At 37.0% G+C, this 72,089-nt stretch overlaps 1 protein-coding gene and 1 long non-coding RNA gene across 4 annotated transcripts; one reads left to right on the top strand and one right to left on the bottom strand.

Annotated features, from left to right (window-relative positions):
- Positions 1-612: 612 nt before the first annotated feature.
- Positions 613-50,423, bottom strand: SFSWAP (splicing factor SWAP). Of its 3 annotated transcripts, XM_026859551.1 has the most exons (20): positions 50,034-50,148; positions 48,011-48,147; positions 47,510-47,632; positions 46,775-46,912; positions 43,661-43,746; positions 38,880-39,105; positions 38,319-38,434; positions 37,324-37,459; positions 34,487-34,724; positions 34,014-34,145; positions 33,560-33,653; positions 31,141-31,318; positions 28,360-28,593; positions 26,717-26,907; positions 15,524-15,789; positions 9,227-9,382; positions 7,778-7,903; positions 3,957-4,127; positions 3,301-3,373; positions 613-1,036 (listed from the first exon to the last, which is right to left on the bottom strand). In XM_026859551.1, exons 3-20 carry the CDS (start codon positions 47,517-47,519, stop codon positions 971-973), a joined length of 2,637 nt encoding a protein of 878 aa, XP_026715352.1. In that variant the 5' UTR covers positions 47,520-47,632; positions 48,011-48,147; positions 50,034-50,148; the 3' UTR covers positions 613-970. The 3 variants fall into 3 exon arrangements, with proteins under 3 accessions (XP_026715352.1, XP_026715349.1, XP_026715351.1); XM_026859548.1 differs by lacking the exon at positions 48,011-48,147 and having other exon boundaries at positions 47,463-47,632; positions 50,034-50,423; XM_026859550.1 differs by lacking the exons at positions 9,227-9,382; positions 48,011-48,147 and having other exon boundaries at positions 47,463-47,632; positions 50,034-50,423.
- A 160-nt stretch (positions 50,424-50,583) lies between these two features.
- On the top strand, positions 50,584-57,570 carry LOC113486298. Its single transcript, XR_003399559.1, has 3 exons — positions 50,584-50,965; positions 52,566-52,686; positions 57,016-57,570. It is a non-coding gene; the product is annotated as an uncharacterized LOC113486298 (long non-coding RNA).
- The last annotated feature ends 14,519 nt before the right edge of the window (positions 57,571-72,089 follow it).

Raw genomic sequence — 72,089 nt, forward strand, 5'->3', positions numbered from 1 at the left:
AATTCACACGTGCCTTTTTGTACTCATTTTAAGAATATTTCAGTTAAAAAATTAAATAGACTCAGGTACAATAAGGAATGCATAATAACCAAATGTGCAATTATACTGAGGCCACAAGCTTTCTGGAAAATGTTAACTGGTGTATGTCAGTAAAATGTAAGTTAGTAAGCATCCTTCTCAACTGCGTGAAGGATGTTAAATCAGAAGAATGCTGGATTTCTGTAAAGTATGCTTGTTGAATGACCACAAAAATATACTCCCTTTTCTGTAGCTAACTAGAGAAAGCAAGGCACAGTCAGACAAAGGGGCTATTGACCATTAATTATTGACTTCAAAGGGTCAGCTCCTCAAATGGAGGCTCAGAGATCTTTCTAAATAAATGATGGACAGAAAATCATGTCTCTCGTCCAGAAATACACTACTAGCATCCAAACAAACAAGCATTCTGCTTATACTGTTTTGTGCATGAAGTAAGATAAAGAGTATTTCTCAGCTTAAGGTGGTCAAGGCTGACTAGACAATTGTAATTTTAAAAAGCAGAAAGTACTAAAGAAAAAGAAAATTAATTTGTAATAAAAGTCAACCGCAAACAATTAAGAACTACACAAAAACTCTAGCTAATGAAAGATGTTTCCTTCTTTATTATTGTGTAATACTTCTTTCACAGAAACATGGTATTTACAAATATACACATATAGACTGCTGATCATAAAATGGTACTGAAGAATTAGTCAAAAAAATCAATTTACAAAACCCAAAATCTTTCCAAAGATATTCTGGCTGAAAAAGTTTAATGAAATTTCAAGGAGACATTTCTGTACAGAAAGATAGGTTTTAGCTCCTTGAGTTCTGGTAATATTAGACGGGTTGTGAACCAAGTGAGCTAAGCTCAACTGTACATTTGAGATGAGGCAGTTTTTTCTATATTGTTCATTTTCACACAATTTCTTGACGGTCAGTTCAACAGGTCTCAGGAGGCACTAGTTTGTATGTTTTTGGAAGCCGCAAGCATTGCTCTCACTTTGGCCATAAGATCCTGTAGAAAATAAAAGAAAAATGATCAGACGTGCCTGTGCTTTCAACAAAGCTAAAGCATGTGATTGCAAAAACCTGCACAAAAGGGTTATCTTACCCTCCAGTCACACAGAATACTTAGATTTGTGATCATCAGATATTAACAGTCCCTAGGATAAATGAGTGAAACAATCTGTAGAAAGTTCCTATGACAGCAACTGAAGTCTGTTTTTACTACAACACTATGAAGTGCTCTGCATAAGTATTTAGAGCAGTTTTTATACAACAAAACACAGAAACCACATTAACCGAAATGCAAAGAAACTATGACCATATCTTCACAAAAACTGTAATGAACACACAACTACTAACCACTGAAGGTTTAAAAAGAAAAGGCAGAAAGCTGATAGGAAGAGAGTGCTAACAATTAATCTGTAACAGAAAGCTTTTTCGTCTTGCTTTGCAAACCTGAACCAAAAGATTTACACAGCAATGGTATGTTTATGTATGACAGTGACTGAAACATTAAGACTGCTGTGAAACCAAACAGCAATATTCAGTCTTGTCTGAGTATCCAGTGGGAACAGCATTAGGAAAGAAAGGAAATTTCATGTAAATGGCATTGAATAATTGCAAAAAAAAAAGATCACAAAATAAAAAGTGTCTATCAGTAATGAATTAAAGTTACTTAAAACATTTCTTCACAAATGCAATATAAATTAATTAGAATCCTTAGTACTTCAAAATAAGTTTTTATCTGACATTCTCAAAACACTTCGTGAGGAATTCAGCATCATTATTCCACTTTGCAAACGGGAGAAACTGAATGAGAAAAGATACTGAATTGGTCAGGGTCAGCCAGCACATTGGCAGCAAAATAATCTTGCTAACAATTAGGTAAATTACATTTCTTTGGGCCCTTAAAAAGATGCTAAACTAATATATGCTGGGAAATACCTCACAGTTTCACAAAAACTTCACTCCATTTTTACAAATAGTAACTAAGAACTGTAATGTTTCCTCTTACATCTGCACTTCAGGCAAGCAGTCTAATATTACACTAGCAAATGCTATGCCACAAGCAATATTCAACCCAAGAAATGCATGAACCAACGACCTTTGTCTGAAGGGTGTATGTTTTTAAAGGGTGGAATGTTTACTCTACTTTGAAGACCATGATGTAGTTCACATGTCATTTCTCAGACCAGAAATTTCCATGTATTTGTTTGGTAGTCTAAGAAGTGCTCTGGCATTAGTACTCCAGTTTCTTTCTCTGGTGTCTATACTTGCTATTTTCTATTTTCCTGAATATTCTTGTTCCTTGTTTTCTCATTAAAAAATGAATCAAATATGGTATGTAAGGTACTAGTCTACTAGTATTAATCCCCAACTACCACTGTTTCCCTAGTGGAACTAAATCTCTGAACACTATTAATTTATTGAAAGAATAATCTACCCATTAAAAAAAATGAGAAGCAACTCTGATTTTATATTGTAAATTTTCCATAGCATAATTAAGAGCTTTTCTCCTCTAAACTTGGCATATTCAACTGAAAGAAAGTTAAATATGCATGAAGACTCTAAGAGGAAGAGTGAAACTAGAAATATTAAAAGAGTGATACCATGCAGTAGCTTTTAGAAAAGGAATGGAATTATTTTGATGGAGGTTAGGTATCTTAAAACTGCGTTAGAGAAGCTGAATGCATTTAGATTATTGCACACAGAGGCACATACCTGATATGCCATGATTCACAGCAAACTTGGATATATCAACAAAATCATAACAACAATAGTTCGGACATATAAACAGCAACAAGGGTGAGATATGTGAGCTGACGATTCTGCTTAATGCAAAACATACACTTCAGTTTGCAAGAAGACATATATTTTTCCTCTACTGCCAACACTACAAACAGCCTTTGCCAAGGTATTTCTCCTTCCTTCTTTCCTCCACAAAACTTAAGAGCACTACATGGTAAGATGGGCTCTCAGCAATACCAACTACTGGTAACTGAGGTATTGTAGCATAACGTGGACTTTCATACCTTAAAAGTGGATATACTGCAGCATAATGAATTTACCTTGATCTTTAGGGGTATGATTAAACTTGAAAGGACAGTAGCTAGAGAAGCAACAAAATTGGTTTTCTCATAAGCAAACAGATTGACAACAAACATGTCTCTACATCAGATGCAAAGCTCAGAATTGTACAAGGTAGCAAGAGAAGAAAACAATATGATAGACACACTTTCTTAGGCAACATACTCTGAATTTGTTTATTCGTACCTGAGTGATTTTACTCTGCACTGAAGACACAATTGCTGAAGAGATTTGGCCATCTTTTTCCTGAGAAACTCCCCTAAAAATCAGAATTAGAAATTTATAGTAAATCTTTTAAAAATGCATTTCACTCACCATCACAATTTTGGGCTTTATTGTACAAGTCTCTCATATCTTTAGTCAACAGTTCTTTCATCCAACTAGAAGCCATGGTAAGTCACAGTCAGAGGAGTCACTCATACAACTGAGACAGAGAAATCTGAGCAGCAGTCTAGGAATTTTTAATAGGACTGTTCTACATCTGTAGAAATAATTTAATTATGAATCTTGCACATACGTTACAATTCAAACCACCCTATTAGGATTCTACTTCAAATAGTTATCCCATTTAGTGAGAGTTTCCAATTTCTAACTTAGAATTAGGTTGTACAATTTTCTGCACCAGTTTCACTGTGAGAGTATGTCAAGATGTTTACTCCAGTAGGCAACAGAAATCCAATGTCTTCAGAGTGAAGCACATAATGCTGTCCTCCCAGTGTCTGCTACTTTTAACATGCACACATTACACACACACACACAGAGCTCCTCACCACACAAGTTGGGTCAAAAGACAGAGTCAGGAGACATCAGCGGTGCAGTATTACAGTAAAAGAGTGTATTACCTGGAGCGTTCCTGGCTGGATTCCCTGCTCTCCACAGGAGAGACACTAGTTGAATGTACAGAATTTTTGTGTGTGGATGGTTTGCCTGGTGACATGGATGGTGAAGGAGACCTAGCTTTGGACTTGGTACGTGATCTAGACCGCCTCTTCTTCTTCTTTTCATGGGGACTTCTGCAAAAAGAATATATCTTACTGAAGGATATTTAAAGCAGTATTACATTAGCTCAGTTGAAGTTACTTTTCACACTTCTAAAACCTTATGTAGCCCTCTTCCACAGGATACTTCTCATGAATTCAGCAAGGATTAGAGTCTTACCCCAATATGTCACTTCTATGGCTGTGCAAAATACTTGCTCAGAAGCTCTTTTTAACATATTATATTAGGTCCTCACATGGAATGTTGCTTCATGGACACACAGGAATTACTGGTCAGTATTTTGATAGTTTGAAGAATGACAATGAAAGTCTTTCACTGGAGATTTGCAGAATAATGTCACTAGAGGGAAGTTCCTTCCCAAACAACATCAGACACTTAGAACATAATAAGAAATGTAAGAGTTTATATCCCTTACAATTTTCCTAGCTCATAAATGAACAAAACATGGAATCATAGCTATGCAAGAGATCTACAAGCCAAATCCATAGTTTGTTTGTTTGCTTTTTAAAAGAAAATCATCCCTTTCCTTGTGATCCAATCTATAATGCAACAAAACCCAGGCTCAAAATTATAAAGATCTTGCATGCCACTCAAAGCTAGACCTAGCAACATGTTTTAAGTGCAAACTGTTTATGATTTTGTAATTAGATACACAGATGTTTGTCAGTATGAGAGCTGGAACAAAGGATTTACAGGTACCTGATGTGTTCATTATTGACAGAAGCGGAAAACAGAGGTAGCCTCCTCATATGCAGTATTAAGCTCAAAGAGAATTCAATTAGTAATATACTAGAGACGGAACTATCAGAAATTTTATACGTGGTTATGAATTTATATCTGTATGATTTACATACTAGTATCGATAGTACTGTAATTAGAATTACTAGAGTAATGCCTTAATTAGAGTTAGGCAATACCTCATTGTAGGCATCTGTCACTAGCATGCACTGCTAGAATATTCAGAAGAATGTTGTGGAAGCTTCTAGAACATCTTAAAACACTGTAAAACTTTGAGCTACTTTTAAGTATTAGATTATTGGTTCCTTTATTTTGATTTTCTTAGGAATTTGCTACTTTAAAAGCAGCTATGATACAACAGATTAGACTTCTATATATTGTACACCTCTGACACTTAAATTTTTCATACAAATATCTGATTTTTATATTCAAAACTTAAAAATTGCGATATGTCCTTACACTTTTCTTACATAAATAATCATAAAGTGACAGAAGAAAAACCTCACAGCTCTACTGGCCTCTTAATATTTTCATGACTATACAAAAAACATCAGCTACAAAGTCGTTTATTCCTTCACTAGCTAAATATGTACTGTAACTGCTCAATTTCTTAAAACATCATAATGTAATCAAACTGTGAACATACTTAACTCTTGAAAATCTCAGCAAACATTCATCAAGCAAGAATATTTTACAGTAAGCTTTTTTGGTGTTTTTCATTTGAGATTATGATGAACAAACATCATTTAACAGCTGAATGAATGTGTCTATCAATTTTCTATTTTTAGAACAGTCCATTTGCTAAAACTAGGCTCATTTTTAAATATTTTTCTAGCTACAAAAGCTAGTAAAAAAGAACTATGCATATTCTCAGTGGAAAGTATTTCACTACAGTCCGATTAAAACACTAATTTACATCAGACTTCTTTTTAAAGTGACTAGGATAGCAACTGATACAGGATATCAGAAGAACAAACAATTGTTATATTTATTCTGAAGTACACTTCATTCTACAAGCAGTGAGCCAGTAATTCCCACAGAAGACAAAGTAAAGCATAGCTTCGTAGTTCTTACATATTTACTTCTGGAAATATACCTAAAAATTTACAAGCAATGGTAGCTTTTCAGGATCATAACTGATATCAGATTAATGCCCCAAGCAAGTTTAAAACATTGCAGTATTTATTAATTGTAATTTTCAGTCCTCTGACAGTACTGGATTCTACAGCTTGCCTATTTCTTAGCGTAACTATGGTTAATAAAAAACACTCAGCTGACTGCTGCCATATGAGACTGAAACCTGTTCTCAGCTATCAGGCAAAATTATACGTTACTCACTCACAGAAAGCTCAAGTGAACTACTTAGCTTTTAACAGACTTTCAACCAGAACCTTCTTTCCATTGCACCACTGCAAAGAATCTACTCCATTACTGAAGATGAAAACTGGTCCATCACAACATCTACCTTTTTACTTGAAAATTTAATATGTCAGTCCTAACAAGGCTGAAACAGTAGGCTTTCTGCAATCAGAGCTGCAAAATTCTTCATATCTTCATATCTTGTGCTTAATTACAATATTCTTCCTTCAGTCTACATTTTTTTGCACTTCCACATTTTATCATGTAGTGTTTCATTTACCTGTTTGAGGCCTAAAAAAGTTTACAATTTCCACCTATATAATCAATATTGTTTAAAGAGGAACCTAGTTTGTTTACAGAGGAATCTAGTTTGTTTCACAATTGTCATCATAATCTACCACTTGGAGTGGCCTCTAAAAAAAATTTATAGCTTAAAACGCTGGTCAAGCAGCAGACATACCAACACTGCATTATAAGTAGCACAGTGCTGTGAAAAAATTCTCGTGTGTGTTTATAGGAAGAAAAACATTTTAAAGTTTCATATCTTTTCTGCTTAACCAAATTTGTATGCTGAATTCCACAGAAGCCTCTATTATCTGAAGCTGATGAATGCAAAAAACTGAATCAGTTGAACTATAAGATGAAGTTCTCAATTATATATACCACACAGCAATTAATTTGAGGCTGTCAAGAGAGGAAAGTTATCTTAAGAAACAACAGAATTTTTTTAATAATCATGAAGTTGAAAGTGATCTCTGCTTCTTATTTCACAAGATATGGAGAAGCAGGTTAAAGACTATATCTTCACCCACAAGAAGAAAAATTCTGTATGCTCAGTTCAGTAACTTCAATGTTTTGTCTATACTTTAGTGGACATATACAAGCATGAAAAATATTCACTTCCTTGCGTGCTGAAGACACAACATGCTGCAAAACATTAGACACAAAACATTTCAAAGCCCTCTGGGCACACACTTTGCAGATGCTTTGTTTCTGCAAATGGTGAGCTGAAATAATGGTTGGTATGCCATTTTGATTATAATAGGTTTAGAGAGACTTGATGTGTATTTCGCATCCCACTCTGCCAGTAAAATAATTGATAAATGTAAAGCATATTATTTGCTAAACCAGACTTTTCTTTTATTTGTGCAGGCATGATATTTATGCAGGTCAAGCAATACCCATAGGAATAACATAATAGCACCATATGACCTCTGCACAGAGGTCACACATATAGTTTGCACAAGCACAGCATGAGAAAATGATCCAAAAAGAAGGAAATATTGAAGTAAAAAAAAAATCTGAACTCTCAGCTAGGAGATAGTAGTGTATTAATAGCCACTGATTTGGTTGTACATTTAGTGTTCAAATATATGCAAGAATGGGGGAAGAATAACAACTGCTTCTATCATTTTTTTTTCTCCACAGTAGTATTTGTCTATTAAAATAAAAGTCCAGAACATAAAAAACGTTAAGTTCTACCCAGGGAACATGCAACACATCAGGCAACATTTAAAGTCTCTTATGATGCCAGGACATAACCTTCTCCAGGACTGGATATACTTACTTGGAACGTGGGCGTTTCCTACTATTTCCAGGACTATTACTGATGCGGTAAGCTGTTGGAACACTTCTTTCATCTCTCCGCCTTTCTGGTGTGTGAGCCCTTCTCCTGGGTGACCTTGATCGTGACCTGAGCAGGAAAACAAACATCCAAAAGTTTGCTTTTTGTTACTTATTTTATGACTTATTTCAGTGGAATTGTGCTGTCACCAAATGCAAATATAACACCTTTCAAATGCCTATTTATACCCACACAGGGTCTTTAGTCTCCAAGACTTGTCAGTTGCATAAAAATTTCTTACCCATGCAAGACATTTAGGATGTAGTTATCCATTGCTTTTCACTCCCAACAGGAGGAAAAAAAAAAAAGCAATTATTTTTTGGTATTGTGTGCTACTGTCAACTTCTGGATTAGTAGGTGGGAAAGGTTTACTTTGGTCCAGTCACCTTTTGTGGCAGCAGTTTACTAACATTGGTATGCAGAAGTCCAATTTGGCTCAAAGCCTGGTATTGTCAGGCCTGACCTTGTCTTCTCAAATTAGTGATAAGTTTTCAGAACTGCTGCATCACAAAGGTAACTACAAGTTGTTGTTTTCAGCGCATCTCCAACACTGACAAGTCCAGGAAATTTTGTCCCTTGATGCTGCAGAATAATCTTAGCACAGCCAGTATTTTCACCTGTGCAAGTGACCAACAACCCATGATTGGTGTTGTTTGGCACTAGCACTTTGACTTAAGATATTTTGCCTAGAAAAGTGAGAAAGTGAAAGAGAAAGAGATCAAGAGGGAAAACAGAAAGTATGCCCAGTTAAGATCAGAGATCAATTTAAGAGCTCAACTCTTTGTCTCTATGATTCAGAATTAAGTAGATGTGCAAGTAAAACCTGCATATTTCTTGATAACAAAATAAATGGAATGAGGAAAGTCCTGAGAGATGGAGGGAGGGGGAAAGATGAAGAAGAGGGCAATTCAGGAACCCAGCTTGGAAAAAGAAAGAAAAAAAACCAAACCCCAAATCCACCCAAAATTTCTGACAGTAATAGTTAGTTTTGTTCTCACTAAAATATATAGTTCTAATAATTTTACTTTTATTTGCTTATTTATTTTAAAGCCTTTCTTATTTATTTACTATAGGTATGTCATTCCATGTATATCAAATATTCACGTTCTTGAAAATACCTAATTTGCAGTGACTAAAAGACAAGCCATTTGTGAAATCACTGATCTTCTGCAGACTCACACCATATAATACATATACACACACTCCTGAGCCATTTTTCTTACACCTACAACAAAAGAGATAACTGGAAATGAAAAAAAGTAATCACAATGGCAGTTAAGTGTTGCAAATTAACTGCTCTGTCACTTAGAAATCTGATCTTTACCAGGCCATTCAGAAGGATTAAAAAAGGAAAAAAACAACAGATTATAAAGTTTGGGGTCAGTCAGACACCTTGACATTTTACCAGGATTTCCCTCAAAAGAGCTCCAGCAGTCAAATCTTTTCGTTGTCGAAGTTGCCTGATAATTTTCCCGCTCTGTTGCTGCTGCCATTGATGAGCTGCTCAGACTCGGCTCCATGCTCAGTGTCCCTGTGGATGCTGTGAGTCTGTGATACGGAGGCACACACTTCACATTCAGAATAAAATGTCCTAGTTTTGGTATTAACTAGAATCCTGAAAAGGCTCAGTCCCTTAACCAAAAGCTGAACCTTAGTGAAACATGCCTATATGGACCAGCCTAAAAAAAGTCCAAACAATCAGAAAGAAAAAGTCATTAGCTTCATTTTTATGAACTGATGTTTGTGGTTCTACAACATTCTTCCAATCACCAAATGTTAAGAACTCTGGCTACTAGCTTCAAACAATTAAAAACAGCTTAACAGTTTTACTGAAATACATCAATTACTACTTTCATTAGACTGTTATTTCAAAAGGCTCTCTATTCTTTTAAAGTCAGTATCACTTGTGTTTAGTAGGGTCCCAAAAGTTTAAAGAGTTAAAAAGCTTGGCATGTCTCATTACAAAATAGGAATGAAAACTATGTGAATAGACACTGCTTCACCAATAATGAGAAAATCATTTTGGAAGGAGAAAAAAAACCCCAAACAACCTTTTTTTCAACAGAGAACAGCTACTTGCAAGTCTCTTAAATTCCTAACATTGAGGCAAAAAGTCTCACACAAACACACACACAGGTGTACTCTAATCAAACTTACTGAAACGTAACCTGTTAGTACAATATGCCACTGCTAATTGCTGTTTGTAACTCATTAACTGGATAAGTGGCTTAGTACTACTCTATTACGAGACAGTATAATAAAAAATGATCAGTATCAAAGAGAAGTTCAGATTTTCCATCTCTACGCTAGTTCAAAATGAACATCCAAACTTCATCTAACCCAATCTCTAAATCATTCAGTATGCACTGAATGGCTCTGCTTCCCTTCCCCTCCTCTCAAATACACACACAAACCACACTCACACACTCATCATTAGCTTAGATCATGTACTACAAAGGTCTATTGGTAGAAAACTGAGATTCAGATGAGCATCCTCATTATTTAAATCTCCTGCAAACCAGCTGTGAAACCCAGCTTCTCAGCTAGAACAGCACTCTGAAAACTCGAGACTGACAACCTACACTTTTAAAGAGCCCCACTAGCAGGTACTTTTCACAGCAAACTTTTTAATGGTGCTTTGAAAATTAGGAAAAAAAACACATTAATGAAGCATTTGCTACAGATGACTGAAAGATACCAAAGGCTGTTTCCCAAGGCAGATTTAACAAATATGCTCCATCTTTGACATTAAGTACATATTTGTAATAACTAATTATCGTTTGGGGATTAACAGCTCCAAAGAAATTCAAGCTGCAATACCTTACAGCATTTCTGGACAAGGTTTACTATTTCTATGACTTCTGTTTAAGTTTAAGCTGTCATTTTGGTCTAGAATTAACACTATACAATACCAGGAGCTTTATGGGACTAATTTTGTTCCAGAAATTTTGTTCCAGAAAATAACATGCATTTATACAGAGAATTGCTGTTAGCACACCATATGCACAATTAAGCCATTATATCTGGGTTCCTTAGGTAGCTACAATTTTTCAAACTTGTTTCTGTAAAATAGTTTTAGTTGTGCAACCCAGAAAAATGAATATCCAAAACATGCTTTGAATCAGCTTCATGTTATCTGAACAGAATTTTTCATCTGTAATACTGCTGAAGATGCATTAGAAAATATAAAAAAAAAAAGCAACACTACTAAAATTGTATCTTAACACTAAAGACTATTTTAAAATGAAGCAGAGCCTCTAGACCTCTAAACACAAAAATAAGTGATAAACAAGTGATATAAAATGGTATACAGAGAAGTATATTGCAGAGTTCATCTGTAGGATTTCTAAGCACAATACGCATTTTGTAAAAAAAATGATACTCAAACCAAAAAGGAAGAGCTTGAAAAGTATACTGAACAACACTTGAATAAAGAGCAAAGAAAATTACTGCAAATTTCTGTATTTAACTATACTCCCATGTCTCATTCCCTATTAACTTGTCACAGTAAGTTATATGGTAAAAGCAATTTTTAATCTTACTTTTTGAAACAACTTATACCTTAGATAGTAACTATTCAATGTGTTTTTAAACAGAAGCTCAACTAATGTCTATATGGAAACCTCACAAAACCTAAGGCTTTATGACTGCTCCCCAAATACCACTGCATGTGTTGAGTGGTCATTATTACAGTTTAGAGATTACAATTCACTATCAGCTGCATGCAATACAGTCTAACGAAAAATTATGAAATAAACATAGCTCCTCTTTTGGCTGTCACAGTTAACTTAAATATAATAGTTTAAAGAACTATTCAAATCCAAAATACTTATTTTCACTGTGCAGATACGTCAAACCTAATAAGCTACTCTCTAAGAAAGTTATGAAAATTTATTAAGAAAAAGATCTTGTTTGTCATTCTAAATTACTTGATTAACAGGAACTGCAGCAGTAATTTCTACAGAAACGGAAAATTCCAGCTTTTTTTCAGTCCACACTTGAGGTAAAATAAAGCATCAATAATCAGTTTATACTTGAGATTTGTAGGTTAGAATATGCATTTTGAACAGATTAAAATAAGGCAACAAAATCTCAAATGCATAATATTAGACTGAGACATTCAAACAAAGCAGTTACTCAAAATAGGGATGTTCCAGTATAATTTAGCATTGATGTCTACACAATAAAGACTTTCTCTAAGCACAGTCCATTTAATATAGGATGAACACATTAACCTCTACAAATAAATAGTTTACACTTTATCCCAGAAGGGTATAGCTCTTTCTGTAACTACTCATTCAGTGGTAAGCTGTAACATCCAATGTTTTGGGAATCTAGGGAAAAAAAACGCTGTTCTAGATGAAGCACTGGGAAAACTGAAGAGCAAAGAGATGTGAAAAGTGCCATGTTTTGAATGAGACAAGACAATTCATGAAAAGAATTTTCTCTGAATCAACACTAGATATATAAATAAATTTTAAAAAGAAAAAGAAAAAAGTACTCCTATCTTCTAGCTAGGCAACATTTGCCTTTTTTTGGCAATTACTAAGACAAGACATTGTTTTTACCTAAACATTTGAGAGACAAAACACATCAGTATCTGACTGGGTTATGAATCAGCCTCCCACTCTTCATTCTCTACAAATTTTCCAGTTTCAGGAGCAAGAGCTTTAATTTTGGAAATACAGTGGGTATGTTAAAGCATAGCAAACACCTTCAATAAAGCAAACCTTCAATCAACACTATTTCTTGTATAAAGTGAGACCACATGGACCCTAATTAGAAAGGTAGGGCTAGAAAAGACTTCAAGAAATAAGACTACTCAATATTCTCCAAACTATAATTCTTGATACAGAAACTTCTCACAATGGAGTGTTCATAAGCTGTATTACCACCTTTACCACTGAGACACTATGAAAAGCTTTCTAGTCTGTTATCATTTTAAACCCATTACTTATTGTCCAAACCCCAAGGACTGAAGAAGAATGTTCTCTTCCCTGATTTTTGGTGTACACGAAGACTCATTTCATCTTCCTTCAGTCCTCTGAAATAGTCATTCCAACTATCTCCTTTTTTTAAATTCTGAAAATTTTTGATGATTCCCTCTAGACTTCCTCCAGCTGGTCTAATTTCTTCCAAAGAATGCACAAAACTGGACACAGTACTCTAGCTGAGGCCAAACAGAACATCTTCCAGGTGAGGAGACGATGCATCCTGCATAAGACTTGCTTATTTTTACTCACTATGTTAAAAGTAAACCAATACATTCCCTATATTAAGTATCAGCTGCAGGAAAAAGGTATTCATCACAGTTGAATTACAAGAGGTCCTTGGGCAGAAGTTTAGATTTAGCCATATTCTTGTGAAATGGTATAGATAGGAAGGTACATTCAGATTTGTAACAGGTCTCCCACACGATATAATTGCCACTGAAAGCATTTCATATGGCCTGTGAAAAGCTGAAAGGGAATGGGCACCCACTCAGCACTGATGATACTGCCTTAAGTTCTGAGAAATTTTCTGAATGGGAGAGCGAGCCTCCAGAGACCTTTGCTTAAACTGGTGCTTGCAGAACAGAGACAGGATGAATGGGAAGCCCTGTACTGTTCAGCTTTAACTTCTGTCAAGCATTACAATGTGCAAAATTGCAGTTGCTCTGAAACAATCTTAAAATTCAGCTAGCCAGCATCAATCTTACTGGACTTTTAAGGCTGTAGAACTCAACAGCTGATCTAGGAAATCCAACCAGATTTAATCAGGTGTTGATTCATGTTGTTAAAGCTTTTATGTGTTTGTTATCTGATTTGTGCCAGGAGGCACACTCCAGATGGCACACAAAGATTAGCTACAGTAGATTAACTATTCGTGGTGATTTTTGTGTACTTTCTCCATCACTTGAACTATGGCCACGAAAAAACCCCAACCAAAACATGAGACTATCTACTGTGTATGTGTAAGACTGTTGCTTTTCTTTTCACCAGCAGAACCCAATGCAGACCAACTGGTGGAAGTATTCAAGCCTCTATAAAGGATCAGTTATCTTTCTGAAGTCACTGAAGACATATCTTAGTATACATCAAACTGACTTGAAAGTTATCTGATTACTGCCCAATGCAAACTCATGCATCATGCAGGATTATCTTTATTCTATTGAGTAGCATACCCAAGTACTGGCAAGATCTTCTCAGATTCTTTGTCCTTTTCAAGGTACCACAGAAGATGATTTAATTTTTTTTTAGCATTACTACAATGTTTCTCCTTGGTTTTACCATGTATCAATAAACTAATGCATAAATATATGCCACACAGCTTGGATGAAGTGACATGAGAGGTTCAAGTTAAGATATGGCTTGACAGAGAGTTGAAAAGATGAGTGATTCACCTGAAGAGACTTTTCTCCAAGATACTTTTAACTCTGAAAAGACTTGTATTCACTTCTTAAACAAGGAAAGCTTCATTCAGCGTCATACCCTTTATGTGCTGGTAAGCACAGACAAGGAATGGCACACCATATTTTGGAATGTGCCTCATAGCACAGAGCATCATGACTGCCTGTTGTCAAAGAAGCAGCATGTCAGACTGAGCATTCCAGCCTGAGTTACATTAATTTAACTCCCTGCATCTTTGAATAGCAGAGATGTCTTCAGCAAAGTATCATATTTAACCTTAAAAATCTAGTATAAAATAAAAAGCTGTAATATATTAACACTTATATTAGTGTAGTTAGACACTTTGTTAAACAAAAAAAAAAATGGACAAGGAAAATATATGATAAGAAGTTTTGTCACACCACCATAAAGGGCTAGAAGCTGCTTTTCAGGAAGAAGCGTATGTCATAGGCATGGCCACACAGGTAAAAAAATGGATGAGTTTGCATGCATCACATACCTATATAGCTGTGGTACTATTTATACATACACTTCTTTTGAACTAAACACTGTTCTGAAGCATGATCCACAGAATACAACATCAAGACACCCTTCCTGCTGACCACAATAACTGCTATATGGCAGCGCATTCAGATATGGCAAATTTTACAGACCATAAACTTCAAAGGTGCCTAGACCCAAATATCTTAGATATAATTAACAGTGTTAACACTATATATATTATCTTATAGTTGGATAATTAATATAGTGAATTTAATCTCATTAATGATTAGTGTTAACTGCACTGGGCTACATTCTTCTATGGTCTCTCTTCCTCATCAACTCTGTTTTCACCCTTCCTGGATTCATGTTATATCTCTCCTGACATCCTATTTTTCCACATACTACCCAACTGCTTTCTCCCCTGGGCTTTGTTGTTCAACCAGCAGGTTCTCTACCTCTATTTCTAATCTTAATATTGTCTGGTTACTCTGCTCCACCAACAGCCACAGACTTATTAGGAAGTTCCTGCTATAATTACATTCCTACATATTATCGCCAAGTATTTTACAGACTGGAGTGAAAAAGCATTCACTGTTACAAATTTTGCAATATGTAATTAGAAATTAACGATTCATTATTTCATTAAAACTATTTTCAAAAGACCTTCCACATTTGATGACATTTATTTACTATTCTCAAGGTTACTATAGCCTTTGTAATGGGTACGAAGATGCTTACGTAATGGAAGAAGTGCAGAAATGTTTTAAATGTTAGCCCACACAGAACTCTAAAGATTATGTTTGGTTTCCAAACCCACCTTGAATGTCTGACAGTTCTATAGGCAGTGGGAAGTGAGTGCTTTGCTTTTGAGTGTGATCTAGATCTGGACTTAGAAGATGAATGATACTTGAATGGTGATCGAGATCTTGTCCGAGATCTTTTCTTGTGTTTTTTTCTTTTCTTTTCTTTTTCTTCATCCCTAGGGAGATCTCTGCTTTTGCTTGAAGGCCTTTCTGCTTGTTTAACTTCTAAGGTGGGTAAAGTTCTGACTGCAGTCACAGGACATGGTATGCTATTGACACTCTGAAATCAAAGGTAAACAAAAGAACAGTGTTAAGTTTTCAAACTTGCATGCAAACTTTCAATTTGAGAAAGTCCTATAAGTGTGGACAACATGTAAACATTTCTAGTTCTTTATATTAAACAGAGGGCTACATCTATTCCTGTGCATACCACATACAAGAACATTCTGCCAAAGAAACTTAAGATATCTTGCTTGGTAGTCTTGCCAATATACAATATAGGTTTTTTGCAGAAATGCTGGATAACGAATACAACAGAAAGGCAAATAATAAGTAACAATCACCTTACATTTTTTGACTCATGGAAGTGTCTGAGAAATACATCCATCTTAAGAAAGTAGTTGTTAAATCAATAACATTCTAACCTCCCACGAATGCTTTAAAACCTCACAGTGCTGAATATTATGTAAAGTGTGTGTAAGTAAGGCTGACATCTTCAAAAACATGCATCTAGTAGTATTTAATGGAAGCATATACAGTTCCCCAAAGATACACATTCAAGTTGGGATATGCATGCTAAGACTGTCAGCCTAACTAGAACATAGTCCTGAAGTTTTCATCTTTAGTTTTTACAAGAAATGTTTTAAAAAATGGGTACTATCAGATATACTTATCTGATCTATTTATTTATTTTAGTTAAAAAAAAGGATGAACCTGAAAATACAATCAGGAACTACTGACATTCAAAGTTAAGTTTTAGTGACACTTTCATCCCTGAACTGTATTGTTTAGATTACATCAAGGAAAACAGTAAAATGAATTAGTGCCAATACAAACTATTTCTGTACTTGGCAAAATAAATGTTTTGCATGTAATGGGTTGGGAAGATCACAAAAATTATTAATCTCTAAGACAGAACAGATCCATGCACAATTCATGTTCAGTGAGTAATTCTGACTGCAGTCAGTTAAGCAAAACATACCATACAAAATTTTCAAATTATGTCTTATACCTGAGAGAATTCTGCTCAATACCTTATTTAGAATAATACAAGTTGGGCACTATAGATACGCTACTCATTTCAAAGCCTGTCATTCCCCCAGATGCCATTCCAAGGCAACTAGAGAAATCTGTTTCCCTCTGTCATAAGTTCTGCTCCACCTGGTCTGACACTTCCACTGTTTGATACAAGGATGCTTATCGTGGTTGGAATAAAAAGTAATACATTAAAACTTGAAATATCCAAGTTTGAAACAGGTGATCTTTTTCCTTTCTTTTTACCCTTCTCCTACTGTGAACATGTCAAGGCAATAAATGACCAGATTTGAATAATCATAAATCCCGCTTTGCTTCAAGGTAGAGAGCCACAACACTTTTCTGAGCTTTAACTGGTAACTGCTATCAAAATATTTAGAAAAACAGCAATAAAGCAGTACTAAAGTAGTTTGCTTCAAGGATTATAAACATTTTATAGAATGATCATTTGAGTGACTGGTTTATCAGAGGCCCATTTGCAATTTCACTAACTTCACAATCCACATGTAATTGCAGGCACCTCATCTCAAAACTTCAGAATCTCCTAAGAGACCACCACAGCTGATTTTTGTTCCTTGACAATGTTATTCATTTCTTTATACAGCATCTTAGTCTTTGCTTTGAACAGTACTGAATATGTAATAGACCGCTTCGCCTTGAAGTAGGCACCTCTAATAGCTTGAAACGAAATAGCTGTAGGCAAAGTAGAATTAAGAGGAAAACAAGAGAGCGAAGAAAAAAAATCAACACTTTTCTGCACCCAAGTTCATCTGGCTGCATAAAGCATCATACCACTGCCAAAAAGGAAATTAATTAATGAATGACACATTTATTTTTAGCTGACACATAGAAGATTGTCTCAGAAGAACCCCACAATGCTAAGCACCCCTGGATATCCACCAAAAGCATCAGATGCTGAAGCCATGGGCTCTCCTTGACTTTCAGGACACCTACACTAGAGTCACAGTGCTGTCCAGGTATCTCTGGGAAAAGCACAGCTGTGGGCTGACTGGCTGTAGATTCAGACACCACTGCTTCAGCTTACTAATGAATCGTGTTTGGAAAGCCATGCAGAATATGCATAGAAGCATACCCCCAGGTGAGTAAGTAGGATCTGTAGTTCAAGACAACAGCTAACAGACAGGGCGAAGTCACCTACCCCACAAACCCACACAACACAGCACTGCAACCAGGCGCTCATGGGACAGTTGTCAGGTCGCAACAGCATGATCAACTGTGAGCAAATGTGCTCATTCCCTCAGTGGCAACTCTGGTTGCCTTCAAGAAGAAAAAAAAAAAAAAAAATCACCAAAAAAATGCTCTGATTCATCATCTGAGTAGAACATAGAGCTCAGTGAAAGAACATCAGCAAGTTGCCAGGCCACAAAGAAAATTTCTAGGTGTATAAATAATGCTGCTGAATAAAAACATTTGGAAAAAAATAAACTGTCTTAGTGTCTGGCAAATACAAGAAGTTGCCAGTACTTTGTGTTTTCATCAGCAAAAGCTCATCTAGGTAAATTAAGATAATGAGATTTTAAATTGGAGGCATGAATGCAGGAAATAAAAAAAAAAATAATCTCAAAGCAAGCACAGATACTAGGAGATTATTAAGCATTTCCAAAAGGCAGAAACACTGTTTTACTGACCAGACTCTGCAAATCTGCAGGCCAGTAGAGAACAGATTTGTAAAACTTGGCAACAAACTATCTGATGAATTTTATTATTATCCTGAGGGATGAGAGATTTGAATTTTTTGAGATCTCTTCTAAGAAGTTACACTGCAAACATTCAGATAGCATTCACTGAATCTCACTACTTTGTCCATTTTGGGTAACAACACATTTTTTAGCCCTTATTAAAGACTATCGTTTCAGACAATTTCACTGACAGAGTTGTTCTTTAGCATTTTATTTGCATGACTGAAGCAAATCCAACTAAAATAATGCTTTTTACAGTAAACACTTGGTATAAAAAATGTTTCAGAGATACCTTTTGGGAAAACAAGGATGATTCAACAACTCTTGTTTAGCAGGAATGGGTTAGGAAAGATGTCTGTATCAGGAAAAATTTATAGCTATACGAGTACAGAAATGAGCACTTCAGTTCATTACAAGACATTTGCATATTTGCAGTATTCATGAGACCAGAATACACATTAGTTATTCTGGGGTTACACTACTTAATCAGCACACAAAGCCAACATTAGCAGTGAACTTAAAGGTGCTTAATGCAACAGAACAAAACACTAGCATTGCTCCTGCTATAAACAAAATCAACTGGTAAAGAACATTATCAATAACGTTACTAACACTTTTACAACTGGCTAATATTTTTTCCTGTTTTTTCCTGCTGAATTTTGCACTAATTTGAATCCTATGTTAGATCAAAATTGAAAAGGGTGAAGAATTAAGCAACAATCCTTTTACTTCATTCTTTTCTACCACCATATCTTTTTTTTACCGCAGGTTTCCCAAAGCTTTTGGTGAAGTATTCCCTGATTGAGAATTAATAAGCAAGTGTCTACCAGCAATGGAAACGTATGATTGCTCTGTGCATCAAAGAGAGCAGCTACTGCTTTTAGAAGTTTGCCAGTCCTAGCCTCAATAAATTGACCCAAAATGATTAAATAGAAGTGATAATAATACTTCCTATAGAACAAATTAAATACTCAATACTCAAAGACTTTCATCAGGGTTTAGCTGCTGCACTGAAATACAGCGATTAACACAACACTGACCATGGTAAGCTCTTCAAAAACAGACAGAAATTTGCATTCTCAGTTTTGAAGGGCCAACTGTAAAGAAATTAGCAGCTGTGAATCTGTTTGCAGTATGGATCAATATGCCTTTGTATCTTAAGTACTTTGAAGACTAAAGATCAAGGCATAGAACATTTATAGCTCCCTCACCTGTCTTAATTAAAGTTGGCAACTCATGATATTTACCTTTTTTTCACCTATCAAATATTAATTAAAGTATTTACAGCATGAGGAACTGCAACTCTCATGTAGTTTTTAATAGTAGGGTTCTTACAATAAAAGTTCCAAATGCCAGCAAGCTATCCACTCCCCAAATTCCGTATTAGTAAGCAACATTTTGTTTTATGTTTTGTCTTTTTGAAAAAGCAACATAAGGAAAATTTATATACAAACACACACCCCTTCCATTCTAAACAAAAGATACTGATACCTATATTCCGAAAAAAAAAGTAAAGAAAGAAAAGAACGGCCTGAAAGCATTTTTTCTTTAAATACTTATTGGATGGATTTCATTATAGACAATTACATTTTGCTCACAAATTAACAGTAAGAAAATATGTTGGGATAAAATTATATGTTATTATTCTAGAGAGGTATGTACTAATATCTACAGTTCATTGCTAAAAAACAGTAGGATCAACTACAGCACTGTGAAAGACAGACACTATCCACAGTTGTTGATAACCCTGTTATGCTTGGCAAAACTTGAGTAGCATCTTATTTTTAATCATGGCACACTTCTCTTTCACTCGTAAACAGACTACTTTTCACAGAAAAAAAAAAAAATTGTTACATACAGGACAAAAGTAAAAACAAGCCATCTAAAGAAACAAACGATGAAACAGGGCTTCAAAATAGGGAAGATGAAAGAGTCAGAAAAAGTTAAGTTTTACTTTGTACTACAGAAGCACAATGGCTGATGACATTTGGGACAAAGCCATTAAAATAGAGTTACTTTCAAATCATGTGATTGTCTGGTTTTGCAGGTTTATGATTGTAGATTTCTTTCCTTGTTTAAATCTAAGGTTTATACAAGTAAGAGTTTGGATATAACCAACTGTCTTTTACATGCATATCGAAGTACTATCCCCCCTAAAACATTTCAGACATAGGATAAAATACGAGAGATTAGCAGAATGTTCCGTATTAGAAACCCACCAGGCACAAGAAAAACAAAACAAACATACCATCTTAATGTGAGCTCTTCCAATGTCTAATCTACTTAATTCAGGTTTTGGTAAATATATATAGGAATGTACACAACTAGCCTTTATTCTACTTATATATAAACATATAAAAATATAAATGTCATCTTAATTTTAAAAATTTAAATTAATTTTAGTAATTTGGAAGACGGTTTGCATTTCACATAATGGAAGACCTTATTTTGTTTAATAAATAAAAAGAGCACTTCAATGTAGCACTCCAGATAACCTGGCATACTCCAGCTCTGCACATCTAGAACTGTAATTGTTAAAACTAGAGGTTGCTTGCTGTTGTAGGTCAAAGAACCTGCCTACATTCATGGCAGAATGATGGCAGCTTCCCTTCACTGGCACTACCTGTCAGATGTGCCTGTTGGACTGATTTTCTTGTTAAAAAGTGTCTAGAAATTATACATGTAAACACAATAAGTGAGATGCCACCCAGCTACTGTTTACCCATAGCCTAAAAAGGGCAAAGACTTCACTAGCTACATTATTGGAAGCAGATGAGTTGGAAACTGAGCTAAGTTACATGTTCTCCAGGTACCAGTTGGAGGAAACATTATCCATAACTGTACTGTTGTAATACATGCAAGAATGGTGAGAAGCTATTTGTGAAAAGCTGTGCTGCTTCATTGCTCAAGCTCATTTTTCAGCCTTTTGTTCCTCCTGCTTGATTTCACTTTAAGGAAAAACAGGAAACCATATGAAAGAAATAATTCAGCTATAGAAAAAGTAGATCAGACTATTTTTAAGATTCAGCTGAAGCAAAAAAAGCTTAAGTGCTATGTTCTGTGGTATTGACTGTCCTATACAATCAGTTAGTAGAATCAATTTTGTTCAAAAATATATTCTCAGTACCAGCATTTCTTTCAAGAAATACTAGGTACCAGGAAAACCTGACAAGAGGTCAAAAAAGCTTTGCTCATTTAATGCATTTCTATACAGTGTGATAAGCAGGTTTCCAGCACAAATGTACACTGTGTATACAAATAAATAGCATTACTAGTTTTTATACAGTTATTAGGCAGGGGCAATCTCATGAGAATCAGGCATTTCCCATGGACATTCTCAACTCCACTTCATGCTTTATTATACATCTCAGTCACTACTCCATTTTTAGCTACAAAAATCATTCCACTACATTAACTCTATGACCACTGCATATCAACCTTTGTTTCCTGGATTCCTCACTAGATCCGTCTTCCCCCAAAATAGGAGATGAAATATATTAAGTGATATTTTTGGTGTACTTAATTTTTTTCCTTTGCTTTCTGAAATTTCCCCAATTAGTTCCACTGTCCAATCTACAAAACGAATTTTACAGATCTCTTGACATTTTTAATATACTTTTGTTTTTAAATTACAGCCACTGTAGTTAGTTCTTGTTACTTTTGCAATCAGTGTTTTTAAATGCATCTTTCAGTTTCTGAAACATGACTGAAAAAGTTTAAAAAAGACAGTTACTAGGTATTTATTTATAAACTAATTTAGACATCATGATGCAGCTTACTGGATTCTCGGTGTATATATAACAAAGGTTAACAAAGTCACAGTAAGATTTCACTTATCCTTTTCTAGTAAAATTTCTTGAATCAAATGGGATGTTATGAATAGGCAAACCAGGCAAGTAGAACAAAAGGCAGATGAAACATTGGAACAAACATAGATGGAAGCTTTTTCAAATACGCCAAATGGAAAGACAGCAGCTTGAAAAACATTCATGCTTCGAACATTTATACGCAAAATTCTATATGCATCTATATATAAATATATGTAAGTGTGTCAATAAGCAAATTACACTTAGGTGGAATATTACTTCCACAGACATTATGACATTTTAGACTTTCATTAACACAGTAACTAGCATTCCCAACACGAGTCAAATTTATTTCAAAAAGCAAGGTCACATCAGTAACATTTAAATACGTATTTTACATTCTAAATATAAAGAAAGCACATCCAAACCATTTCTATTGGTAAGAAGCAGGAAAACTGGTTACTTTGAAATACTTAAATACAGTGGATTTTTTACATGACAAAAAGAGATGCCTTCTCTGAAACTGTACTTATATGTCAGAAAAAGAAAAATGTTTTTAGCAAATCAGTTTACTGAGAAGTGGGATTAGGGTGTGGTTTTTCTTGAAAAGTTCACTTGTTTTTTTAGTTAGTTCAGCTTAGAACTTCAGTAAATACAGATGTGAGTGAGGCTCTTCAGGAAGGACAGGCAGGGGAGAGGAGGAGGGGGTGTTGCCCTCCCTATCAGTGACCAGCTGGAGTGCAGGGACCTCTGCCTGGGGGTGGGTGAGGAGCCGACAGAGAGCTTCTGGGTCAGCATTAAAGGGAAGGCAGGGACAGGAGACATTATAGTGGGCGTCTGCTACAGGCCACCCAGCCAGGAAGACTGAGAAGATGAGGCCCTCTACAGACAGAGAGGAGCAGCCTCATGTTCACAAGCCCTGGTCCTCATGCAGGGCATCAACCACCCCAGTATCTGTTGGAGGGACAACACAGCAGGGCATAGGCAATCCAGGAGGTTCCTGGAATGTGTTGATGACAACTTCCTTCTCCAAGGGATAAAGGAGCCAAAAGGCCTCATTAAAGGGGCTACAGGAAAGCTGGGGAGGGACTCTTGATCAGGGAGTGTAGGGACAGGACAAGGGGTACTTGTTTTAAACTGAAAGAGAACAGATTTAGATTAGATCTAAGGAAGAAATTCTCCCCTGTGCGGGTGGTGAGGCCCTGGCACAGGTTGCCCAGAGAAGCTGTGGCTGCCCCCTCCCTGTCCAGGCCAGGCTGGACGGGGCTTTGGGCAACCTGGGCTAGTGGAAGGTGTCCCTGCCCATGGCAGGAGGTTGGAACTAGACGATCTTTAAGGTCCCTTCCAAACCAAACCATTCTATGATTCTGTGATGATATTCATCTGCTCTTATGAAAAGAGAGACAGCTGTTATTGAAGAGTTACTGGTTATTTCAGGCATTATCAAAGAAAATTATCAGAAAAACCTTAGCATAGAAATATCTTCGTCCTTGAAAATCCGCTTGAGAAGGACAGCAGAACTGCAAGTCTGGGGAGTTTGCACTGTCATTGTCTCTCTGCATTCACTCCCCAATATATAACTGGAAGAAAGTACTGAACACGTGCGCCAGTTGGGGAAAATTTGTTAGCAGTAGCAATGAGGATCCCAAACAGGATCTCTTTTGGGATGTGACCACGCTCAATGCACATATCTGCTACTCTGCTGATACAGATCGCCTAAACTGCAAGTATGTCTCTTTCCATTGTCTATTCTCTTGAAAGTGTTTTGAGGTGTAATCAATGATTTATCTGGAAAAAAAAATAAAAATCAAGAACCGGGCAATAAATTACTTGTTAGGTACTGGACCTCTTTCTGTGGGAAAGGGAACAATGGAAAGCCATGTCACTCATTCTTGTAACCAGTCTATCGCAATCAAGATCTGAAATTTTCTATCAATATCCAGAGATGAAGTTTTGCTTGATTAGTGCAACCAAGAGTGATTTGCTGGCTCTTCTGGAAGCAGTATAATTCCAAAGCCAGGAATCTGAATTTTCACTTTCCAACAGTATCTGTTATTTGCTATGTGCATAAAAGGTCTGACCACAGCATATACAGACACACAAAGTAATTTCAATCTGGCTTTTGAAGGATCCTGCAACAATACACCAAGATGCATATATTTCCAGCCCTATTTAGGTTAAGTTTCAAGAAACTACATAGTCTATACCAAATCCTATTCCTGATTTCTCCCCACAGCTCTTTACAGCTATTGCACTGAAGACATAAGCCTAAAGTGACTTTGCTGAAAATGGATTTTGACAATTTTTCTTCCATTATGAAAAGAGATTGTTTGGACTTGTTGGGAGGCGTCCGTGCAGGTACTGGAAACGCAGACTCCCCCATCTTTTAGCAAGCACGCATCAGGTCACACTGGATTGGGATGCACTTATGATAAAATGCTTAGGTTGAATAAAAATGAGTGATGATCCTGAAAGTAAAATTACCACTTCTTAAGTTAGGACAATCACTATAGTGGCATAAAGAGGGAGTGGCTCAGTGAAAAAGCTAGAACAAGGGGAAAAGAAAAAAGAAAGAAAAGAAACCAAGTAGGAAAATAGCCTATTATCCTATTTGGATGAAGTTCAGCAATTAGGAATTAAATGGAAAAATATACAATGTAAATGGGAAAATGACTCTTCAACAGAAAATCTGCAGACAGAGAAAACCTGCCAAAACCTGCAGATTGAGAGAAAAGCTTCAGGACAGCACTACAATGCATGAACAAATGAATATTTGAAGAATTTTCCTGTAGAATAAATTCAACTTCCTCATGCAGACTTTTTAAATTGTAGTTATTTTATTGACATCAGAAATGGCTTATGTGAAACACCTTATTTATTTGGTATTTTAAGCAGCATTTTCTGTTTATTAGTAGGAAAATAAGCAAATGGGTGGCTTTGAACAACACAGGTTTTAGAGTTTGTTTTTAAATTTCATTACTGGTTTCATTACTAAAGTCTTTTGGCCAAAGATTCCTGTTTAACTTTGCCTACTCAAAAATTCTTACAAAACCAATTTCTAGAGGCTCTACCCAAATGATGTTTTTATCATAACTACTCATCAACAGACTGACTAGTTCTGTTCACTGCAGAAGATAATGCCAACTAACTGATTAGCAATTAATTCTGCATGATAAATCCTCTTTTTCCTCTTTGTGATAAATCTAGTAATCCAATGTACAGCCCTGAGAAATCAGCTTTTAATTTCCTTTGGAAACAACAGTCCAAACCGCCAAATGGCAAGCGACCTTACTAGCAATTTCATTGTGTTCTTAAAACTTAGTAAGTCATCAGTACCCAGGTTACTCTTAGATTTGTCTTAAGAATGCAATATCATGATGACCTACTCAAACCAGAGCTTCTGAAAGCCCTCAAAATGACATTACCCTAGTACTACCTATTGTGGTTGACTATCCAAACCACAAAAATGGGTGCAAATGGACAAGAGAATTACAAGGCAAAAAGAAGACAGAAAGCAGTCTGCCTTTGCCACATGACTATCTTCCAGTAGTTTTCTAGAAAGAAGCAGAGGGTTTGAATTTCTATCACAACTATTAAAAATCGTTCTTTGAAAGAAAGTACGGGAGTACTAACACTACAAATTTATTTGCTACAGAAAGATACTTGCTTCTACTCTCCAAAATAAGATATTTTGCCAAACAAACCCAATGGTCATTTCATAATCAAGTAGGCACAAGCAGAGGCAGTGTGCCTACTTCCAGTTCTCTGGAAAACAGCTAGCAGAGTAATTAGACCCTCAATTATTTCACAGTGAGTTTATTCAATTATTTCACCCTGAGTTTTTTGTTTTGACTCTTCATTGACTATGCTCAGTGAATAGCATGCATATACATATTTGTTTGAATTTTGTGCCACTATCTGTAAATTTACCTTATTTTAAAAATCACATCCTCACAATAAAACAAAATCTTTTGTAACTGCCATACTAAACTTAGGCCTAAAAATCAAACAAAACCCAGCAGAACAGGTGCAAAGTAAGCCTTAAAGTAAGCTCAGTTGCCTATGAATCATTTCTGAATTTGAAGATGTTTACTCACTTCAGAATACTCACTAAATATCACAATGGATACCCAAACACTCTTGAAAGGTAAGCATTCTAATTCATGGACCACTAGTACAGGGTTAAGCTTGCAGGCTCATTTTCCTTTCTGTAACTGGCTAACTGACCTTTGAATTATGCATCATATTTCTCTACCAGTTCTTCAATGACAGATGAGACATGTAAGTAACAAATGAAAAATATTATCAGTGTTTAAAAGTAAAATTTCTCCCCATTTAGAAAAGCTTCTATCTCTTCAGGCAATTTCATAACATACTGTCAGATTCACACTCTATAGGTACGTTTTCTGCTAGCTTTATAGTAAAGAGAAATTAATTTGCTGCTTACCTCGTTACTGAAGGAATTCTCTTCAATTTTCTCAGTTTCTGCCTCTGCCAGAGGGTTTTTCAGTGTCTGTAAGAACAGTGCAGCTTTCCTTTTGCGCTCTGCTTGTAGCTGCTTTTCTTTAGATTCTTTGGAGGCCTGTGCAAGCTTCTCTCTTGCTGCAGCTGCTAATCTATCCTCGAGTTTCTGCTTTGCTAAGAAAGACAATTAAGCATAGAGTGAGTCACGCTTGGGGAACTTACGTTTCCTTGAAACAAACACACACACCAACACAAACAACCAAACAGCCCATCTAACCATTCTCAAACTTCTCTAATACATCCATTCAAAGACATAATAAGGACATATCAGCTTAAATTACAAAATTCCAAGCATCTTAATTCATAGCAATACCATTTGCTTGATGAAAAGCAGTACAGGTTAAGTAAAAAATTTTAAGCTTAAAGAAAATGACATGAAAATCCAGTCCTGAAAATCCAGGACACTTGTCCTTCTCTATTTACAAAAAGCTATGTAAAAAAGTAGTACTGTAAATTCAGAAACTTTTTCCTGTTAAAGTGATGCAAACTCCATTTTGATCTTTTAACAGATCTGATCTTTACCTTACATTTTCCAGCCCTATTTACATACATCTTAAAATGTTTACACAAAGGGCTGCTTCAGAGTTTTCAGAACTTGTTTACCATTATTACACCCAACAGTTACTGTTATGTGATTACAGAAAGAGAATAAACCAGTTTATGCATCTAACGGATATTTTGTTTAAGCTTTCATCTTACACTTCCATTTTTGTGTTCTGTGCATGTACAAGACAACTGTTTTTTTGATTAAACAGTTTTTCCAACACTTAACCTTTTCCAAACATGTTTTACGTTTAATTTTTATCATATAAAAATATTTCATATTTGCTTTAGATACATATCACCACAGCATACTCTGTGCTACTGAAGTTTACAAAGGAACTGATACTTAAGAGCAAAAAACCCCATTTTGAAAATGAAAAATTGAATTCCTGCGGCATACTCATAGTTGTAAAAGAAATACTAAGTTTTTAAGCTGGTATTTCTGCTGTAAAACAGCCTTAGGAAGGAATGGGGGAAATTTGATCCCTTTAAAAGATCATTTCATTCAAATTCACACAGCATACACTTCTGCCCTTACGTACATAAACACAGTAACAGGAAAAAAACATACAAAGACTTAATGGCATTGCATTGTAAGAGTTACAAAACATCAACAAGGTGATATTAGTCTATATGGGAGTGCTATATAACTGAAAAATAGCTTGAAGCGTTTCATTGTTCTCTGAAGAAAATGAGGAACAGACATGCCTTTTTCTGGGCTCTGTTAATGCAATCTGGAAGCTACAGGTTTAGTATTTTACCTCGAGATTGTAATGGAAAAACAAAATAAAATTCAGAAAGATCATGCGTTAGGGCAAAGTATTCAGCTCCACTGTAATAAAATTTGATTTTAGCTGGGCAACCAATGAAGATTTCATTCTTAATAATAAGCAGGAAACTGTGGGAAAAAGACCTCTAACTCCTGTTAACATGACATAGTAAAGATTGAAAATACCTAAAATGCCATACTTATAGTTTGCCTGAAGGACTCAATCTTTCTGTTTTCAGTGTAACATGGGATACCTTGTTTAGCTTCCAACTCCTCCTGTGTAAGTTGAGGCTTTTTCTCTTCAGCAGCAGTACAAGGAGCAGCAACAGCTGGAGAATGATTTGAAGCACTATTAGCATTCTCTTGGCCTTCCTTGCCCTCTTCTTCTTCCTCGTCACTGTCATCATCTAATTTCACACGGTTTTTCTCCAAAGGAAGAAGGTCATTTTCTTTGGCCTTGATTGCAAAGCTTATTGGAGCGAACGATGCTGTGAATGAACAGTAAGATTTTACACATCGTTAGACTACAGTAGAAAGCAAGTTAAATTTCTTTACTTTATCCATATCCATACTCACGCAGACTACACCACAAAAAAAAAAAGAAACTTTAATCATCCTTACATTATGCTAATGATTTGGGGAAGAAGGACAACACAATACTTTTTTTTTTTTTTTTAAAAACAAGTGTTGGAAACATCATTTGCCTTGTAAAGATGTTTCTCAAAGTCTTTTTCTAACACTTTAGTAGCAGCAGGGAAAAACAAAAGATACTCTAAACCATCTCAGGAATTAAGTTGCCTAATATGAGATAAATATCTCAAATTCTGTCCCAAATAAATTTTATTTTCAGTACTATTTCTTTTCCCAAATGAACAATCTATCTTTCCAGGCTTAAGATGAAAACGCCCTGTGCTCAGGCTCCTATCTGACACACTACAGTATGATATGGTCCCTTATGCTTCCTTCACACTAAATCGATGGTTTGCACAACAATAGCATTTGGCAGGCTCACAGAAGAGTATTTAAAGACTTATTTCCATCTATATGAAAATTAATTACTTTGGGGAGTTAACAACATTTCATTACAAGAGATATAAATGCAAAAGCTAAGTACTTTTCCCCAAATGTCTTATGCTGTAGCAAGACTGGTGGTCAACCATTTCAAGCAGCCCCTGCTACTCCAACACAAGAGGACAGCACAACACACTCATGCCAGCACACTCAAAGGAAAAAGAATGCCTGTAAAAAACCCACAGAATACCACAAAAAAAAGGAAATTGTGGATCATTTCAAGCTAGGTTCTATTAATGGATCTTCAAGAAATATTAAGAATAGCTAATATATATTTAAGTCTGAATTAATCCTTTTCACTCACAGAATTTTCATTGGAACATATTTCGAGAACCATTTTCTGAAAAAAAAAAACACCCCAGAATTTATCTCTAAACCATTTGTCCAAGATGCAGCTTCTAAGAGTAAAGACTGAAATCTCTCACACATTTCAGCAAAGCAACCTACTACCATACGGTCTGCTGCAATATTTATCTTTCTCATGATGCCTTTTGCATATATATCCTACCGAATTTCATTCAGGGTCATTTAAATACAATAATTAAATGACATACCAAGGTTCATAAAATATAAGCTTTGCATCTTGTAATTCTGGGGTAAGGAAATAGGGTCAGAAATAAAGAACTCAAGAATTCCAAGAGAAGACATAGTATAAGAGTGATTTTCCAACTTTTTCATCTGACAGAACAAATCCTAAAATGGGATTTTACTCGTTCAGAAGCAGAAGAAAAAAATCTAGTGGTGGATGTTATGTCTGTCTTGTAGCCAAGCCTGTATTTAGATTACAAGAAACTGGGATTTGTATCATATTAGAGGAAATGAAAATAAGTTTATAGGAACAGCATTGTCATGAAATGACTCACTGGTTACACTCCATCATCTAAATTTGAGCAGATTATTACTATTAAAGCATGGGATCCAGTTTGCCATTTATTAACAATACAACAAGAAACAGTATCATTTTCTGTTGTATGTTACATTCTCTTAATAGGGCATCTTTGAAGATAGGGAAGATTGCTTCTTCCCTGGGGAAGCTACACAATCTGCCCAGAGAAGAAACTGCAGAGTATGGACAGCCGGGCAACCATGCCAAAGAGTCTGGAGCTTGCAGCCCACGGAGGGAAAGAAATTGCAGTGAGGAGCAGGAAGAGAGAAGAATTTCAAGGGATCACAGGGAGTAGATAAACTTAGCAGCAATTAAGAAAACCACTGAAGTGGCAGGAAGGCAGTACCCATCCATAGGAACACAGGTAAGAATGTTTTTCCTGAGTGGTTTTTTTTTTTGTCAGTGGCTTTCACTTCTAGTTAATAGATTTAACTTTCTAGGTTTTACTGAAAAGAAGAAATTTTAAGATATTTTTTCCTAATAGGCCAGGAAATTAGTTCCCAGGTATAAATAATTGCTTCTCCAACTCGGGACACTAATAGTGTGTTAGCTGACTTTGTTTGACTGGCTTCCAAGAGATCCTCCCATTTTGTCTCTCTGCTGGTATGACTGCAAGAGAAAAAACAATCCAGGGTATTTTTTTCCATTATGACTAACGTCTAACACAGGAAGACTGAGCAGCTAAGTAATAAGCCTAGAGCATTTCCTCCATATGCATGGTTTCAAATAAGACTACTGCATTTATTCAGAAGGAGTAACATCTTTCTTGCACAGAGCTTGTAACTGTCAAGTTTAAAATGACAAAAACAAGATTCTGCTGAGGTCACTGATGAAAGCCTTTAACTTTGCACAAAACTGAAATAAACCCATTTAGACTGTCAGACCATAAATGCCTGATAGTTGGATAACAAAGAAATATGAAAGTAATCAAATTACTTATTTCAGTCCTTTTTTGATGCTTTTAGTGAAAATATTTTCTGCATGATTACATTCTTTTCCCTACTTTCCCCCTGCCTCTTTTTTTTCCTCAACTATACTCAACAAATATCTTCACACCCAACAAATCATGCGAACATACCTTTCACCAATTTACCATCACTGACAGTTTTAGAAGGAGGAACATCCTTTTTAGTTCCTGGAACTCCCTTAGCACTTGGCTCAGATGCATCTTCAGGTGCATGTTCATCTGCAAATTGAGTCTCGCTTGGTGTATCACTGGCAGTATCTGCTGGAACATCTTCAGATGAAGATACTCCCTTTTCAAAAGAAACGTGCAATCTTAATAACTAGGTAGCTCATGAAAGAATTAAAGCAGTGTCTGTGGAGCTGAAATTTTGCCAGCCATTTCAAAAATCAGCTAATCACATAACAGATAATTTTACATTAATAAGCACTCATGACCAGAAGTCTGCTTCTTATAAATAATGTACTACCTTATTTAAATCCACAAGCTGCAAAAACTACAGACCTACAGCAAGAATGTGTTATTTTACAGTGAAGAAAATGTTCTTCAGCTGGTATGCTTCTGCCAACAACTGTTTTAAAAACTACATTTTTAAAATTAGACCCTAAAAGCATATACTTTTTTCCCCAAGTATATTTTATTAGTTCTTGATTTCCAGGGTCTGGGACAAAAATCCATTAAAGTTAATTCACAGTAACAGAATAAAAGCTTATGAGATTTTTCCTAATGTACAATTGCACGATACCTTCTTTATAAAACCAAGTTTTACAGGGATCAGAGGTTAATGTGCTTGATTTGTTCCAACATTCTGCTGAAGAACATTGGGCCTATCAATGGTTTTTGTGGCATTAAATTGATACAGCACACTCTTGGGAGATTTTCAAAAGAATAAAGAATTACTGGTTCTACACCTCTAAACTTACAGTATAAAAATTTGAAGCTGTATACTGTAGAAAATTAAAAATATGTACATGGTGAGTCAGGTGATGACATTAAGTAATTTAACATTTAAATTAGCCTCTCTCAAGAAATAGTTTGGTTGTTTTCCACTGGCTGCTGTTAAGTATACTTAATGTTGAAATACCAGGTATTGAAGAGATCCTTTCATTGCTCCCTGCAGCCATTCCCTGACCAACAGAACTAATTTCTGAAAATTCTCAAAGGGGAAAAACACAAGGAAATCAAGGACTTAATTCTGTATTTACTGAAGCCAGTAGTACAATTTCTTATTAACTATAATGGCCAAAAGGAGAACAATCAGTTGCATTAGTTCCCTATATGTACATTACTAAAGCATAAAGATAATATTGAAATCATTATTCTAAAAAATTAAAGAGAATGGCATTATCTACAAAACCATGCAGTAGGAAAATATGCACTGCTACATGTGACCTCAAGGGACTTAAACCAGTTTTTGCTTGCTTCTTAGCAGTACTCATTCGAACACTTAAAATGTATCCTTTATTATTACACTTTGGCTACTGTACAATTTCCCCCCCAAATAAATGTTAACAAGTCCTTATTAATTATGTAAGTATTATGAATTCAACCCACTGGTTTGCAAGTAAGAAATTCTAGAATAATAGCCAGCATTGTGGTACAGGACAATTTTGCATGTAATTTATCAGCTGAATAAGATCATATTTACCACAGCTTATGTTTAAAACTATTAAAACAAAGTATTAGACACAAGTGTTTCAAACAGCAACTAGTATTGAATTTCTTCATTTTCCACAAAGCGATTTTGAGGAGTTTACCCACAGGCCTACCTTCTTCAGTTTAAGGCTCCCCAATCTAAGCCTTGAGATGACAAATGACATAGGGCCTAAAAAAAAAATAGCTCTTTCCCATGAAAAGTTAACATCAGATAATGTATTTCTGATACTATTTGCAATTTTCTTTTCAATACGAGAACAAATAATGAGATTAGCTAACATGAGAATAGTTAAAAACAAGGATGCCAAGTCTGGGTATCATCTTCTAATAACACGAACTAGGAGAAGCAAAGCAAGTAGGAAGCTGATGTGAGATTTTGAAGCTCCTGTATTGTTTCAGTCAATCATGACAGGACTCTTCTTTAGAACAACCTCCCTCAGAAAAAAGCACGTCAGAAAAGTAGTCTAGCTACTGTGCTATTGTTCTACAAAGAACCATGAGGCATATGAGAAGGTATGGTTGTTAAAAAGTTATACCTAACCTTTCTGACAGCAGAACACTAACCCAAGTCCTACAAAGCTCTGAACCTTCAAAAAGCACATATATAAAGCTGAAAGATTTTCAGGTTGTCATTTTATATTAAAACCACACCAAGTGGCTGGTTATACTAAAAAGCAAGAACTAAATATCACACCACTTCACATAGCCTTCTTTAAATGCTATACAAAACTAAAAAGCAACAAAAAAGCGCATTCACATCCTTTGCTGAACAACCATAATTCAGTGTTCCATTCCTAAAATGTCTCATGGTAACACAACAGATAAGCAAGTACCCTCCTCACACTTATATTTTTAATGTACACAAACACACATGTACCTGACAGCTGTCACTGCTCTCTTTTTGAAGGAAGAACTGTTTTTTAAATTCATAATAAGCATTATACTGGTGCCATGGTTGCAGGAACTCAAATCTGTTAAAAGAAAAATGAATATGTGAAAATGCACAAAAATGTAGTAAATACCAACAATCCTTTGTCACCTAATTTTCTCTAGCAAATGGAACACCATTTGATGTTTGGAAGCACTGTAACTGATGTCTAAACTTACAGAGGATACACATTCAAAGCATGCTTTCTAAAGATGTTTTGTTAGGTTGGCTGTTTTGAGGATTTGGGCAATAATGCTTTGGCATTACCTTTAAGACAGTCCCTGAATTTCAACTTAAGAAAAGAAAAGCTATAATTTTTTAAAGACCTACATGTCCTGGTTATATATTTAAAAATGAAAACCTCAACTTTTAAAACAGAAGTTAAAATAACGTTTTGTCTTACCTGAGATCATTCTTTGCACGAACGCTGGTTTCAAATTTTATTCCATTCCTAGCAACATACTCAGCTAGCTTATCAATAACAGGCTGGATATCGGGGGGTGGAGGTATAATGGCAACCACTGGAGCAATTGTGCTGAAAACATTAAAAATACATCATTTTTATGATTAGAACATACATATCTTTCAGACTCCTGTTTTAATAAAAAAACACCCCAAAACATTACATTAGAAGTTTGCTCTCTGGGTTCATTCTGCAGTTAAAACAACTTGATTTTCCATCATGCAAAAAATTCACAGTAGCCAAGTAAGAATAACCACATACAGTATCAAAGACCAAAGTGGAGGTAATCAAAGCTGCATAAACACTGGTGAATGCTACTGAGGATCACCAACAACAGAACCCTTACTAAATACTTTGTATTAAAGTGCAGGAAAGAGACCCCCTCAATGAACAAGCAAATGTATATGTGGTACCTTGTAGATGTTGTGGTAGAAGTCAACGCACTGCTGCTATCAGTTGTGTCTGGGGGAGGTGGAGGTGTAGTACCAGGGGGTGGAGGAACTGTTGCTACCCCTGTAGTGCTTGATACAGTCACCCCTGCAGGCAACGCATTGTAGTAGGTGGCAACATCAATTCCTGGAGGTGGAGGCGCGAGGCAATAGGTTCCATCAGGTAGCATATAGTAACTATAATACATGGCTGCCACAGTTGCTAAAAAAAGACATATTTAAGAACAAAGTTCTAATCAGAAGAAAAACATCCAATTAAAAAAAAACATTATTGCATCAGTACAAACACATTGAGAATCCAAATTCACATAAAACACTAGAAATGGTATTTAATTTACTGTGTAAAGAAAAAAAAGAAGGCTCCTATTAACGTGCTTAGGATGAATAGAAATCTGTAGATTAAGAGGCAGAATCAGAATGTACAGAAGGTCAGTTGGAAGCCAAACAGGCACAAATGGAGAAGTGAACCAGAAAAGGCCTATTAAAAAATGACCTAATATGAAATCATTCTTCCTAATCTAATTCACCTCTGGCAGTTTAACTCAGTTAAAACTATGTATGCATTAAGAAAGAAGTGTGCATATATTCAAAACTAACACAGAGAAATTAAACCACTGATATCACTCTCTCTCACTCTCTCTCTCTCTCTCTCTCTCTAAATAAAAAAAACCCCACTATTATAGTTAAATATATACACACCTACTAACTGAAACCCCAAAAAGTAGACAGGTTTTGCAATTTAACACCAATACAATGAACAATGTAAGTAAGTTTGTCACACTAGAGGCTTCTACAATTCTAAATGTTTATTTCTTGACAGTTTAAAGGCTTATGGCTTGTTTTCGTTAAGAACAATATTTGATAATACTTTAATTAGCATAACACTTTTAAAAGGCAGTTACTTCCTGTAAATCTAAACAATTTCTGCAGAAAGACAAATAAACAGAAAGTGTTCAGGTAAGATATTTTAAAATATTTACAGTAAGAGTTTACATTTCTGGAGGCAAATTTTAATCAATTTATTATAATGAATTATCGTTTTAAAAATTTCATAAACATTCCTGTGTGGCAGTGTTTACTTTCTTCAAAGAATAAGTTTATTAAGGAGAGCAGAATAAAGATCTGTTAAGTTTCAAAGGCAGGGAGTGAAGTTGCAAACTTAACTTGTATCGTTACTAAATTATAATCTCCCAGTTTGCATCACATACATTCAGATTCAAGCCAGACATGAGAGTAGTTGGAAAAGCAATGAGCATTATTCTACAGAGATACTTATTCTGATTCTAGTCTTTCTTGAAATAACTGGTAATTTTCAATTTCTCCACAGAAATCTTATTTCAGTTTTATTAAGATTCTCTTCAGGTACAGTTTTAAATAAAAATTACTTTCATGCATATTCCTCTCCATATATTACACTCTGACAACACCTGTAATCCTTTGGGGTTTTCTGAACTCAGATAATTATGGTGATACTTATTTGCAACAACTTTACTAAAAATCCAAGAACTTCATCACTACCACCACCCTGAAGTAACACTACTCATTACCTACAATTTATAATACCATGAAACCCTACTATAGTGAATGTTGCAATATAATTTCTTCTATCTCAGTAGTATCAAATGGCAAGTCCCATAAATGAAAAAGTTTCCTTTCAGTATTTAGAGGAATCAAGGGGTTTCAGAATTCTGAAAATTGAAAATAATTAGAGGCACACGACCCCAATCAACTTTGACTTCAACTTCTGGAAACAAGCCACGTCAGAGAAGTTAAGATAATGTTGCTAAAAATTTAATAGCAAAGTTTATTCTTAAAAGAGGTTATAGATAGGTCTTAAAAGGGTTATAGACAGGACAGTCTGAAATGGTTCAAGAAAAAGATTTAATAATAATTTGGAGATAGGAGAAAGTCTTGGTTCTTCAATATCAGGCATGGAAAAAGCAGCTGAGCACACAACTTTCCACACTGCTTGCTTATAATTCAAATATATCATTGCTTTTGTTGTTCTTTTGAGAAAAAAATAAAATAGGGTATTCTTTATTAAAGAATGCCCTCTGTAGCTACAAACTTAAAAATTAGTACTCCCTCTCAGATAATGAAAAATACACTTTATAAGATTAATTTTTAACTTTGAATCTTGCATATTCATGAATTTTATTCTCTACATAACATTGCACCAGTGCACAGAATAACGGTAAAATAATGAAAAATTATATGAATTGACTGTATAATAAAAAAACTTATTTATTTACCATAAAACTACTTCCAAACTTAGAGCAGAATATTATCTTAAAACCATTTTTATCACTTCAGTGGGATTCTTCAATTTACATGATTTTAGTTTTCCATATTTTTCTTAAAAATACTCCAGCACAACTGTTCAAAGAAAATTTACCATCTGCATTTCGCTTAATACAGTAAGCTTTTTTTTAATGGGAATCTCATGAATTACTGTATAGGACAATTTACTAATCAACAGTGAAGGCATTAATTACGCTTCATTAATAGAAATTGATGGAATTTATCAAAAAACATGAAGGATATTGTGCTAATCATACTCAGACTAGAGACTTGGCCTCCTGCCCGCCCATCCCCTCCACCCTATTTCTGTTTTCCCTAAGAAACTAACAATTCAACAGATACTCGGTGGACGAATGCACCTTCAAAGACTCAGGAGATTGAAAAAGAATAAGTATCAGTTACGAATGATCAAGTATGAAGCTAACGTATTTTCTTTCCACCAGCATCCACATACAATTCATCAAGACACACCACCAGCTGTCTAATCACAATGCACTTACAATCAGATGAATATTCTGCTTGTGATGTCTGTACAGCTGCCCCATCTGTTGACTGTGGTGTAGATGAGTTATTATCTGATTGGGCTTTGCGCACCAGTGCTGCAAGTGGATGATCAGGATCTACTACCTTCAAAGGCTGAAAAGATTTTAAGAATAGAAAAAAAATTAAAACCTGAAGCACATATTTAAATCATGGTAATATCAACCTAATTTGGAAAGCAAATTTATCTACGTTAATAAGTATCAGTAATATTGTCCAAACAATGAAGTTACTGGTTTTGTAACTCTCACATCAGAATCAACTTATTTTTTGAAAATCAGTGGAAAACAAAACTAAAAATACTTTAATGTGAACAGAAATCCATGACATTAAAAAAAAGAGTGGGTATTACTCTTACTCATTTACTGCTGAGGCTGGGATAAAACACAGAACCTGACTTGTCTAAGTATCAGACACTACCATTCTTCTGAAAGCCTCAAATGTGTACAACCATTTCTCATTCCCATTGTTTTGTCACTGATCATACTCAGAAAACAAAAATAACTAACATACCCTGCAAAATTTTCATTAAACAAGTAGTACATTCTGTTGAAATATTATTTGCTGAAACTATTACTTCATGTCAACATTTTATCTATTAAAATCTAAAACCAAAACATCCTTTTTTATCTTATATACAGAAGGTATTAAATATCTTAATCTTTCCAGTTTCAATTCAGGTTATGTGGGATAAATCCTTCAGTGATGCCTTCCATACCACAGGACATCAAAAGCAAAGATACAATTCCTTACAAATGGAAAAATAACAACTTATGTACTAGAGAAAAAGGTAGCTTGAAAGCTTACCAAAACAGACTTAAAGGGGGGGAAAAAAAAAAAAAAAAAAAAAAAAATCTTTGTTAACAGAAGATCTTAACACCTGCATATTACAATTTTTGTGCCCACGAATCTGATGGTTTACAAAGTAGCAAGTAATTTTAATAAGGTCAATTACCTTCATGAGTTCTTCAAGCCTACTGCATTTTTTAGATGCAAAGAGACTCGGATGCAGATAATTTCCATCATCATCATCGTCGTCATCATCTTCTTCCTCAGATTTGACTCTTGAGTCTAAATAAAAGCAATGTCTGAATTTAATTTGGGTTTGTATTGGGAGAGAAAGATGGTACAGGATATATATGTGTTCTTTAACTATCATTTACGTATATCTGCTTATTCACAAAAACATGGATACAGGGAGACATTGCTAGCCATCAATAAAACAAAAACCTAAGCACACAGAACAACTTTCCATCGGACCAGAGGTATTTAAGTATTCCTAAAAGCTCCAAGATCATAGCATCTCTTGTATTTCAAAATTTCACAAAACAATCTTTTCTTTTAAAAATCTCCTCCAATTTAAGCTAAATTTTGAATCATCACATCAATCTCAGCTGCAGGATAACAGTATTGCCATTGCAACACACCAACAAGATGCAGCTATTTTGCCAAAAGACCAGTGGATGTTTCAGTGATTCACATCCTGAAGCTATGCATTTGACAAACAACAACTTACGTTTTTTCTCATCCGCTTTATTTTCAGAAGGAGCAGCGTATCTTCCCTCTTTCATAGCCTTCTGAATGAATTTGTAGTAGGGATTGAGGTAGTGATCAAATCGCAAGAAGTCAAACTGGGAGTTGCGTGCTTGCTTGGCTTTTAGCATGATCTCAAACTGTGCTCCCTGCTTGCAGACAAAGTTTGCAGTTCGTTCTATAATCGCATGCATTTTTGCTGTTGGTGGCTGTGGGAATAAAATAACATATTTGTATTCTCATAAGCAGATGGTAAAGTGTGTTAGAAGTCGAGGGAATTAGAAAGAGCCGTAGTTTCCTGTCCCTCAGCTTTCTCTAGCAATTCAGTTTCATAATCAGTTTCATAATAGCGCAACTATTTTTGCCATTGCACACCAAACTGAAGAGGGAAACAAATCCTGGTTGACTTTGATGTAGCAGAATATTCTCCTAAGCCAGGTACATGCCACAGCCAGACAGACACTTCTGCTGGCCCAAGAGAGCAGACAGGTCTGTTTCTTGACACAGCAGTGCCAACTTAAAGTGGCCCTCTCTTACAATACCTCAAAGCACTCTGAAGACTCAACATGTAAGGTTTTCTTCCCAACAGCTGTCCTTTATTTTGTTATCACTGAATGTGCAAATATTGTTCCCTGACTAGAAAAACTTGTTACTATGCACTTGCTTGGAAGGCACACGTTTGCACCTTAAGACCCACATAAGAACTGCAATTGCTATGTGCTGTCACATTCCCATAAAGTCATTTAAGTCATTAAGTAGCATCCATATATTTCCACTCCTGAAATCCCATCTAAAGAGCACTGCCATATCAAACCCAAGAGGTGAAAAGAACAAGAATATAGTTAAAGAAGGAATGAACTTCACCATTCACTGTCTTTAATTTCATACTCAGATAGCTCTGTTTTGTCTTGTGCTCAATAAACTGTAGAAATACATATTCTGTGTGCCTATATAAAATGAAGTGTCACATTAATGATTTGTTTTAGCTTTGCATTTTTATTGGTCTAGATACAGAAGTATGTTGTGAATCTCAGAAAATCTTTTTCAGAAGATTGGAAGCACATGAGAGACAGTGGTGCTCTATTTATGGAAAAATTCTGAATGTGATCAAACAGCACATTTTTAGAAATTATTTTCAGCCGATTGGATCTTTTACCAGAACAACATGTTCAATATGGAAAATAATTAGTTGTGTCAAGTTTTACTTATCCCTCTAAAACACTACTAAAGATTATTTTAATTAGAGGCAATGAAGTTCTCAACAAGCTGATAACATTTTGTGCATTGCCAGTTTCACTGTTTAATCATACATGAAGTTTCTCTATTTCTGCAGTTCTTAACAGAAATACAAAATACACTTAAGGCTGAGAGACTCATAAACAAAGCTGCAAATCAGCAAGGAAGCTCAAAAACTATTTTATCTGAAATTACTATCTGGTCTTGAATTTGAAACTGATACCACTATAAGCTCTGGAATACAGGCACTATGAATATTAATATGCTTTTAATTGACTTCTGAGATTACTAACACCACTGATCTACAAAACTTTAGAAACTTTATAAAGTGAAAAACATTAAATAGCAGAGATGCAGCTACCATAGATATGTTCTAGTTTGGTATTACATTTAATAAAAACACTAAACATTTAAACTGAGAACTGTTAAAACTCCTGAAGGTTGAGAATACTTGGCAGAGCTGAGAAAAAATCCTTCTGAAAAACACTCCAATGCCATAAACGCTATCATGTAGTCAGATATTCTGTTCCAATCTTTAATTATTATTGTAATTAAAAGCTTTTAATGAATGAGTCTCCCTTACTGCTAGTTAAGCAATATCCCCCAATCTTTTGTAAGCCTGGAAAATAATTTTAAGTCTTCTGTTGCCTCTCAGTACTCTCATCTGGAGAAAACAAAGCAATGTGCAGTCTCTCCTTGTAAGTTTAACTGATAATTTCCTCTTGAGCTGCCTACTTCCAGAGCAACCATGCACTTCAACAGGCAAGAAAAGTCACATTTGCCCATAAGCCTGACACCAACAGCTTTAAGTAATGCAAGACCTCCTGCAACCTTAGCCCAACTCTCCTATTTGAAGTTCCAGAATGACATTGCTGCTGCAGTTGGAGCTGCCATACACTGAACATTCAACAGCCCACTACAGCCTCTGGATCTCTTTTGCACTAATGCTGCCTAACTACTTAGTCTGTATTTAACATCTGCACTTTGGATTGCTCTGTATTACAGAACCTATTTTACATTTGTCTTTATTGAACTGCACCTTGCAGATTCTGAACAAAGTCTCCAAGTTAGCAAGCTGATTCTCAAATTTTATCTTATTTCCAAGCACTACAGTTTCCTCCCCAAAATGATTCAAAGTTTACAAGTGTCCTCCCCCCACCATAACCATCTACAAGTGCCATGTCTTTTAACTTGAATGTTAATTAGCATAAATTCAGGAAAGACCCAGAACATTTCTACAAATCAGCAATATAGCTGTAGACCTTTCCCAATCACTTGTGGATTGACATAATGGCAAGTATTTATCTCCCTCTCTTTAAAAACAGGAACAATGTAGAGTAAGCAGTATTTTTTAAAAATGCCTGTAAAACCCCATCAGTAATTTACCAGTCTTCTATCCTTCACAGCAATTGAATTAAAATATACAGAATAAAAACATTCAGTGGTAAAACCGAGTGACTTGATTAGAACAACAATAACAAATAATCAAGGCTTACAAAAAAAAGTTCTCACAATTCCCAATCCAATGTCAAATATACATTGTTTTCAGAGCTGCTGTCTAGACATTTTGCACTTTTTTTTAAATCAAAAGCAAATACGCCAACATTTGCTTTCTGTTAATTTGAATATACTAGAGTTCTATAGATGACTGATAAATTACTTCAGTAAGCCCGATACTGCAATCTGAAACTTGCATGTAAAATGTATCCTACGTTTCAGAATAAAATTCAAGCGAAGCAGCGATCTAAAATGGCAAGCATTCTTTTACCAGCAGTTACTTTTTGGAAACAGCATCCAAATGCTAAATAAGCAGCTTCTCACTGAGAACTCAATATTCTTATTCTCAGACTAAAGTATAACTCATAATTTAAAGGCAATAATGTATAAAAATCTTCCCTGAAGTCAGAAGTAGGTTTGTAAGCACTTCACTAATGAAATATAAGACTGTAAAGAAAAGTAGAGAAAGTAAAATTAGAACAAGTGAAGTTGCATATTAGATTTGTTAAATAGCTCTTATTTCATATAAAAAACAGAGCAGAATAAAAATTTTCAATTAAAAGGTAATGAAGTAGAAAAACACTTTCACATAAATACCCTGTGTTCATCATTAGTTATTCTCACAGAGTGCTTTGAATCTTTACTAGCCAAGGTTATCAAGTTGAGAAGGCAGCCCAAATATAAATTAACACCTTCACGACACTGTCCCGTATGACACCCTTGTCTTTAAATTGTGGAGACATGGATGTGACAGATGGATCACTCAGTGGATCAGGAATTGGCTGGATGGTCACACTCAAAGAGTTGTGGGATGTCCAGGTGGAGAGCAGTGACGAGTGGTGTCTTCAGGGGTGGGTGTTGGGGCTGGTGCTGTTTGACATCTTTGTTGGTGACACGGACAGTGGGATCAAGTGCACTCTCAGCAAGTTCCCCAACAAGACCAAGTACAAGATCCTGCATGTGGGTCAGGGCAATCCCAAGCACAAACACAGGCTGGGTGGAGAAGGCTCTGGAGAGACCTTCTAGCAGCCTTCCAGTACTTAAAGGGTGACTACAGGAAAGCTGGGGAGGGACTCTATCACGGGTGTAGGGATAGGATGAAGAGTAACTGTTTTAAACTGACAAAGGGCAGATTTAGATTAGATCTAAGGAAGGAATTCTTCCCTGTGCGGGTGGTGAGGCCCTGGCACAGGTTGCCCAGAGAAGCTGTGGCTGCCCCCTCCCTGGCAGTGTTCCAGGCCAGGTTGGACGGGGCTTTGGGCAACCTGGGCTAGTGGAAGGTGTCCACTAGAGGGTTGGAACCAGATGATCTTTCAGGTCCCTTCCAATCCAAACCGTTCTATGATTCTATGATATAGGAGAAAGAATATTATCTGACTTCCCAGATTTTTTAAGAAACTTGAAATAAATTGAAAATCCTCATGGTTGCAACTTTACTCAAACTGGAAAAATACACAAATTGCAATTAAGTTTACTATGTAGCGAATTCTGGTAACACCACATGAAGGAAAGAGCTTCTATATGCTATCACTTTCAAGTTATTTCAGAATTTGCTACAAATAAACTGTTGCTTTTCTCCTTGAATAGGCTAGTCTTAAACACAACCTTTAGATTTGATCTCTTCCTACCCTCTTCAGATTGGGACTCCATTAAAAAGAATCCAGAAAAAAAAATCTTGAACAGAAGCAATCTTTTGGTTTAATGGTCCTTGATATTTGGAATGTCAGCCCTGACATCTCAGCAAGTATCCATTCCAAGAACAACTGCCCTTTTTTCTGCACTATCTACAATAATATCACAAATGAAACAAAATGCACTTATCATAAGCACTGGCAATAATTTCAGTGTGAAAAAGAAGAGTCAAGAGAGTTGACAGAATTCAAAAACTCAAGAAAGAATTAAGCTACCACTCCAGAATAATTTTAAAAGATACTGCACTAAAGTTAATGGGGGAAAAAACAAAACAGTAAAGCACCATAAACTTCTTGAAAATTGACAGAAATGTAGGATGCCTTAAATGTATACACATACCAGTTCCACATCAGAAGGTACGTTCAGTCCCGGAGGGGCAACAAAAGGTTCTTCATTTTCTTCTACATTTTCTGTCTGAGCTGTTTCTACAAGAAGTGACAGAATAAAATACTATAGGACAAAGCATGTCAAAGTACCCAAATGTTAACAAAAAGTAAAATAAAGTATATCTTACATAATGTGCATTCATGGAATTTACCAAATGAAACCATAACCAGCATTTGCACCGAAAAGATTTAAAGATAGTTCCTCTCCCCGGTGTTACATGTAGTTTAGCTAAGAGTGCATAAATTATGTCTTAACAGAGATATTAGGAAGAATAAAACCTTATAAACCTTCATCCTGGCTACAGTGCTGAAGACAAACAAGTGTCAAATCAAATAGAAAACAAATATTTTCATGAATATTACTCTTTGTTTTTACAGGAAACCCCATTCAAAAATAAGGGGAACAATTTTCAATGCACTGGGTGAATCCTTTCCTAACAATGATTAAAATATTACAGCTATCCAATATCTGTAAAGCTGTTAAGATGCATACATCTGCTCTATCTGAATTCTGTTCCCGTTAATTGACCATTTCAGCCTATGCAAACAAACCTAAGTAAATCAGCTTCCTAACCCTAAGGAAAGTTGTACAGGAACAGAATAGGTAGGCTAAAATCCACTTCCATCACACACAAGGATAAACCAGTAGTTGCATCAATAATTGATTAAAATAAACATTGCCATTCATCTCTGAGTTCAGTCTGAAGTTGGTATGGTTCCTTTTATATCAAGTTTAAACATATCCAAATATTTAACATATTTATCACACAAACTACTCATTTAAAATAGTTGTTCTTTCATAAAGGCAAATTTGTATTACATTCTGTTATTTGGTATACCAGAAACGTTCCTCTGAAAATATTTTCCTTTACAAATATTTATAATAATTGAAGTGGAAAGTTTACTTTTTGAAGTCTTATCTATTTGAGTATTATTTATTCTACTAGCTTTAAGAGAAAATGTATTCTAGTTTTATCCTAATGAATGAGACAGCACAAACTGCATGAAAACCTGACTATGGGAACTATGGCCACAGACAGGAGAACAGCCTAATCATGCATGAGATGTCAGAGCAATTACTGCATACAAGCTCTTACTCATGCAAGAGAGTTAACTTTTTTGTTGCTGTCTGGTGGGTTGAGGTTTTTTTAAATGAACTCAAATAGTTTAACTCCACAAAGGCACACAGAAATTTTAGCATCCAGGAAAGAAGGAAGAAGCAGAATAGGACTGCTTCTTTTGGCAGCAGCTCCAGCTAACACTGTGTTCACAGAACTACAGCCTTTAATTCACGTTACTGTTATCTGCATCTTCCAATACTGGATTTTACTCTACTATGACTAATAATAAATGAACGTTTTAAGAATTTATAGTATGGTATTATTGGAAATTGTCACCATATTACCATCTATTAAAAGTCTGTACAGTTCAACTACAGCAAAATATTACCAATGTTCCTGTCTCACTTTTGCCCTAAGTACTTTTTCCCCCAAGTGTTACCAGAAAACCCCTTTGTTACCTATCATTACTAAAAATTTTCTAGAAGATAAGTTGTGAGCTTTCTTACTTTGGTAAGAAAGCTCACAACGGAGACAATGTTCCAATAACCTGCTATGAGGACCTCTACTCAGCAGCAGTACTGAGAATTCTCACATTACACTGCAAGATTTTGTAATAGCTTAGCATGACACTTCAACGATGTATCAAATATTAATTAGCTAAATATTAACTTCTTTAAAGACTGGGTAGTTATATCTCTCTTTGCCAATGACTAAGTAGTCACATTTTAGCATTATTCCTAAAAATATTACTTCATTAAGGCTGAAATACTTTATTCTAGATACCAATTTAGGAAAGAAACCCAGACACAACTTGAACTCACGACAGATCTCTTACCAAATGAAACTGGAATTTTTATTTATTCCTTACACACTTGATCAAAGGTAGATTCTGTAACATTATGGCACATTTCATGCAGTTTTGATAGGGCCTCGTCCAGTATGGACATCCTATAACGTTCGGCAGATTGCCTTTTTAGTGACTAATACAGAGAGAGCACTCACCTTTTTTAATCTCTATGCAGTAGAGAAAGATGAGGGAGCCAAACTACAAACACATTCTTCTCTATCACCTCTAATTTTTCAGTAGGCTTATCCCTACCCCAGATCCACACAATATGACAAAACAGCCCTTTGACAAGAAGTACTTAAAAACTGTATGTAAAGAGAACTTAGAAACTATCTGGTTACAGAATCTACCAGACAAATTGGAATATAAATGAAATGAACCTCAGAAAAGACAACTCAGTTCAGCATCAATACTGAGTAGTACAGGCAAAATCACTGGTAGAATGCAAGCACCATTGACACTGCCCTGACACAACCTCTCAGACACAGCAGCAAAAAACACTAAAAAAAAGCTTTAGCACCTAGAATGATCCTGGATTCCAGACACACCTTGGTAAAGAAAGCACGTCATACAACAGTAACCCATCAGTACATAGTTGGACAACCCAACTGTTAATTAAGCAATCCCAACTTTACTGAGACAGAGTTCAATAACATTTGAAAGTTTACTTAAGACTTCATGTTAAAAATGCAAAGTTATCGAAATTAAAGACAGGAACACAATTTTTTTTTTTTAAGATCACAGAGAGGGGCACACTATGTTGAAGACAGACTCATTTGTAATAATTAAGATGACAAAATCTAAACTTAAAAATATACATATTCTCATTAATTACTACTCTATGTTCATAATGATCTTTTCCTTCTTGATCAAGAAACATGGTGTCAAAAGACCGCCATGTGATGAATTACTATTTTTTTCTGAACAAGAATCTCCAAGACAGCAGAATTAAATTTATCCCGACTACTGTAGTACTGACTGCGCCACAGAAGGAAAACATTAAGCAGCACATCAGTAACACAGTTCCATAAAAACTTTTTTGAAATGTTTTATTTTTTTACTTGCATTTTAAATGAAACATACATTTTCAACCTTAGTGAGACATACACAGGTACCATGTTCTTCATCTCAATTAACCCTTGCTATTTTTACCCCTTACCTCTTTGTTTAGCAGGCTGATGCTCCTCCTCCTCAGTGGGTTCTGAAGGGTCATAATAATCACTGCCATAACGGAATCCCACTGCATTATAGGTACCATCCTCTGCCAAAGCTTCACTCAGTCTTTTATATTCCTCCTCTTGAATAGAAATGCAATTACCAATCATTAGAATATATTTAAAAGCTTATTTCTTAAAAAAAAAAAATAGTATTTCTTACTTTAGTAAAAAAAAAAGTAGTATTTCTTACTTCATTTTTTTAAATGAGAAGGTTTCACATAATCATTTTAGCTTTCATTAAAAACTGAACAGAAAAACACAGCATGTACATATGCTGTTTATTTCTTCCTGAAGAGATAAAGGCTGCGGGTTAAAACACTGTAATGTAATTATGTATACAAGAGCACAGAATTGCATTTATACAACACTGAAAATGTAGCAGAATGTGTTTATTTGGGGTTTTTTGGGTCTGAAATCCCAGCCTGCCCTCAGAATCTGGGCAATTTCTGTGTGGATCTATATTTAAACTATCCTGAGGTCCTCTCACATACGCAAAGACTCCCGTTTTTCGAATCCACTGGGTACTGTCAAGATAACATCAGAAAAAGAGTATAAAATTAGGAGTAAATTTAATTTCATAATTATTTATTTAAACATGTGCTAAACTCAGGAAGTTTCCTTGAGCAATACCTTGCCTCGCCTCCTCCTCAAGCAAGTCCGTATGCAAGGCTAAATACCTCTCTTCATCACAGAGGGCTTCTATTCTAGCTTCCTCTTCAGACAATTGATAATCTCTGTTCCACGTGGAATATTCAGCATCATATTCAGAAAGGTCATGTAGGTGACCACGCCCATCATACCTGCAAGATGAAACAGCTGGTCAATGCAAAAAACTTAGGGCTTGGGTTTATGCGACTACTTAAATACTTACCCATTAAAAATGAAAAAAAAAATACTTATACGTTAAAGCACATTTCCTTTTAGAAGTTAAGTTTAATTTTGCTAATCATTTGTCACCAACTATCGAAAATTTGTTTAATAGTCTAAATTCCTCTCAAAGAAACTAATAAATTATTACAATTAAAGGCAAAGGTATCCTCTAATAGTTTAAGTGGGATCCATTTCCTTAACAGCTCTTACCGTACGTGCTTCAACCAACCAATCAATGTCACTTGCAAAATAAGTTTTTCTGGAAAGTCAAATAGCTTACATTCACACAAACCCGAATACATAAATACCTATCCGTAAGAACCAAACGGTCGAAATTTCCTCGCTTCTTTCTGCTAGTCCCGAACTCTCAGGAGATATCTTCACCATAGAAACTTGCGTCCATTGGAGGTAAAATCATGGCTAGGCTCGGCCCCTAGCCATTTGGCTGAGGAAATAAGTTCTGGGTTATGTGATAGAGAGACACACATACATAGGAACAGTAACATATACATGCAATTTAAGGAGGTTCACCGTAAAAACGGCAAAGATCAATGACGTACAGTTCCTTTCTACTAAGCAAAAATAATTTTATTTGCAGGAAAAGCACTGCATTGGGATAATGTTTATGCATCAGTAAGAGAAACTGATTGAAAAGTAAAGTGACAGTAAACTCGACTCCGCTGAGGTGTCTTCCCACACACAACTCTTGACTTGTGCCAACTTGCTAGACCAAAAACAAGGAAAGTAAATATTCTTATAGCAGAAAGTTAATATAACATGTAGGTCTGGTTAATCAAGCTCTGTCCACAGGCAAACTTCAACCCATGTCTTCTCATAGCAATGTGCTTTTCTTAAAATGGTGAAAATGAAGACTTCCTGCTGCTGGAGATAAAAAGAATCTAAACTTCCAAAGGAGTTTATAAGATTAGTAAATGCAAGCTACCTTAACTTACAAATGTATGTTATTAAGATTTTTCCAGTATTATATGTATATACATGCACATACTTAGGTTTTGCTCCCAACAATTTCTGTAACGCCTATAAATAGGGTTACTGTTGCACAAGACCACAAAAATGGCCTCTACTTACTAATGAAATGTCACAAAAGTGATCTGGACCAGAAGTGTGTATAACACTTCTATTCCTATGGAAGTAAGAATTAAACATAGCTACATTTATGGCTGATTTTTAATATCTGCATGTTTATTCCAATTTAACAAATTAATTTATCCAGTCTTATGGAAGGAAATTAAAAGATGTTCCCTTATTGATATTTTTCCAAGCCAAATAGGGTTGTTAAATCAAGAAAAATCATGTATAGCACCAAAGCAATGATGAAATTGAGGGAACAAATATCTACAGTATGCCATGTGATCCTTTTCAAACCAAAATCCTTCCATCTTTCCCCCTGAGGTTTTCAGGGTCAGCCACAACTCTTAAATTGTACTTTCAGTGCTCCACTCAAATATATCCAGCCTGACCTCCCATTTTAACTCTCTCCAGGAAAATATTCAGAAAATTCATTCTGAATGAATTTATTTCTAAATCCCACCCTGCACTGCTGAAACAACTTCTGAGACCAGAAGAAACATCAAAGCAGATTCTATTACTCTCTCTGGCCATGAACCTGTACCTACTGCAAAACAACCAAAAAAACCCACCCCTGACAGAATTTGAAAAGTAAGCATCCAAAATCAAAGCCATTCTGCCTAATACAGTGAATCATAGCACAAGGAAAAAGAAATTAGGCCAAGAGCTGCCTTTGGGGTTATCCCACCAACAGCCTGCAGCCAGATTATGCAGGAGAAATAAGAAAACCCCATTTCCCCATAGGTGGATAAATACCTTTCCACTCCCCACACTGCAGCCTTCTCGCTTAGAGAATATATAAAGTGCCTAAGAAGCATTCCCATGCAATAAGGCTCCCTTGGTTTCCAAGTGAGAAAAGATGATGTTTGTGGTTTGCATTGAAAAAGAACAGATCATTCCCACTCTCCACTCCACCCTGTAAACCCTACCCTAACAAGTGGAGCATACAGACCCGAGGCACACCGAGTGTCAGGAGGGGAACCTCCCAGCACTGCCAGAGCGGGGAACCCCACGTTCCCGCTGCCGGGGGGACGGCCCTGCAGCGTTACAACAGCAGCACTCGAAGCACTCTACCAGGAGGAGCTGCCCTCCGACTCTGCCAGTGAAGAAGATCCCCACACCTCTGCCAGTGAGCCTTTTGTTCATCCCCCGCCCTCACTTGCCCACAGCATAAGGGGAGGAACAGAAAGAGGCTATAACAGGAGATCTCGCAGCAGAGTCTGGGGGTTGTGTTACACCGACCTATCGATCATGATCTTGGGGTCTCCCATCCAAGGAATAAGGTGTCGCCCCTGCTCCTGGTACTGAGCCTTCTCATCATCTCGAAACAGCTTGCAGGCATAGCCGAACACCAGCAGCTCCACACGGCTATTCCCACCTCCACCTCCTCCTCCACCTCCTCCGGGGGGCCCGGGGACCGCTCCCCCGCCTGACAACAACATTAGGGGCGGCGGGCCTGCTTCTTCTGCAGTCCGTCGAGAACCTCCGACCCCTCCGTACATCACCAGGGGATGCAGCGAGGAGGAGGCAACTCGCAGTAACAACGACTGTCCGAGAAGCGAGTCCCCCCAGAAGGCCGGGCCCGCACTAAACTCCCCAGCTCCAGAGCACTACAGTCGCCATCACCCGAAACAAAATGGCGACCCTTCCGCTTCCGCTGGCGGGGCAGAGGCTGCGGGCTTCCGGCGGTGGGCAGATTCGCTATCGGCTTTAGCGGCCCGAGGGCGAAAGCCAAGAAAAACGCGGCGCGGCGGGGCGAAGCTCCGTGCTGCCGGTGGGGCGGGACGGGAGAAAAGCCATGCACGAGCACTGGAAAAGAGATGGGTAGCTTGTGTCAGCATTTAGAAACACCTGCTACCATGCAAACTTACTGAAGGAGGAATCTAGAAACTTCCTTGGACAGTTCTTTATTCATCTGGAGTCAGGAGACTGAAAACAATAATACATGGGGTTTCTACAATATCTTTCAAAGCGAACTACAAAATCTGAGTAAACTTTATAATGTTCTTTTAGGTAATTGTGATGCATATACAGTTCTGCCTGCCAGTCCATGTCCTAGAAAAGATGGTTAAAAATCTACTAAAGTTAACATATGTATGATTTGCAATGAGTATGTGGAAATTACCAGAAATTGCATGATACTTCAAAACTATCAGTGAAAAAATCTGCTAAAGGTAGATGCTTCAGACATATCTTACTGTTTTATAAAAATGACTGCTTTCTTTTAATGAAGAGAGCAGTTATAAGTGTAACGCTTGCCTCTGACAGACCTGAACACCAAGGAGACAGGTGGGAACATGCTTGAACATTGTGCAACAGTTTTATGCCAGCTGGGAAACATTTGGAATAAAGGAAAGAGAAGGAGAAAACAATAGAAAGAACTCCAAGGAATAAAATAAACAGGTTTTGATGGGGAGTATAGGAAAGCAGTATGTGGTGAGGATTTTGTGACTTCCGTAAGTCTTCTGGTAATGCAAATGATTCAACAAAAAGGTAACCAAAAATGTCTCTGTGTGCTTGAAGTGGCAGTGCACAAAGATAACTCCAGACTGTTTCACTGGGATATCAGCATTTGAGACAAGGACGTGAACTGTGTGTGAGTCAGATAAAGGACAAAGATGGAAATCTTAGTTACAAAGAATGCAATTACAGAAAGATGGACGGAGTATTTTAATGATCTCTTTAATGGTGAAATGGATAAAGGGAAACAAACAGCAATTTTCCAGCCAGCTGAGCTATTTGTAGAACCAAGAGGTGACCAGAACACCCAGGAACAATAAAGCACCAGGTGCTGATAGTGTTCCCACTGAATTATTAAGAACAGGAGGGGATAAGACTTTAAAAACTAATTTGTGTTAGTTTGGTGGTTTGAAAATAATGTAAAGAAATGAAAAAGGGGAACTACATGTCTATTTTTGAGAAGGAACAAAATGAAACTTGAGGCCTGGGGCAGCATCTTGCTGTTTATTACAGCATGTGGTGTTCTAGGCTATTTGTTCACATGTAATTAGCCTGTAAACAGAAGAGAGATTAGGAGAGGTTTCTGGAAGAACAGGACTAGAGCACAACAGGTATTTTCAGATTATTGAGTACCTGAGGAAAAGAAGTAGGAACGTGAGCAGACTACATACAGGGGGTTTAAATGTATTTAAGAAAGCACGCCATACTGCATTATGAATTTGCATTGTAATAAAAAAGCACCCATCCCTTCTTTTTTTTTTTCCCAGTATGTGTAAAAACCAAAGTTTTCCATTTTTTGGTGGTTTTTACTGTACACCATCATTGGGAAGGGAACTTGATGATAATCATATAGAATATGCTTTTTAACCACATTTAAAGATGCATCCAACTTCAATATCTACTAATAAGAAAAAAATACTCTGAAATTACTGTAGACTTATGTTTTAAAGTCTTAATATGGTAGGATGCCCATGTTACTTCATTTAGACCCTTGATTAGTCTCAGCTGTCTTGTCTGTGATGAAGAAAGGCTAGCTGTAACAGGAAAAATTTACAAAATTAATCTGTCTTCCTATCCTCTTTCTATTTTCATTTTGCTTTAGGTAGGAAAGCAAGAATAAAGCAAGTAAAAGCAAAACCTTTCTTTCCTAGGCTGATAGCAGTTGCTTTTTTCCTCTTAGGGAAGTATAGTATTGTTTCACAGTTTATCTTTAGCTAAAAGTGTATAATAACACATTATTCTTTAGTTCTGAAGTAGGTTTAAAAGAAAAGTGTGTTCTGCTGATTCTAAAGAAAAAAATATATCACATTTCAGCAATATAAAGGAGTTTTCACCATCCCAAAAGAATGCATCAAATGTTATTCCAAGCACACGGGAGATATGAAATCTGAAGCTCTGGAGTTAGATACCCTGCAGAAAACAAAGCACAGGATGGGTAAGCAGTTCAGTACAGAAACACATGCAATTTTTCAGTAATTAAGAAGCTATAATTTGAGAGGGATTTGATATAAATTCAAACAACATGTTTGTAGTCTTCTATATTGGTTATAAGGGGACAAAACTTTACATGAGAGGCCTACCATAAAGGATTTTGTTGATCCACACAAGCACAATTTTTTATAGTAAAAATAGAAATCTTGCAGATCACTATATCAGTCTTGACATTGGCACTCTCAAACTATTGAAGTAGGTTTGTTATTTTTGTAGAGAATGCTGTCTTTAGTCAGGCTGGAGCCAAGATCTAAGGTTCTTTTTTTCCTTGGTCATCATTTGTTCATTATGGAACTTGGCATGAGCCTGCACTGCTGTCAGATTTCTTTATTCTGTCTCAGTGGTGTGTTGTAACAAAAGAGCTGCTGTGTTCTGTTGGGAAGGATGCACAGAACCTGCAAGGTTTCCTTGAACACTGAAATTGTATGTAATTATTCTCTTAAATAAGTTATTCTCTAAATTATCATGACTTTTTGAGCAGATTTTATTGTTATTTCTGCCATTACTGTAGCATTCACATATAAAACATATGGTAATTCCAATCCAATTGAATTGGAATCACATTTTAAATACAGAATTGCTGTATAACAGTAGCTAGGTAAACAATTTATGGGTATGTTAATGACTGCAGTATGTAACTGGCTGCATTAATGACTGGGTGCAGAGTAGTGGTTAAGGATTTCCAGCTCTTCTTAATTATAAGCTTGCTGTAATTCATAGCTTAGTTGCTCACTTTATATCCAGAGAGTTACTTACCTCTTGTATGAATTGTATAAAGATTCCCTGAACAGGGAGCTTTGGCTGCAACTCAGGGAGAAAAGGAGGGTTTATGGCCTTTGGAAGAAGGGGCTGGCCACTCCCAATGATTACAAAGATACTGTGAGGCTATGCAGGTGAAAATCAGGAAGTCTAAAGCCCAGTTAGAAATCAATCTGGCTTCAGCAATCAAGGATAACAAGAAATGTTTCTGTAAGTACATCAACATCAAAAGAAAGACCAGGAAGAGCTTCCATCCCCTGCTAGATGCAGGAAACATTGCAATGAGTGATGAGGAAAAGGCTGAGGTGCTTAGTGCCTTCTTTGCCTCAGTCTTTAATAGCGAGACTAGTTGTACTGAGGGAATCCAGCCTCCTCAGCCAGAAGAGACTGGGAGAATGACCCTCCCCCCCTCCCCGCATTCCAGGAGGAGATAGTGACCTGCTGCATCACACACAAGTCTATGGGACCGGATGGGATACACCCGAGAATGCTGAAGGAGCTGGCTGGTGTGCTTGCCAAACTGCTTTCTATCATTTACCAGCAGTCCTGGCTGACCAGGGAGGTCCTGACTGATTGGAAATTGGCCAATGTGACGCCCATCTATAAGAAGCGTTGGAAGGATGATCCAGGAAATTACAGGCCTGTCAGCTTGACTTTGGTGCCCAGGAAGCTGATGGAGCAGCTCATCCTGAATACCACTGTACAACACATGCAGGACAGCCAGATGATCAGGCCCAGTCAGCATGGGTTTATGAGAGGCATGTCCTGCCTGACAAACCTGATCTTGGGGTGACCTGCTTTTTGGATGAGGGAAAGGCTGTGGATGTTGTCTACCTTGACTTTAATAAGGCTTTTGACACCATTTCCCACAGCATTCTCCTGGTGAAACTGGCTGCTTGTGGCTTGGATGGGAACACGCTTTGCTGAGTAAAAAACTGGCTGGACGACTGGGCCCAAAGAGTTGTGGTGAACGGAGTTAAATCCAGCTGGCGGCTGGTCACGAGTGGTGTCCCCTAGGGCTCGGTTTTGGGGCCACTCCTGTTTTAACATCTTTATTGATGATCTAGAGGAGGGGATCAAGTGCACCCTCAGTCAGTTTGCAGATGACCCCAAGTTGGGGGGAGTGTTGATCTGCTCGAGGGTACGGAGGCTCTGCAGAGAGATCTGGCCAGGCTGGAGCCATGGGCTGAGCCCAACTGGAGGAGTTTCAGTGAGGCCAAATGCCAGGGGCTGCCCTTGGGCCACAACAACCCCCAGCAGCACGACAGGCTTGGGGAGGAGTGGCTGGAGAGCTGCCAGTCAGAGAGGGACCTGGGGGGGTTTATTGACAGCCGGCTGAACAGGAGCCAGCAGTGTGCCCAGGTGGCCAAGGCGGCCAATGGCATCCTGGCTTGTGTCAGCAATAGCGTGGCCAGCGGGGACAGGGAAGGGATCTGACCCCTGTACTCGGCACTGGTGAGGCTTCACCTCGATTCCTGGGTTCAGTTTTGGGCCCCTCACTACAAAAAGGACATTGAATGACTCGAATAACTCCAGAGAAGGGCAACAAAGCTGGTGCAAGTCTTATGAGGAGTGGCTGAGGGAACTGGGGGTGTTTAGGCTGGAGGAGGCTGAGGGGAGACCTTATCACCCTCTACAACTCCCTGAAAAGAGGTTGTAGAGAACTGGTGATGAATCTCTTTAACCAAGTAACAAGCAATAGGCCAGGAGGGAATTAACCAAATTCTTTACATTCAGCGTTTATCATAGATTTGCTTTTGTTTTTACTGTGGAAACCCGTGACACAACTTCCGTAAGGAATGTGTTGAGGTATTGTTTGCAGAGCATACTATCACTGGATAGGAACTTACATTGTTTTAGTTTTGTTTTTTAAGTAATGTTCTATATTGCAGATAGACAAAATAATCAAAATGACCTGCTATTTTGTAGACAGCACTGATGTGTTTAAAACAACCTTCAAAGTTGATAATGTATCTGTCTTATGGTAGGAAGGTTTCACACTATATTCTTAGTGCCACAAAGTAGCTAACCTTGTGTTACAGTCTGGCCTATTGTGTTTAATCTTCTCTTAGCCCAGAAAAGGAATCCTCTCTGCCAAAGAGGTCATAGCTGAGCAGGTTTACTGCATACAGAAAAAAAAAAAATAAATTCCTGTGAGTGATACCATTTGTCTAACGGTCTGATAGCATTCTAACTAAACCTTGACAATCATTGATCTGCTGCTTGAAGAGAATCCCACTTGATACAAAAAGAAATAAATGCTTTCTGTCTTCTATTTTTGTACATTACATCATTGGGAACATACAGATATCAAAAGGTCAAAGTCTGCCCTTGTGTAACCCTGTATTAAAGCCACTGTTATTTAGTTATAACAGTTGTAAGCTTCAAGAACCCAAGACAGATTCATTAGCTTTAATGGATTGTAAGTCCATATTTATTACTAATAACAAGGAAATATGGGTTATTGACTGACATTTTATATGATAAAATGAATGTAACGTAGCAGCTAGGGAAAGTCTTACTTGCAAACTTATGGGTCTGGCAATTTGGGGTTCTTTGTTGGTGCATTTTGGTTTGGTTTGTTGGGGGGTGTGTGTTTGGGTTTTTTTGTTGTTTTTGGGGTTTTTTAAATAAATGAAGTAAATGTTCTTCAGCAGCCACTGCTTTTTTTGAGGCTTTTCTTTCAGATGATGCTAAAGCACTCCTGGTCCTCTGTGTGCTTTAGAGAAATCAATACTGCACTCCTGTGTGGAAATAATTGCTAAAGATACAGGCTGGGTAGACTACTAATCCTTCCTAGAGGAAAAAAGTGGAGCAGCAGCAGCAGCAGTTTATATTGTTTATTAGCTTCTTTAATGTTCTGTGATCTTCTGTTCTGCAGAGTAATTTTTGAAGATTTTAATTTTATTTGCACTTATTTTTTTTAATACTTTATCAAAGATTACTTATTCAAGATAATAATGTTGAAAAGTTTCACATTCAGTATAACATGTTGAAAAGTTCACAAGGAGGCATGAGAGGAGCTCTTAAGCCTCCCATGTTGGGGGTTATACTGGGTGGTGATCTTGGTTTTTTTTTATAATGCTGGTAGAACTGTCAATAAATTTAGTTCATTGGTTCCTTTAATCCATAAGATTAGATAAAACATGGGAATATGTAAAAAGATAAAATAAACTACCAAAAATTATTTATCCCTGCTTTGTCATACTATTTGTGAATAAAGTACATTTTACTATCTTTTAGTTTTGATTCTTTTTTTTTCCTCACAATTACTTTCTAATTCCTGTGAACATTCACAAATAGCAACTTCTTAAGTCTATTAATCCATCTGTGCAACGAGTCATCTGCTTGCTAGACTGCCATTCACATCACTGGGAGTTTTGTGGATCCATAATTAGAACATTCAGTCTATACTGTAGGGTGTGAGCCTTGAATACAGTTATGATTTGCTTAGGTTTGATGGAAAATTAAAGTTTGACTAGGTTGAACTGTAATGTTGATTGTTATCAAATAGAAATCAACATTACTGCACCTTTGTGTGTGGGTGAAGAGAAGTTGTCTTCTGAAAGGTTCACATTCAGAATTGCTGATGGAGTCCATCTGGACTGCAAGAACAACCAGTACATGGACAGTTTGCTTAACAAGGCTGTGAACGAGCTTAAACCAATGAATTTCTGATTAAGACTAAACTGCGATGCATGAAATTTTTGCTTGTGTTTGTTTCCCAAGGAATCCTCAACAGTTTTCTCTAGGCCTCTTTGTCTAGACAAAAGTAAAATGCTTCCTAGATATATAACTCACTGATAGCAGCCTTCAATGGGCACTTGGGCAAACTAAGGTAAGGGGGAACTTGAACAAAAAGACACAGAGATACAATCTAGGGAGCATGATCTCACCCATTTAGGAAGAAGACACCTGGACTTAACCTCACAGCCATGCTCTGGAAAGAGCAGACACTGTGAAGAAGACCATGTTCTTCTTCCCTCGACCACCGAAGTCCCTCACTCTATTTTTACTATGCATGCTCGGACTGTGTAAATGAATTTCAGGAATTCATTATCATAAGACACCCCTTTCCAGGAAATGTAATGAATATGTGTGATTTGTGTGTATGTAAACTTTCTAGTTCGAAGGAGCCCTTATGGAGGAGAATCCCCAGGGCGACCCCAGCGCTGCTAATAAAGAATACCTGCTTAACAGTTATATTGGGTTCTGACTGTTGAGTGGATTTCTTCATTTCAGCTGTAGGCAGAAATGTTGCTATCGAGCCATTGATAATGTGCGTGAAATGATGTAATCATATGGATTTAGGAGTAAAAGTTAGTTTGTGTGAGGTTCTTCATAAGCTACTGCTGTATCTATGGCGTTTCATACACACTTTTCTATTAGATCTTCCTGTGGCAAAATTTGTATTCTAAAGCATTTGAAGTCTAAAGCATTTGAAAAATGTCAGAATATAACTTTAAAAAATGGTAACTTCTGGGTAGACAGCTTACAAATCAAAGCAGACTACAATTGACCTATCTGCTATATAGCTGAGTAATAGCTTGTCAGGAGTGTGAAAGCAGTCACTGAGAGACACATTAACCCAGTGCCAGATGGCACAGTGGGACAATAGACTGCATGCTGTTGCTTATGGCTCTCTGCATCTTGAAGTTGACTATCAACACTGTCTTTTGTAAGGCTACATGATTGCCAAAGAGATGCCAAATAAGAAGGCTGAAGTGCCTCTGTATTGTCATTGCCAGTTTGAGTAATCAAATCCAGTTAATTCTTTCCTCTAAGGCTTCAAATTTTCTTGGATGAAAAATCCTTAAAGTTTCTCTTTCACTATTCTGTGTTTGGCTTCCAAATGTCTCCCAGTGTCAAGTGTTATGTACTCTACAGCTGGTGCTTTCAGAGTGTGCTACACACTGCACCTTCAAATCAGTCAGTGGAAAGCTATATGTAATTTTGCCATGTGTTTTTTCTCTAGTGTAACTTGCCACCATCCCTTGCAAAACCCTTGTCTGCACCATTCATGTTGACTGGGATCAAGTGAGGGACATGGGAAGGCAGTGAAACTGTTGTCCCTTCATGGTGGATCTGCGGGATATAAATTGTTAATGTTTCCATAATGGCGATATCTAAGACTTGAATCCAGAATTTAAAAAAGCTCACTGCCACTGTTCACTGAAGTGTGCTTAAATACCTTAGACTCTGCTATATATGATTGAGATAACATCCATTTCTGAAGGTGGATGAGGTTGGAAAACATACCTGTACTTAAAGGTGTGTACTTGGGTCCAGTGTTTTCTTTCAAATACTTCAATCTGACACACATATGAGTAGAAAATGTTAATTGATGGAAGAGACATCTTATATTAGAATTTGTTATTCTAAAGTTCATTGACTTTTTTTCCAAATTTGTGCTCTCATGCTGTCTTCTTCTATTGGCATCAATTCCCACAGCTTCTTCCTTTTTTGATGCTGCTTTTCATGGTACATAATTCTATATGCAAAGCTCAGAACATTATTGGTGTGAGGTAAAAGCCCGAGCTACCAAATCTGGAAGCAAATTGCTCCAAGATCTCTTGATGCTTCATAAAGATGCCTTTGCCTAATGCAATGGTTATTGTTTTCTTAGCTTGAAAGCCTGAACTTGATAAGACAATTCAGTGACATGACTGGCCTGTACAGGAAAAGCCAAAACAAATGCTTCATAGTGCTGGGTAAGTTAATAAAATCTGTTATGATTAGTAAAGACGCACAGACAAGTCATGTTTGTCATCTCCATTCTGTGTGCAGTTTTGACATAAAAGGAAAGTACACACAGTAAGGAGACAGTATTGATCAGCATGGTAAGCTGAAGTCTCAGCACACAGCAATCCAAACCTTGTGATGTTTTTCCTATTTTTGTAGGCTTTATAATATAGAAAAACTTCAAAGATCTCAGCCTAGTATCTGCCTCTACAGAGCCAAAATAATCTATCAGTACAGTTTCTCAGGCATGTCTGCATGCCTGTGCTGATCCAGTCGTAGGATTGACTTTTAATAATGTTGGCTTGCTACTGTTTGCAATCTTAAATCTTTATGCATTCACATTTTGTATGGGAGCACACTTGTGTTGAAGACATTAAATCATGCCTCAGAATAACTCGATTACACTGGCATTGTGGTTCTTGAATAGACTGATGAGTCAAAGGAAAACCTTACAAGCAATATGTGTGTGAAATGCTGTGGTTTCAACACCAAGCTCCAAATTACGGTTGATATCTGGGTGATTCCCACAGCGCTTCACAAAGTGGGTCTGAGTTTACCTTTAAGCTTCCCTCCAGGATGCAGCTGGCCTTGCAGGGAGAGCCATTAGGTAAACGAGCCCTAGGTGTCCCTCATTAAGTAAACACAGGTCAGTTGTCCCACCTAGGGGATAAAAAGCAGGTTCCAGGTGTAGGGAGGGGGGGAGTTTGTTTTTGTGAGGTGGGTGTATTTTGTAGAGTTTTCTGTTGGGGCAGGACCTCATGACTCTCTGGAACTGGGATCCACTCAGGTCTGGCTTTTGTAAATGTGGGCTGTGTAGGGATTCATTATGTAGCTTATTTGGTCTTATGTATTTGGCTTGTTGAACTGTTTGTCTCCCCTCCTTTCTATGGGAGACTGTATTTAATTGTTTATTCTACCCATTGTTGGTTGTGCAGTGTCGTTGTTGGGGTCATTGGGATTGATGTTGATTATGTATAACCTGATTGACTTGTTTGAACCCCTAGCACTCACCCATGTACTGACCCTTTTGTGTCAAATACGATTTGGTTATTGGTTCATCTTTATGCTGGCTGTAGCCTTTATGCTAGGCCTGACAATTGGCAAAACAGTGTGTTAAAGATCGCTATGTGTCAACATCTTCAGGAAGCTCAAGGGTTTCTACTGCTATGGACCTGAGGCAGAAAGACTCCATAATGATCATTGTATGGCTTCTGTTCTGATCTGCACAATATTTATCATATTTTGTTGTGTTAAATCGGTGTCAGATTAAAGGAGAGCACACCTAAATATCTTAACATGGAAAGGAAATAAATGCTGCTCAAGCAGTCCGTCATTCTTGAAGTTTCTTCCAGCAGAAGCAATTTATGTTCAGTACCTGGGTGGCTTCTGTTTAAGAGCTTAAGGGTTTGAAATATTGGATCAGACAGCTGGTTCATGTTCCAAAGGAAAATAAAGCAATAACATCATATAGGTGTTTGATATGTCTTAGGAAATGCAATTAATCTCTTAGAGATCTAATTTATGGCATAAGCAGCAATATAGTGGTGACAGGAACCCAAGTTAGGATGGACAACAATAACATGCAAACTGAAATGAGAATGTTAATTATGCACATAACACACTATATTGTGAAACTACTTTATATCTTTGTCCTAATGATAAAAGCAAGAAAAATACAATCAGCTACACACAGCAATCCCTAAAATCTGGAGTAATGAACTCCCCCTTGAGGCTCAGGGTTGGTATTTCATAGCAAACTTCTTACTTTCCAGGGCATTTACAGTCAAGTTGATTTCTTTTCAAACTTCACTTCATGCAGTTTCCATAAATTCAGTTTCTGGAAGAGGAGATATCTTCAGATAAAAAATTTGGAAGATGTATGATACCCAGCTCAAGGATTTGACTTAAGTTTTGAATAACATGGTCTGACTTTGTAGCAACCCTGGTTTGAACAGGAGGTTGGACTGAGGACCCCTCCTGAGGTCTGTTCTAATCAAATGATCTTGTGAATCCTTCCTCTCTTCCACTGACATGCTCTCAGTGTGAGGAATACATGATCTCAATAATTCCAGGAGGAACTGTCTCTCCTTTAGGGATGCAGGCACAGATGGATAGGTGGTGGGGACTATGCTGCTGTAAAACTAAAATGTAGGTTTTGTTAATATTTTAGTTTTCTTCTGTAGCCACCTTTCCACTTGTTCTCTAGCATTTTGGCTTGGGTAGTGTTGCTCTTTATTACTAAGGCTTCTTAAATTACATGTTGTGCAGGAAGCTGCCACTGCTGAAGGGTCTTCATTTCTTTCCATCTTTTCAGTGCAGTTTGTTACTCTTTCCCTGTTTCCCTGAGTTCTTGGGAACTCACACTTGCCAGCAGACAAGATGACAGTCTTCTAAAGACTTGATATTTCATTGAGCAAGACGGACAGTAACGCAGCTATGTGAATCACATTTGTACTCTTCTGCCAAGAAGTGGATCAATGAAAAGCTTATAATTTTAAATAGCATGTGTGGGTGTGTACCTGTGTGTACGTGAGGGTGTGACAGCCTTGCTAGCAACAGGAGAATAAAGAGCACTTGCTTGAATTTCTGGTCTTGCCTCATAAAATAAGAGCAGATTTAAAGGGTCTTGACAAAATGTGCTAGAGGAAGACTGTCAGGGATTACCCTGTATTGATAGTTGCCTGTGTTTGACTTGTGAAAATTGATTACAGCACTTCTATTTGAGTGTGGAGACTAGAGAACAGACCAAGTTTGAGCTAAATGAACATCAGATGGTCTTGATCATTGAACCGAGGGTTAGAGGCACAAAGCAGGTACAGCACAGAGCTGCTAGATGCAAACTTTAAGTAAGATGCAAACATTAAGCTGAAGACAGAATTATTTTTTAAACACAGAGTCTGACTAAGAGGCTTTGAAAGCCTTTGTGGGAGAACTTTGACAGCAGAGTAGGTGTCTTAAACATAAGTTTATATCAATTTGTGTAAACAGAACATCAGAATTAGAGAAACCCTAGAACTCCTCCAAAGGTAATTGCATTTTGAGGTCAGACACCAGTGAACTTGCACCAGGAAAAGACCTTAATGCTGTCAGAGCTAGCGTTGTCTTAGAAAAGCTGAAGGAACCCAAATTTACTGTGCTCGAAAAAGCTACACAATTTAACAGCAATGGAGTGGGATCATCTCTGTGCCACAGCAGGGCACAGGCATTTCTTACTTTTTTGGTTGTTATCTGGGTGACTCCTGGCAACCTGCTGTCTTTACAAGATTTGTTTCTGGATCATGCTACATTAGTTATTGGCCTGATTGTATCTGCAAAATGTCATTGTGCTTTTGGAACATGTTCTAGGAATGGAGTGCTTTGTTTGCAGTGTTAGTCCTCACAGCTACAAAAAAATCTATAGGTAACTCTCTTGTTCCTACCTTGTTACTGCTGGGTTGTTTGGAAAAAGAAACAGTGCTTGGTAAAAGAAAATCAGACTTCAACAATGTCAGAAATACTCACTTGGAGCACTTTGGTGTTTTTTCTCTTGTTGTTTACCATGGGCACTGTAACTGCAGTAAGAAACTTGAGAAGGTCTAGCACAGTGTTTCAGAAATGCAAGAAGAAATTACCATTGTGTTCTCAGATGGATAGCTGTCTGCAGAAACACTTTATCTAAGAAACCACTGCACAGAGTTTAGCCATTAGGCAGGATCTGACCACACAAGCCTTTCCCAAATGCATGCTCTGAGCAGGGTTATTTAAGGCTGACTTTCTCCTGGGATGCTTCTGTCATGGCAGGCTAGTGAAGAAGCACTCTCCTTTCTCCCCACAACAACCTGTTTTTGATGTGACTTCCTCAAAGTTCACTTTGTTGTTTTTATTGATAATTTTATTAGTGAAGGTTTATGCTCAGGAAAAAAAAAAGGTTTTGTTATCCCAAAGGAAGACTGTTTTCTGTTATGAGTCTTAAAATTCAGTCTGACAGAAGTGCAATGCCAGAAATGACTCTGCTCTGTGCCTTTCTCATGTGTGATAATCTGCACTAACCACTTTTTTTTCGTCTGGTAAGTTTATTCTTTCTTTAAGACCTGATCATCTCACAAGACACAGAAAATTATAATCTTTTCATCCCCCCTCCAACAGCAGTTCCACATTACAGCTGATCTTAGTCTTTCTTTATAAACAAACAAACAAACAAACAAAATCTTAAAATATGTCTTTCCTTTGCTGGTCTTTGTGTTGTTCTACTGTAAATCCAGTACAACCCACTTACTCCCATAAGAACATATGTTGCTCAGATGTAATGCAGCCCACTCACAATAAATAAAAATAAAATTTCCAAATGATTCTGTGTATTGAGCAAGTCAAGTGTGGCTACCTAGTGTTAGACTGTAGTGTAGGGTTTAATTATTTTTTATGCAAATATTCTGGCATTTTCACCTGGCTCTTCATTAGGCAAAAATCTGATGTTATTGGGGTATTGCTGAGAGAAGTCTGAGTATAATATGAGTATAAATAACTTCAGATCTGGCCAAAATTCCAAAACAATTTTAAAGTGTTAAACTGGCCTTGTAGCTTTTCTTTTAAGGATGCCTAAAAATCTTTCCTGAAAAATAATTTTTGGCTTTGAAAACTGTAATATTATCAAGCTTTAATTGTGGTACATGAAATTTTCCCGTCCTGCATAAATGCTATGCCAGAATCTTTGTACCAGAAAAGTTGTTTAGATAAGGGCATGGGTCATGTTTTGGAAAGTTGAGGGGTTTTTAAATTAAAATTTTTTCTTGAGTTGTAATACCTCTAGGTTTTGGAAGAAGCACAACTTAGAGATTGGCAGGGGTGTTTGAAAATGGGAAAATGTTTTGCTGTGGGAGTCATCTGTTCTTTCTGCTAGAAGCCTTTGAAAAGCACCTGTTGGCAAAAGCCCCTGTTGGCAAAACTGCCTGAATATCCTGTGAGCCTCCACCATGTGTCAAAGCCCCACTCCAGGCTAAAGGGGAAATAAACTCTCTGATACTACTTTTAGCTAACTTTAAGAAAAGGGCAGCAGAGCTCAGTGATGTCAGAAGGACTGAACAGCTCAGTGAAGTCCTGTAATTGGAATATATTGCGCATTTAAATCTGTTACAGAGTAATTTGATGCTGGACAATATTCAGGGCTAACAGCACAAGCTAATGAGAAGATCAATGGCACTGATGCTTTCATGTTTCAGTGCAGGGATGGTAGAAGGGAAGATCTGTCTTCTAAGACTATGGAAAAGGGATTATCTTCCATTATAGTTTCCTATGTGTTCAAGAGCATAGTTTAGTTCTATGCTATTTTTTACATGCTGTGTGCCCGGAAAGTTCTGCTGGTCAGGACAGCAGGCTGCAATATTCCTGAGATTTTGTTTATGCCTCTTGGCAAATGGCCTCTTAGCAGTCAAACTGAATTCATGTAGAATTGCACATTGGACTGTGGGATTTTCATTTCTCTTTCCTGTGTCAGGGACAGAAGTTAGACATTTGGGAAGATGAAAAAAGATACAGAATTTGAAAGCTAACCTGTGAGTTTGAATCTTTAAGATGTTTCTCAAAATTCCACTGTGTTTAGCATAACACAGTGCCTTGTTCTTTCAAAGTTCTCTGGGAAACTGCTCAGTAATTAGTTAAATAAATAAAAAAAAAAGTTTAAACTTTCAAATTTATTATCTACATTTCTCATGTGAAACAAATACTCAGTTATTCTCTGTGTTTAGCATAGAAATCCTAAGAATGTTTGTTTCTTCCTAAGTGTTTGGTAATACAGCTTTATAGCATGATAGCTTTAATCCTCTGCATGAAGAGGAGGAAAACTTGGCTGGATTTCCAGAAAAATGGAAAGCTGTGTGTGGTAGCTGCCAACTGTTAACAGATGTTTTTTTTCCCCCCCCTCATCAAATCATGATGTTAGAGAAATGCTGCTGTAATTTAGTAGTACCTTATGTGCGGTTATTTACAGAAGTCCATATTTCTTCATTTTAGCCTTGGTTAAAAAGGCCATTGAAAAGTTATTAAATAGCAGAAAACAAACAAGCTGAATTTGTTTACTAAACTCTGCCATTTAAAAAGAATATTCAACCTATTGTCCTTTTTTGATAACTTTCCCTGTTACATCTGATTGCCTAAGTCCTTCTCCTCAGCTGCCTTTGCCGCAAGTTGAGGTCTGAAAAGTATTTTGTCAGCTTCAATAAGAGAAGACTCCAGATGTATTTTCTCATATTATCTCAAAAGAAAGGCAAAAGCCCTAGACAAAATTAAAGATTAGATTTTTTTTCCCCTTCTCTTTCTTTCTTTGTTTCCCAGGTGAAAGGTATTCAACTTTTAGAAGAGTGGCAGTTTCTGTGTAACAACGAGTAATATTGTCGTCTTCAGTATAAAGAAAATATTGCTAGCAGAGTGTTTTCTCTGTATCAAGGAATTAGTTGCTACTTAGATTTCTTTAACTGTTAAAAAAATAAAGCTGTTGAGTAGCACCCATTCACCTCTCTAGAATGTGACAGTAACTCTCACTGCAGAAGGAGAAAAGCTATTAAAGAAACGTTTTCTCTGTGTCACAAGGTTAAGTATATAAGAGCTTGCCATTGTTTTTCTGTTTTGGTGGAGTTTTGAACAGCCTGCTTGATTTCTGGGCTATGTAGGCTCTTTTTATCATCTTCTCCAGCCCTTAGATATCTAGAAATGTCCAAAACCCTTTTTCTTCTGAAATCATCAGCTTTTTTGGATGTGGAGAAAGTTGCTAACTCAGAGGGTTAAAATAGTTTGCATTGACTGTTGGCTGATAACTGGTGCTTAAGAGGGAAGAAAAAGCAGCAGTTTGATCCAAACTCCCTGTTCCTGGAGCATGCAGCTGTTTTAAAAACCTTTTGTGCAATCAACTTTAAGATAATGGACAGCATTGGTCAGGACTGCACAAAAAACCAAACAAACAAAAAACCACAAAAAACCAAAACAACAAAGCAACAAACCAAAACGCAAAAATCCCAAACCAGGCAAAACCCCCCAAACAAACAAAACCCCCAAACTAACCCAAGAAATGCACAGGAAATGCCAGAAAAATAACTTCATTTACAGCATTTTACTGCTCACTTGAACGATCCTGTGTTTCTCTGGCCACTTCTGTTAGCTGTTTGGGTAGGTCCCAAACAACACGTGTCCCTGTAATTAGTTACTTTTATTCTTTGATGTGTTTTCCATTAAATGTAAATTTAAGGACATAACCAGCTGTGTTTTTAAACAAATTAACATTTGTATAGCAAATATTTTCACGATTAAAGTATAATGTATACATATTGTAGAGTCAATTTTCTGCTTAAAAATATCTTGAAACACAAGGTAAAAGTTCCCAGCTAGGAAGCTGTTCATCAGCCAGTCTGATTTTTGGATGAATAGAACTGAATTTCATCTAAGTTTCTCTTTAACATCTTATTTTAGAACGGTCCTGTAATTAAATTCTTGTTCCTGTTTGAGCAATAGAAAAGCCTTAACTAAAAAGGCAGGACCTCTCTCTTGACAATGTGATGTAAAAAGCTTCTATTGTTGAGGAATACTCCCTTTTAAATGCAATATGTGAAAATTACTCTTCCTTGTCTTTCTAAAAGCCTCCTTTGTACTGTCAGCTAGCTATGGAAGCACTGGCCATTACGCAGAGATCCAATACAGAGCTTTGAGACACGAGTGGGTTTACAGTGCCCCACCTGGGAGCTGTTGCTTATGACTTGAGACCTGACCTCACATGCACTTGTGCTCAGCACCTACCAGGTTGCTGGAAGTGGCCCTGTCGGGGGGGTGTTCTGTAGAGTTCTGCCCCCCTCTCTCCATGGAAATTTGTAGGACAAAAATCTCCCTTCGAAATACATTTAATGTGCTCTTACTGCCCCTGGATGTCTGTCAATGAAAGAGTGGACTACTCAGGAGTTATTTTGAAACCACTCTGTCTTTGTCTCTGGGCAGCTTTAGACATAGAAAAAGAATTGTAGGTTATTCTGAAATTTCCACCAGCATGTGCCAGACCGGTAAATGCTGCCAAACAGCACCATCCCTGTCATGATCTGTAAAGATAACTATCGGCTCTAGGCAGGATCTGGTCCATCAGACACTCCCCATTTAGTGCCCTTTTATCTCCAATCACGAGTAGCTGTTGGAAGGTTGCTGAGAATGCTTCTGAGCATCAGTTGAAATCTTATTGTTTGGGGAAATTAAAACAAGAACACATGTATTTGTATAATCCTGGTTTGGGGCAGGTGGATGGTTTAACATGCATAGCTGAGATTGCAAGTGTAACTGAAAATGGGCTGAGCTTTTCAATTTTTAGTGTATGTAGTTATTATAGAGATTGAGAGAAATTTCAATTACAATGAGGTAGTATTTTCATGGGAAAAGACATATTGGGTCCTAAATAGTGGTTTTGTAAGAATCAACAGATGGAAACTGAAGCCAGACATATGCCAATTAAAAAAGATTAGACATACATCACAACTGCTGCAATAAATCCATAGTCCTCTGCCCTGAAATGCCTTTGAACTAAGTTTAAGTATCTTTTTGGAAGATTAACTTTAGCAAAATATGCATTAAGCTTTATCAAATGTAAATAATTGCACTAGGTCTGAGAGCAATACTTTTCCATAAAGCCATTTGATGAGACCTTCTGGGTGGCTGGTTCAGGGTGGAGTGCGACTGCCTCCAAGGGGGCTGTGAGGGGAAGTGAGGAATTGTGGTGTTAGACATACACACAGTGTTGGAACAAAGAGCATGTTTTGTATTAGATTTGAGTAAAATGTGAATAGAAAATTGTGATGGGCCCCAGGACAGTATTGTGCCTGTGGAAACAGCTAATCGAAGAGCATTTTGGGGAGGCTAAGCAACATATGTATTGCACACCATGCAGAAATAGTGTTAGTACAGCTACCAGGCTAATAACCTACTGTGAAAACATCTTGAACATGATGGGAGATGGGAACATTGCAGCTTCACACTTGTGTAAGCTAATGCAGTCTCCAGAACAGGATGTTTCCCCATCAGCCGTTAATGATGAAGAGGGATCGTACTGTTCTAGGGACTCCTTTTCCCTTTACGAGTTGGTGGTAATTGAACGGCAGGCATTCGGAAGATGCATAAGGAATTTTTACAGATTTATCTGTGAACCAGAGCGTTTGCTCAACTCTTAACTTCCGCTGGTTATGTGTTCAGGCTGATTCAGAGTATACGTATGATTCACCTCCGTAATAGGGCGTAACCTCAGCTACCTCCTCACAGACTTTGATTTGTCTTACGTATCCATAGATCCAAATGTGTCAAATATATTGCTGAACACTATTCACTGACAATTTATTGGTCTTCATTCTCAAAGCTGTGCTCAAGAAACCAACAGCATAAATGTAATAAAGGATCTTAGGGTGTCCGCTGGGGCAATTCAAATGCTTCTATGCTCACATATAGCAGATAAGGAGCTGTGCCAACACCCATTGTTTTGTTTTTATAAAAATGTATTCTTGTGCTCTGAGCTACTTGTTATTGTCTTCAGTGCTGATAGCACAGGGAAAGAATGGCACATTTACTATAAATCAGCACATGGTGCTGGCTTTCTGTTGAGAGAAATATTGTTTATTAGATCAGCAGTTGGCAGCACTTAGTGGGAACTTTTCTCATCTATTTAAGTGATAGATAGTAGCAGCCTTACTGCATGGCCAGATGCATCTTTGGTCGTGTGCTGTTTTGTTCTTCATATAGGTATAATGTATGGTTTGAGCCACTTATGAATGTGTTGCAGTCTTCTATAAAAATCAAATTTTCCAACAGTCTAAGCATATAATTTCTTTTAAGGTTTGTTTCATTGATACCACACAACTTGTGGGGATTAAGAACTTGTAAAAATACGTACTGATGCTTTGTACAGAGAAATCCGATTGTACCGTGAAAATACAAAAAAGTCAAATATATTATCTTGGATAACTTCCACCTACTTACTATTAGTGATGCACCAAGTGAAGAGAGTTCTTGTTCTGCAGAAACAGGGCAGGATCTAACTAGGAGAAAGGAGACTTGTGGTGTCTTCCTTGGTCAGAAGATGGTGTTTGGCAACGCATGAAGAGTATAGCAAAACTGAGGACCAGCTGCGGATTTTCAGTTTTTGAGCTATTCGAAGCTAGCTGCCCCTCAGTGAAGTCCACATACATGTTTTGCCCTAGGAAGTTTTTGAAAATGAGCTGCATTGGTTACTACCAAATTTAAGAATATGTCAAATACCTAATTTTCTGAAGAAGGTCTACAGAAAGTGCTAATGTAACTGTGAGCTGAAGATGAGTGATAAAATTTGTATCCTGGTCAAAGCTAAATTATACCCAAAAGTGTTTTATGATTATTTTGGCCCGATCCTTTAGTGCAGTGAAAGGCTAAGTCACAAGCTTGACCACAAGGGTGGACCTGGGTGTCTTCTCTCACATAAATCTTGAGTCTAGTTATCACTCCTATTTCAAACCATAGTGGTGTCTTGGACTTTGTGTGCCAGTTGAATTCCTTACTGAGAACAACTACGAGTCAAGAGCTGTCCAGCTCATCTGCTGGGAGGCAGATCAGTCATAACTGCTTTACCAAGTAAGTGATGGTTAGCTGTGAAGAACAGATTGCTGTATTCATTTGAGTCTTGCTCCAGTAATCATTAATGATTCTGGTCATTATTTAGCTTAGACAGTAAATCAGGGATAGGTCTTATGGGATAGTTTTCTGCCTTACAGGCTTCCTGTTCCCTGGGCAGTATATGCTGCAGTACTGAGGAACAGCATCTATGCAGGTCTTCAGGGCAAAAGAGGCAGATGTTGTATGAGTTCCAGCCTAATGGCACCAAGGTCCAGGCCTGTTCTTAGGTATGTCAGCAGTAACTAATAAATGCAGGACAGATGTATCCAATTATCTCCTATTTATTGTATTGCCTTAGTGTCCTTAGCTAAAGAAATAAATAAAACCAGCTCTTGACAGCAGCAAGTAGTAGTGTTGTGGGGAAAAAAAGCATAAATATATGCAGCAAACAAGCCCAGGCATTTGCTCAAATGAGGAAAAAAAAAAAGAAGGAAGCTTGTTATTCTTCCACCAAGCAGCTGCTGTGATTGGTAATTAGGGAAAGAAATGAAAAGCTGTCAGTTTGCTTCTGCACTTTGTTGTTAATGCACCAGTGGAGGAGCAGACACTCCAGAGCCTGTGAGAGACTATTTTGCTTGATCTTTAAAGGGCAGGCGAGTTCTCTGCTGAGCAAGGTAATGCTACTTCTAATAACAGGTGTGAACCTTGCAAATCTATTAAAAACTTACTTATTTTCTCTCTATCTAGTTTTGGGGTACCCCCAAAGCAAGTAAATGTAAAAGCTAGTCTACTCACCTCACTCTCCTTCATCCTGCAGCATACACATGTGAGCATCAAACATGCTTGACATTATTGTGAGTTTACTTAAAATGAGGCACACATTGAACTCAGTGATTTGTAGAACTGTGTTTACAAGGCTTTTCTAAGGGACAGAGTAATACATAATCTCTCTAGCCAGTGAACACAGGCACGCATACCCACTTCTCTTAGTCTGTACTGCTAGGCAACTGTACAGATGCTTGCATGTTGCAGCTAAAAGGACAGCATCGTCTGTGACTAAATCACAGGACTGGAGTTCAAAAGTCTGATGACTTCACCTACTTGTGCCATCTCTGCTATATGTAACCATGTCTTGCTTTACATCAGCTACTCAGTACATCATGGTGGCTTCTGGAAGCTGAAGGAGACTGGCTTTATAGGCTCTCTTGAGGAATACCTCTCTGGCTTTACAGGGTCTCAACAGAGGCTTTTTTGAAGTGTACTTACATCTGTATTTTTATTTACGTATCTGAAATATTTTTTTCAAACAGTTTGGGAGTTTCAGGACATCACTAGCAATGTCCTTTTCTTCCCCTCCCCTTCTTTCAGTTCAGTTCTAACATTTAAGCAATCTTGAATTCTTATGTGCTTCATGAGACTTTCTCCAGTAATGGTTTGGAATTGTATTCTATTCTACTAAGCAGAATAGGGTAGAAAATACGCCATTGATTTTCTGTAATTGTACTGCTTTAATTGCCAGTAAGTATGTAAAGGGGCAGAGAACAAAGAAAGAAAACTGGCCCAGAGACCTTATATGCCAAGAGGCCTGTCAGGGGAACCTAGGAAACACAGGGGGGGGAAAAAAAGAGGGAATGCTGATTATTTTGATGTTGATCATCTGTGCAAACTGCTTAGAGAACTCACAGTACAGTTGGTTTTGTTTCAATAACAGCGCACTAGGACCTCTAGTGTCCTCATTATACAGCTATTGTTATAAGGTGCAAGTGTGCAAAAACACTGGGCATCTGACAATTTTTTTTCACTGTCGCTGATGTGTGTTGCTTCCCTCTCTCCTGTTCCCCAATGTAATCACTAACTAGGCCTTGTAACTAGAGAGGAGGCTGCAGGATGTGCCATTTGTCTGGTTTGGGGAGAGACAGGTTCTAATTGCTTGGATAACTGAGGAGGGAATTAGGAGGGATGGTTATTTTTGTAGACAAGGTGAAAAGTCATTCGTAGGTTTTTCGTGAATGTCAATGAACCTTAAAAGAGAGAACCAGTTGCATCCATTCACATCAAAGTGAGGACTGCTGGCTGTCAAAGACTGCATCGGTCTTCTGTTTGTGATGCAGGAAGGCTGATCTTTATGGTTGATTCAGAAGTTTTGCCTTTGGTTCTCTTCAAGCCTTTAGTTCATCTAGTTACTGATGTCATTTTTGATATCTTGATGACTCCGTGGCACACGTAACTGACTTCTGAACTCTGAGGTTTTTTTGAAAAAAACCCATCTCT

Source organism: Athene cunicularia (assembly GCF_003259725.1).
Source record: "Athene cunicularia isolate RWA chromosome 15 unlocalized genomic scaffold, athCun1 chr15_part1, whole genome shotgun sequence".
NCBI classification, from domain to species: domain Eukaryota; kingdom Metazoa; phylum Chordata; class Aves; order Strigiformes; family Strigidae; genus Athene; species Athene cunicularia.

Bases quoted from the DNA above. Each gene is read 5' to 3' on its own strand.
- SFSWAP (XM_026859548.1), bottom strand. From the start codon at position 50,293: ATGTACGGAGGGGTCGGAGGTTCTCGACGGACTGCAGAAGAAGCAGGC. The intron at 43,747-46,774 runs GTAAGGGGTAAA...CACTTCTTGTAG, and splicing joins TCAGCCTGCTAAACAAAGAG to AAACAGCTCAGACAGAAAAT. The intron at 31,319-33,559 runs GTACATGTGTGT...TCTTTTGAAAAG, and splicing joins AGAGCAGTGACAGCTGTCAG to GGAGTATCTTCATCTGAAGA.